General features: G+C 32.2%; 6 protein-coding genes and 1 pseudogene across 9 annotated transcripts in view; 4 read left to right on the forward strand and 3 right to left on the reverse strand.

Moving 5' to 3' along the window:
* The first annotated feature begins 3,030 nt into the window (after positions 1-3,030).
* Positions 3,031-7,095, forward strand: LOC101211593 (beta-glucosidase BoGH3B). Its single transcript, XM_011650253.2, has 10 exons — positions 3,031-3,135; positions 3,685-3,909; positions 4,043-4,247; positions 4,354-4,444; positions 4,793-4,938; positions 5,099-5,342; positions 5,468-5,572; positions 5,656-5,838; positions 6,077-6,281; positions 6,394-7,095. The coding sequence occupies exons 2-10, from the start codon at positions 3,690-3,692 to the stop codon at positions 6,876-6,878; spliced, it is 1,884 nt and encodes a 627-aa protein (XP_011648555.1). The 5' UTR covers positions 3,031-3,135; positions 3,685-3,689; the 3' UTR covers positions 6,879-7,095.
* An 11,522-nt stretch (positions 7,096-18,617) lies between these two features.
* Positions 18,618-23,512, reverse strand: LOC101211344 (putative serine/threonine-protein kinase). The gene is made up of 5 exons (XM_031886812.1): positions 23,059-23,512; positions 20,986-21,101; positions 19,291-19,551; positions 18,967-19,167; positions 18,618-18,686 (listed from the first exon to the last, which is right to left on the reverse strand). Exons 1-5 carry the CDS (start codon positions 23,477-23,479, stop codon positions 18,618-18,620), a joined length of 1,068 nt encoding a protein of 355 aa, XP_031742672.1. The 5' UTR covers positions 23,480-23,512.
* A 20,004-nt stretch (positions 23,513-43,516) lies between these two features.
* Positions 43,517-45,193, forward strand: LOC101210846 (polygalacturonase). Its single transcript, XM_004142552.2, has 4 exons — positions 43,517-44,040; positions 44,131-44,420; positions 44,524-44,752; positions 44,833-45,193. Exons 1-4 carry the CDS (start codon positions 43,579-43,581, stop codon positions 45,049-45,051), a joined length of 1,200 nt encoding a protein of 399 aa, XP_004142600.1. The 5' UTR covers positions 43,517-43,578; the 3' UTR covers positions 45,052-45,193.
* A 3,976-nt stretch (positions 45,194-49,169) lies between these two features.
* LOC101218930 (U11/U12 small nuclear ribonucleoprotein 48 kDa protein) lies at positions 49,170-54,379 on the reverse strand. Of its 3 annotated transcripts, none has more exons than XM_031887153.1 (5): positions 52,938-54,379; positions 52,092-52,206; positions 51,612-51,722; positions 50,524-51,301; positions 49,170-49,639 (listed from the first exon to the last, which is right to left on the reverse strand). In XM_031887153.1, exons 1-4 carry the CDS (start codon positions 54,278-54,280, stop codon positions 50,609-50,611), a joined length of 2,262 nt encoding a protein of 753 aa, XP_031743013.1. In that variant the 5' UTR covers positions 54,281-54,379; the 3' UTR covers positions 49,170-49,639; positions 50,524-50,608. The 3 variants fall into 3 exon arrangements, with proteins under 3 accessions (XP_031743013.1, XP_031743009.1, XP_031743015.1); XM_031887149.1 differs by having other exon boundaries at positions 49,170-50,425; XM_031887155.1 differs by having other exon boundaries at positions 49,170-50,425; positions 51,612-51,719; positions 52,938-54,377.
* LOC116401841 lies at positions 52,542-52,652 on the reverse strand (annotated as a pseudogene).
* A 2,238-nt stretch (positions 54,380-56,617) lies between the features above and the next one.
* On the forward strand, positions 56,618-58,185 carry LOC101218696 (germin-like protein subfamily 1 member 17). Its single transcript, XM_004142504.3, has 2 exons — positions 56,618-56,814; positions 57,486-58,185. The coding sequence occupies exons 1-2, from the start codon at positions 56,679-56,681 to the stop codon at positions 58,022-58,024; spliced, it is 675 nt and encodes a 224-aa protein (XP_004142552.1). The 5' UTR covers positions 56,618-56,678; the 3' UTR covers positions 58,025-58,185.
* A 2,747-nt stretch (positions 58,186-60,932) lies between these two features.
* Positions 60,933-71,658, forward strand: part of LOC101210605 (1-phosphatidylinositol-3-phosphate 5-kinase FAB1B) — a 15,232-nt gene continuing 4,506 nt past the window's right edge. Inside the window, exons 1-11 of one of the 2 annotated variants that reach the window (XM_031885110.1) lie at positions 60,933-61,133; positions 61,368-61,445; positions 62,947-63,634; positions 64,836-65,531; positions 66,221-66,374; positions 66,552-66,899; positions 67,919-68,779; positions 68,989-69,320; positions 70,019-70,142; positions 70,231-70,395; positions 70,808-71,658. The exon at positions 70,808-71,658 is cut by the window's right edge and continues 646 nt beyond it. In XM_031885110.1, the coding sequence (XP_031740970.1) occupies positions 63,051-63,634; positions 64,836-65,531; positions 66,221-66,374; positions 66,552-66,899; positions 67,919-68,779; positions 68,989-69,320; positions 70,019-70,142; positions 70,231-70,395; positions 70,808-71,658 (4,115 nt within the window). In that variant the 5' untranslated portion in view covers positions 60,933-61,133; positions 61,368-61,445; positions 62,947-63,050. The remainder of the gene's footprint in view (positions 61,134-61,367; positions 61,446-62,946; positions 63,635-64,835; positions 65,532-66,220; positions 66,375-66,551; positions 66,900-67,918; positions 68,780-68,988; positions 69,321-70,018; positions 70,143-70,230; positions 70,396-70,807) is intronic. The other variant, XM_011661939.2, reaches the window with a different exon arrangement.

A 71,658-nucleotide genomic window follows, 5' to 3' on the forward strand; every position in this document is an offset into this window, starting at 1 on the left:
GAAAGATATCAATTTCTATCACCGATAGAAAATACCAATTTTCGTCACTGATAGAAAGATATCAATTTCCATCCCTGATAGAAAGTTATCAATTGTCTTCCTTGATAGAAAGATATCAATTGCCTTCGGAATTTACAAAAATATGTAGCATATTACAAAATCTGTCATTATACAACACCCATATGCATTACCTTCAGAATTTACAAAAATATATAGCATATGACCAAAACTATTGTTATACACTATCAACTACATTTACCTTTTCGCCGTTTCTAAATTTTGACTTTCTCTCCCTTCTTTTATTTTCTTCCACATTAGCATCCTGAAATTCATTAAATTTAGCTATAAACTAGCTACTGTGAAAAAAAACTTAGAAGACTATCACTGACTATCAGTGATAGAAAACTATCATTGACTATTAGTGATAGAAGACTATTAATAATATAGCATAACTACTCCATATTTGAATCTACGTGCAAAAACAGTTTGAATTTAATTTCTACTGAAAATGAGAGAATTTGTTAATAAAAAGAATGAAACCTTTTCTTCATCATCATCCTCCAACGATTGAGTTATCGAAGTTTCTTCTAAATCTTCACCTTCAATCTCCTACAATAACACAATTTGTTATCATTTTGATTGAGTTATTTCCACAGTTATCAAAATGAAGTATTTCAATAAAATGAATGAAACCTTTTCTTTTTCTGTTGCTATCTCATCATCTTCCAGCACTTGAGTTGCAGGAGTAGTTGCCAAACCAACCATTGCAATAATAGATTCTAACTCTTGTATTTCAAGTTATTGAGTTTGATTTTCATTTTTAATTTCAACCTATAAGAAAAAGAAATTTTATAGTTAGTCATCTAATAGTAACAATTTTAAAAAGTAAATATCATGTACCAAAGACTTACCGCGGATAAATAATTCTTCACATACTTTATCATGTTATCAACATTACTGTCATCTTTCAAAACTTATGGACTACAAGAAGGTGGGTTGTTTTTCTCCAAGATCAGTTCAAGTTCTTTTTCTTTTTCAGACTCTTGAGGAAGATTTTCTAATGAAACAATGCAACGCTTAATCATTTCCAACAAACTAATAATTTATTTCCGTCCTTTTCTAAATTCTTTTTGTTTCTCTTGAATTTTTTTGTTGTCCAATAATTCTCTTCTAACTTTCTTTTAACTCCTTGATGTCTTGCACAACTCTTTTCACAGTCACTTCATTTCTTCCACCTTCTTCGGTCAATTCATTTAGTTCTTCTTTTCTCTCCCTTCAATCTCCTTCTTCTCTATGTCAATAAAATATTGCATTATCTCTAAATTAGATTCTTCCTCTGTCATTTGAAGTGAAATTATAGAAAACTACGAGTAAAAACATAGAAAAACTATTCAACACCTTTGTGATAGCCAGTGACGATTGAGTTCTATCACTGCCTATCAGTGATAATTAGTGACGATGGATTTCTGTAACTACCTTTCAGTGATAACAAGTGACAGAGTTCTATCACTCCTTATCAAACAAGTAATTCAGATGAAAAAATTGGAAAATAAAAGAGGTTTGGTGGGTGAAAGTAACCAAATGACTCTTGATGAGAGGGTTTAGTTGAACAATGTGTTAGTGTTAAAACAACATTAAATTATATGATTGAAAACAATGACGATCATATAACTTGTTTTGTAATATGATTAAGAATGATGTTCCTATCTTCTATGTATGTAATGACCAAGTATATATATGGTTCAATGATATATGCAACTTGTGAAATATTAGTTTTTCAATGGAAAGATTGAGTCGATTCAATTGTTCAAATTAATATGTCTAGTTTAGCAACTTGTGTGATCTCAAAGGCTCTATAGTAGAGGACAATAGGGAGATCAATGGATGAATGATTGTCTTATAGCTTATACTAAGAAAGATTTATTTAAGTTAGATAATAAAATTATCATGGATCAAATTCAAAACATGAAAACTCGTAGAGGATAATAATTGTAATCCATATTGAATTAATTAATCTTTGAAGCTATTAACATTTTTATAATATTTTTTAGTGTGTTTATTAGTTAATCTAGTTATGTGTTGTTTGGGTTGTGTGTCATTGTTGGACTTCAAAACAAGTGCAATATGGACATTTCAAATTGTACACCTTTTCGTTTGAAAAAATAAAACCTTAATAGGAAAAATGACATATAAAAAATTAACTCAGTTGTGAATTTTTTAGAGTCAAGAAAAGCTTCATTTGACACGAAATAAGTGTAAATGTTAAATATTCTTGACGAATCATACATGTCGAGAATAAACAATTTTTGACAGGTAAAACATATAAACTTATCTCATATACTTGGACGTTTTTAAAGTGTTAAGTACATTATAAACTACTAAAAAAGATCTTATTCTTGATACTAGATTACATGAGTCATTTCAAAGCGTCGATTAAACAAATACTCGACTAAGAAAAAATGTCAAGTTTACTATTTTTGTTGTTACTGTCATTGTGATCATATATTGAGTGTATCAAAATAAGTATAATGTTGTAATCATTTGACTCAATTATGTTAGTGAATTATCTTTCCAGAGCACACTGTCCAATAGATATTCTATTACCGAATTGGGTTTCCCAACTATTTGGATGTCACTACTGTTTCTATTAAGTTATTTTCTATTATTATCTTCTGTTATCATCTCTCAACATGCATGCTAGCTAGGATATATTGTGCAACATATCTTAAGAGTGTGAAAGAACTCCTTTTTGAATTCTGAAATAGTTTATGAGGTCATGACGCAATTTGAGTATATAAAGCTACGATTTTAACCTAAAAAAACACTTCAATTACTGATTGATTTAATAGAATCAAATGCAAATTCACTTAAAACAAATTTTACTATAGAAGAAAAAGAATAGGGTCAGTCAGGTGTTTCCTCAAAATAGGCGTTGGAATATGCGGCAATAGCGCGATTGACTTAAAAGCGATCGTAATTTTGAGATAATAAGTATGGAATTCCAGTAAATCCAAATTTAGAAAGACAAAAGAATAGTAATGCTTGAACAACTTTCTTGTATAAATACGTAAGATATTATCTACCCATTAATAAGTTCTTCTCTACAACTCTGCAATTCTAAGAGCCTAGACGTCAGTACGTCGTTCTCAAATCTCACTTAAATTCTCTTTTTCTTCTCCAACCGTAATTTGTTTTCTTCCCATTTTCTACAGTATTGCTTTTACTTATTTATTTGTTGTGTTAGAATTGTTATTTTAATGAATGAAGTAAATCTAACTGAATCGTAGTTGACATGATATCCATTTTCAAAAATAATTTTTTTCGTTTTTCATTATTTATGTGAATTTCGACGTTGAGAAAACTTTCGAATAAATTTGAACCTTTCAGTGACTTTTCATTCGGTCCAAAAAATGAAGCAACCAAAAAAACCATATCTCATTTCTTCTTCAATGGCCAAAGATTGGTTATTTAGTTCCCTTTTCCATGCATTTCGTATTTTTATGACTGTTTTTCTTTATGGATCTATTTAAAGTATTTTCTTCATTAATTTTTGTGCGCACTCACATAAACAAGGACTTGAAAGATCTTTCGCCCATATTCAAGTTTTCTTTGTAAATTCAATTGTCTTTTTATTGCAAATTAAACTTACTTTTAATTTATTTTTTGGTCGGGGGTTTTGTTAAGGATGCATGATGGCCAAAGCTATAATTTTAATAGCACTTTTGCTCATTTGTTGCTTTGAAACTGGAGCAAAAGCTGAAAACTTCAAATATAAAGATCCAACGCAACGGTTAAATGTTCGAATCAAAGACCTGCTTGGTCGCATGACTCTCGAGGAAAAAATAGGTCAAATGGTGCAAATTGAAAGAGTTAATGCTTCAACTGAGGTTATGAAAAAGTATTTCATAGGTAAATGTCTAACTTTATCTTTAAATATTCTCTAATTTAATTCTCTTACAGTAATGTTTTGATTTTTAAATAATAAGATCTTACCTACTGTGCATCTTGCATCAAGAAACAGTTTTAATCTATATTTTTCTAGGGAGTGTATTGAGCGGTGGAGGTAGTGTTCCATCAAAACAAGCATCTGCTCAGGATTGGATCAATATGGTCAACGAAATTCAAAAAGGGGCTTTGTCAACTAGGCTTGGAATTCCAATGATATATGGAATTGATGCTGTACATGGTCACAACAATGTCTATAATGCCACAATCTTCCCTCATAATATTGGACTTGGAGCAACAAGGCAAGATGCTTTAAATTGTTTCTTTTCTAACTTACAAATTATAATTAAAACTCCATTAATAACACTGAAAATAAAACATGTCAGAGTTTTTCTTTTTATTATATAGGGATCCTCAACTTTTGAAGAGAATTGGAGTTGCCAGTGCACGTGAAATTAGAGCTACTGGAATTCCTTACGCTTTTGCACCTTGTGTAGCGGTAACACAACCAGTTCTCTATGTTAACTATGATAAATGAGTATCATCTCTCAAATGCCCAAGTTGTACATAGGGTGGTTGCATAAATGAGATTTAAAGAAAAAAAACTATATATAACACAAGGATGAAAGTCATTACACATAGAAAAACAGTTGAGTAAATTTGAAATTCGGTAAAATATTACAAGTTGACTAATCCATATTTAGTATATTTGAAAATATTTTAAAGTTGGGGTATATTTCAAAGATTATTTCTGTATTGTACCATTACTATCGTTTGACTTTAAGATGTATAGAATGAGTTATTTATTATGTGATATGATGTATTATTGTGTTTGGTTTTTAATTAGGTTTGTAGAGATCCACGATGGGGTCGATGCTACGAAAGTTATGGTGAAGACCCTAAAATCGTGCAAGAGATGACTGAAATTATACCCGGTTTACAAGGAGAGATCCCACCTAATTCTCGCAAGGGTGTTCCTTATGTCGCTGGAAAGTTAGTAATCAAACCATTTAACCATTTTATATATTTTCTCTTCCATTCAACTTAGATGCTAAACACGTTTTGAAAATATTTATAAAACATAATAAAATTTCAAATTACATTAATAAAAACATAGAATCTTACTCTATTTTATTTTGATTATTTCAAATAGAGAAAATGTGGTAGCTTGTGCAAAACACTATGTGGGCGACGGTGGAACAACTAAAGGCATCGACGAGAACAACACAGTAATAGATAGGCATGGCTTACTTAGCATCCACATGCCAGGTTACTATCACTCAATCATTAAGGGAGTTGCAACCATAATGGTTTCTTATTCAAGTTGGAATGGTGAGAAGATGCATGCTAACAAAAATCTTGTTACTGACTTTCTTAAGAACACTCTTCATTTTCAGGTAATTTTCCTACAACTTCATCGTTACATTTCGAGCAGGGTGTCACTTAATTTATTACTTCAATATTCAATCAATTTGAAAAGATTTTACCAATAGTGGCTTGAATATTTTGATTTTTGTTTTAGGGTTTCGTCATCTCAGATTGGGAGGCTATTGATAGGATTACGGATCCACCGCATGCTAATTATACATATTCTATTTTAGCAAGTATTACTGCTGGTCTTGACATGGTTAGTATATATTATACGTTGAATGTTTCAAAAGTATATTGCAATTATAATAAGAACATTGCTAATCTAATCTTTTGCTTCAGATAATGATACCATACAACTACCCTGAATTCATCGATGGCCTTACCAATTTGGTGAAAAGCAATTATATTCCTATTAGTCGAATTGATGATGCAGTGAAGAGAATACTACGAGTCAAATTCGTTATGGGTTTATTTGAGAATCCAATAGCTGACCTAAGCTTGGTTAATGAACTTGGTAAACAGGTAATACCTAAAATGCAATTTCATTTTAAAGTCAAATTATTTTAAACGTTAAAAGTTCTTGAAAATATTTAAAAATATAGAAAACATTCAAAATCTATGGATGATAGATTGTATAAACTTTCACCGGATCCTATTAGTGGAATTAATAGATATCAAAAGAAGTCTATCAATACCTATATATCTTTGAGAGACTTTAAATCTTTAATGTCTATGTCTTTAATTTCCTCACAATATGCAGGAGCATAGAGAACTAGCTAGAGAAGCAGTAAGAAAATCACTAGTGTTACTAAAGAATGGAAAATCAGCTGATAAACCATTGCTTCCCCTCGAAAAGAAGACACAAAAAATACTTGTTGCTGGTAGCCATGCAAATAACCTTGGATATCAATGTGGTGGTTGGACTATTGAATGGCAAGGACTTAGTGGCAACAACCTTACTAGTGGTATGAAGAATAATTAATACTATATTTTCTTGTAAATTAGTATATTTCGTTATAGATTATAATTTAAATTATTTTGAACGTTATTATGATCTATCAACCCATTTGCTTTTAGGTACAACTGTGCTTGATGCTATAAAAGATACCGTTGATCCTACAACCGAAGTTATATTCAATGAGAATCCAGATAAAAAGTCTCTCCAATCGGACACATTTTCTTATGCCATTGTTGTAGTGGGAGAACATCCATATGCAGAACTCAATGGCGATAGCTTGAATTTGACAATCCCCGATCCTGGTCCAAACACCATCACAAATGTTTGTGGAGTTATAAAATGTGCAGTTGTAATAATCTCAGGGCGACCGGTGGTAATCCAACCTTACGTTGATTCAATAGACGCACTTGTTGCTGCTTGGCTTCCAGGAACTGAAGGCAAAGGCATTACTGATGTATTATTCGGTGACTATGGTTTTACTGGCAAGCTTTCACAAACGTGGTTCAAGACTGTTGATCAATTGCCAATGAACTTTGGAAATCCAAACTATGATCCTCTTTTCCCATTTGGGCATGGTCTTACTACGCAACCCATCAAAAGCTAGTTAGTTGAACCTTTTTTCTATTTTCACGATTTTGAACCGATTTAGTTTTTTTAATATCTTACAGTTTTATAAATATTCATAGCATTTTACTCATTTGATCAACGATAAAGAGAGTATTATTTTTTTTCTGCGTGAAGTATGTTATGGTATTAGAGTAGAGAACCTTTTTCACTCCGATTCTCTAACTTTCTCTTGTTGAATATTAATTAAATTTGTTGTAAGTAGAATAATCGTTATAGATGAATTAATGAGAGAGTTGAGAAAGTTAATATGAGTTAACTAAGTATATTAAATTGATGGGAGTTGGTAAAATGTTGTATTTGGGAGTTTACTACGTTAAATAAAGTAAATATTGATTTACAAATGTTTTTATTGTGAGACCTATAGCTTTAGATTACCATGGCAATCCTATAAATATGATTGATAAGTTGTATTGAAAGGCAACCAAGTGAATACACACAAAGAAAGTTAATGGAAGAGTTTTCCAAAAAAGTCTTCTTTATTTTTTCACTCAAACAATCTATTCGGCCATTATTTAGTTTGGGGTGTTAATCACACATTTCCAACAAAATGGTATCAAAGCTTGAGTTAGGAGTTGAAAAAGTTGTTTTTGCAAACGGCAAACAACAATTTAATTCTCTTCCAAGTACCTTGACTTAGGAAAAAAAAATTATATAGCAGTTGGTGTATTCAAATAAAAGCTTTACTTGGTTCACAAGATGTGTGAGACATTAACGAGGAACCAGAAAGTGATGCGGCTAATTGAGTCAAGCTTAATGAGGAACTTAGCAAAATATATGAAAGATAAAGACCACAAGGCTCTCATCATCCTTTATCAAGCTATTGATGACCCAAATTTTGAGAAGAGATTTCTAGAGCAACTACTGCACGTTAAGCATGACAAATTTTGGAGAATACATATAAAGAGTAAAGCGAGACAAGAAAAGGTTCACCTCCAAAAATTGAGAGGTAATTATGAATCTGATAGGACTAAAAATTAACTAGTTATTATATACTAAACTCTCAATATAGTATTACTTATTCATTAAAACTTTCATTCGGTATGAAACTATGTTCTAGATAAGTCAAGGAGTCCAACACAATGAGAATCGCTTAATTCAAAGAGAAAACAAGCAAAAATGGGCCAGTAGTATCTATCAAAAGCATGCAGTGCCACGACACCCATTTCAGCACCGCAGAGCCCTACCTTTCAGACGCACGCGAAATTTTGACTCAGTTTTCATGCAATTACGTAATTCCTCCAATTGGAGGCCTTCTAGTGGTCCATTTTCGACGAGTTTGGTATCGTTTTTCTCATTAAAACACCATGAATCCAAAATTGGACTCTAAATCACAAGATTTACAATTAAAATTACCCAAAAATAATGCCTTTACATGATCATATAAAAAATAAAATTGTAAATTTGTGGCCAAATTTTACACAAAATATCCAATTGCAAACCAAATTCATAATTCAAAAATCCCATCTTTCCAATATAAATTTGAAATTTTCCAATTAAAATTTGAAATGACTCTGATACCAATTAAAGGGATAAAAGCCCTAGGCAACAAAAAATTTTACAGAACCATTCTTCAATTTAATTTGGAAATCCCAAAATACCAATACATTGTCAAAATAATACATAAACGAATTTTCTTATTATAACTTAAAGGGCAAACATACTTTTAAATTAAAAGATACAGATAATGTAAAACTTACATATTTTGACAGCTCTAAATTAAAAAAAATCCAAATTGAGACACCACCTGTCAGAGTCCTTCCTATCCTCTAGGATGAGCTTGGTTTGTGGGAACCAATTGGCTTGATTAAGAACAAACTGTTTATGGTCCTACCAATAAATAGAAACCCCTCTCGAGCCATAGAGAGGTTATGACCCTTTGTTCAAGTCCTTGAGACATCATTTAAGGAAACACTCATCTACTTACCCTAAAGTAGGGAATGAGTAAATTCCATCTTGTAGGATTATGTTCCCAACTCTCCACTCGGTCTTGTCCCCAAAATGATAACCATATTGTGCTGGCAATTTGGCCACTCTTACCTGTACGAATCAAAGGACAAACTCTCGCGAAAAGGACTTCATAATACACTTAATGCAAACTCATTGCATAGGATACCCTCACTCGCATGTCACCTACACGAATGCGTTATATCATTGTGTTTGTATCAAATACAAAGTGAGCCATATCCATAGTGTTACTAGGATAAGGTACCCAACCTTATCCCTATACTATAAATCCTTTAAGCTAATCTTGAATATTGATCATTGTATGTCTCTACATACTGTTTAAGAATCATCAAACAACTTAGGATGTTAGTTTATTGGATTTGGGTTATTAAGACAAAACTAATAATATAATCAATAACATTTATTGACATTATAATAATAACACTTTATTAATAACGGTCAATGGATTATATTTACAATCTATGAGTTTTAGGACATAAATCCCAACATGTGTAACTTGCATGTGGCTTCAGCAATCTGTTACCCACTCCTATCAAGTGTAAATCGTTTCTAATTTTTAAATCTTGTAAGTCCAATTGAGCATTAGCAGTGTGCTTGGTTTTTCATTCAATATTCAGCAATGTACCAACTGAGTTGTTACAAACTTTCTTTTTAATATGAATTACATCAAGTTTATGACGTAATAGTAATCTCGACCAGTGAGAAAGTCCAAATAAAATGCTTCTCTTAGTTCAAATAAGAGCTCACTTTCTTTTCTTATCTTTTAATGCATGATGTTTACTCAGAACTGGAAACTCTAACTGATCTAGTTGTTCAATTATTTGATGCTCATTCATTACCATTGGAGGCGTCATACGCTCTATCTTTTCCCACGTGTAATCTACTTTTCCACCAAACATGGTTCTTTGGAAGATAGTGTCGATGTCCTATAAAAGATATTTTCTCTCTTATTAGTTGCATTTAAATATTTTGTCAAACGAAATTTGTCACTTTGGATTATGTCACCTATATTCAAGGAATATGGGTATATCTTTTTAATAAAACAATATATGGAAGATTTTCTCATATATATAGATTATATATATGTGTGTTTTTCGGTACTTTTACGTGTGTGTGTGAAGACGATGAATCTCAGCTTCATTAAGACGAAGTATCTACTACACATCTATTTTTTTTGTGGAAGGTATGATACTGCCTTTCTGAGATAGAAACTTACTATGAAGACCTTTGACATATAAGTGAAATATGAGTGAAGAGCACTTAATTGAGGAGTCAATCCATTGATTCAAGGGAAGCCTGAACCTGTCTTTGAAGAGATTCATCGCTACCGTTAGCGGAAGCCTGACTTTATATCTTTAAGTTGTGGAGATAACATAATAATTGTAACTTTGATATTTGAGTTATAAACTTATGAATCTCAATAATATTTCTTATCTGAGCAAAGAAGCTTCCCAGATGTATATCATATTTGTCGAACTGGGTTACCAAAGTCTTTTGTTTTATTTGTTGATTGTTTCTTTAGCTTGTTCTATAGTTAATAACTTTAGATTTAATGAAAGGATATTTTAATCATATTACTTTTTCAATTGGTATCACAGTGGGTTCTGTATTAATAGAGATAGCCAGAGAAGGAAAAGACTCCTGTATTACAGCAAAAGACGCCTGGAAGGCTCTTAAGGTGGCCTTCGAGGGTACTTCTAAAGTGAAGATCTCTCGTCTTTTATTATTAACCTCTAAGTTTGAATCGTTGAGAATGATGGAAGAAGAAACTATATCTGAATACAATTCAAGGGTTCTGGAAATTGCTAATGATTCGTTCAATTTTGATGAAGGAATTCCAGAGTCTAGACTTGTTAGAAAAGTGTTGCGGTTATTACCCCGAAGATTTGACATGAAAGTAACAGCTATGGAAGAGGCACAAGACATTACTACATTGTGTCTCTTAATGAATTATTCGCGTCGCTTCGCACTTTTGAAATTGTCATATCTAATAGAGATGAGGGTAAAGGGAAAGGTATTGCTTTCTAATCTATTCATGAAGATGATTTTGTTGAAAAATTTAAATCATCAAATGATCAGATAAATGAGTCTATTGATATGTTGACCAGATAGTTCTTGAATGTTATTAGAAAATTAAAAAATCCAAATAACTATGGAAAAAATAGTCGTGAACAGAATAAGTTTAGAAGAAGAGTCTCTGATCGTCCGATTAACAGAGACAACAAATTCTTCAAATGTAGGGAGTGTGGAGGTCATGGGCACTATCAGGCTGAGTGTCCAACGTATCTGAGAAGACAAAAGAAATGTTTTCGTGCCACTTTATCAGATGAAAAAGAAGAAAAAGAAGAGTATACAAATGCATTTATCAGTTCTATCTCGAAAGATGATTCTATATTTGATAATGAAGAGCTAGATGATGAGCTAAATGAGAATATATCTTATCATAAATTACAACAGAAGTGGAAAGAAGATTCATTTGTTTGCACCATTCAGAAAGAAAAGATTCAGGAATTAGTGGGAGAGAGTGAAAGATTGTTGACGATCATATCATCTTTGAAGCAAAAGTTGAAATAGGGTGTTTAGATCTGTAACCTGGAATAGGGTGTTTAGATCAAATCTTGTCTTCAGGAAAAACTGATACACCTAAACAAGGACTGGGTTATAATGCTAGGATTATGTCAGCTAAACAAACAAATAAAACTATATTTGTTCCTACACAAGAAAAGATTGAAGGAGGAAATTCAAGTACTCTTGCATGGGAAAAAGTCTCAAATGAGTCAAAGATTTTGATATGTCATTTTTTGTGAAAAACGGAGTCATATTAGACCTTTTTGTTACAAGCTGAGAAATCAGAATATCTATAATCAGAAAATAACTGGCAAATCAAGATTAATTTATCCTAGTCGAACGATAAAAAGAATGAAGAAAGTATGGAGAATAAACCAGACTTCTAAGCAGAGTAATATAGCATTTACTTCAATACATATGACAGGTAATCGGTCTTATTTTTCCAACTTAATCGAATGTTCCTCAAGATATGTGACTTTTGGTGATGGAGGTAAAGGACGAATCTTAGTAAAAGGAGATATTATTGGGAGACATCTTCTTGTACTTAATGATGTAAGATATGTTGAAGGCCTTACTGCTTATCTTATTAGCATAAGTCAATTATGTGATCAAGGGTATGCGGTAAATTTTTGTAAAGAAAATTGCATCATAACTAATAAAGGTAATGTTGAGTTATAAGAGGTATATGCGAACCTGATAATTGCTATCATTTGAGTTCAAACTGAACTGAGACATGTCATCTAATGAAGAAAGAACGGACATAATAGTGGCATAAGAAACTTGGACATGTGAGTCTAGAAACAATTAGCAAAGCCCTGAAACATGATGCTATATTGGGATTACCAAGTCCGGATGTAAATGTCTCATAAACCTGTCAGTGAATGTTATACATTTAGGGTTCTTGAACTTCTCGACATGGACTTATGGGTCCAATGCAAATTGAAAGTTTGGGTCGAAAGAAGTATATGTCTTTATGTATGTAGTTACTCACACTTCACTTGGGTAAGATTCCTCATAAATAAATCATAAACTCCTAAGATATGTATTTTTTTATGCAAAAACCTACAACGGGAGCAAGGTAGGAATATCTAGAGAATTCGAAGTGATCACGAAAAAGAATTTGAGAATGAAGAGTTTGACGCCTTTTGTGAAACTGAAGGCATTCGACATGAGTACTTAGTCCCTCTCACCCCACAACAAAATGAGGTGGTAGAAAGAAAGAATTGTACACTTCAAGAAATGGCTAGAGTTATGCTTCATGCCAAGAATGTCTCATTACAATTTTGGGTTGAGGCCATGCACACAGCCTGTCATATTCACAATAGGGTGACAATCCAGACTGGCACGTTTGAGACACTATATGAACTATGGAAATGTAAGAAACCTAATGTTAAATACTTTCATATTTTTGGAAGTGGGTGTTATATTCTTGCAGATCGATAATATCACCGAAAATTGGATATCAAGTTCGATAAAGGAATTTTCTTAGGCTACTCTCCAAATAGTCATGCATTTAGAGTTTTTAACATTAGAACTCAGTCTGTAATGGAAACTGTGACTATTGTTGTCAACGATGATGAAAGATTGTCTCATAGAGATCATGATGATGATGATGATGATGTAAGAACACAAAGTGTAGATCAAGGTGTTAACAGACTACCAAAGGATGTTGTTACAGTGCCAACTAATCCTAAAGCTAATGATATGGGTAACAACTTTGAGTCTGACCCAAGTACTACCAATGTTGAAACTGAAAATGTTACACCTACTAAACACTTTGCCCCATCCACACGTGGTAAAGAATCATCCAACGACTTGTGTTATTGGTGATCTTCATAGCTGAATCACCACAAAAAAAAAATGATCGCATAGATTATGTCAAGCTAATTGCAAATATTTGTTATACGTCTTCCATAGAACCTATTTCCATTACAGAAAATATTCTTAGCATATTTTTCTTGTGAGATAAAAATTCCAGTCTGACCTTGCTTGATCTGTAACCTGAGAAAGAAAGATAATTCGCCTACCATGCTCATTTTGAACTATGATTGCATAATATGAACCAAGCTACTCATGTTATCATTAGGGAATCCACTAAAGATTATATCATCAACATAAGTTTGAGCCACAATAATATCTTTATCTTTCCGATGAATAAATAACGTTTTATCCGTTCTTCCACGTACATATCCCTGTTGACCTAAGAAAATAGTTAAACGTTCATACCAGGCTTTGGGTGCTTGTTTAAGACCATAAAGAGATTTATCAAGTTTGTACAGATGCTGAGGAAACACTGCATCAATAAACCTCCTAGGTTGTGGAACATACACTTCCTTAGTTAAGTACCCATTTAAAAAGGCACTTTTGACATTCATTTGAAACAATTTAATTTTCTGGAGACAAGCGATGTTGGGCAATAAGCAAATAACTTCCACTCTAGCCACTAGTGCAAACGTCTCATCTCTCTTTCAGTTTCGCCTCCTTCTCTTTCAGTTATGTAAACTAAGATTTACATAACTTAAAGGGTTTATGTGAAGGGACACTCCCGACGCAAGCCGAAAAAGTCAGGGCAACCCCATCAGTCTCGTTGCTAATAACGAAGCATTGGTGGTAAAGCCTCTAAATACTGATGATTCACTAGTGGTGTCAGGAATAATTATCCACGGTCCTAACGCCTTGCAAACAACGTCAGTAGAAAGGTCGACTTAGAGCATGTCGACAATATGTACCCACATTTTCGACGCCTTGCAAACCACGTCAAAAATAAAGGACCCAGTTCTGATGTGTCTTTTATTGTGTCGGGGATGATGAAATAATTAAACAATATATTTTACTTTCCACAAAGCTTCATTTGTTAATGTTAGCCATTGGGAAGTGTTAGATTACAATATATATTAAATTTAGCTTCATTTTTCCTAAAGTTTTCTTCTTTTGTAGTGGTTGTGCCCCCTCACAACCCATTGGTTGTGAGTCCAAATCTCATGCTACAATTATTTTTACGAAATAGTTTTTGTTCCAAATATCAATATTTTTTTCCTCAAATATCAAATTTCTTTCTAAATTGTTACGAAATAGATTTTATTCAAAACATCAATAAATTTATTTTCTCAAATATTAATAATTTTCTTTCCCTAAACATCAAATTTCTTCCTAAATTTTAACGATTTCCTAAAAGGAAGATATCAAATTTCTTCCTAAATTTCAACGATTTCCCAAGAGGAAGATAATTTGATTTCCTAAAAGGAAAATAATTTTTAAAAAGAGGAAAAAAATCATTTAAGATATAACCCTAACTTATTCTCTAGCCCTCATTTGTTATCTAACAAAAAAAAAAAATTTAAATGCAACAAAATCGGTGATCCAAACTTCCACTCCCTCAACAATATTCCATGAAAAAAGTATTATTCTTTTTTTTTTTCTTTTTTTATGCAAATTTTAAATTCACACATTTACATTACAAAAAAAATCATGTGAAAATTGTCGGTCTTTCTTTATTGCTACAAATGTAGTGAATGTTATTGGAGCATCAATGAAACGTCGAGATATTTTTTAACATTTTTTTAGTGTGTTTATTATATAGTGCTTGGTGCCCCCCTATGTAAATATATATATATTTTTTTTGTGTTTATTATATAGTGCTCGGTACTCCCTTATGTAAAATTTTTGTATCTGCCACTGCCGACATCACATTGACGGTATCAGGGATGGTCTACCTTCGCCCAACGTTGATATTATTATGTTGGGATAGAGTAAATCTATCAATGTACACATTCTTGCATCGGTGGAAGGATTGTTTTCGACATTTTTATTGCCAACGTCTCTCGCTGCGTCAAGAGACTCACAATTCCTTATAGTGATACTTGACTTAAAATGAAAAAAATTCCAAAATAACTTTCCATGTGATTTGTAAATATTTGATAATGATAAATTGAATGTGATTTTCACACACACACATGGGTGTGATAACGTGTAGAAATGCACGTTATTATAGTCTCTTTTTAGAATAATAAGGCCAAAATTAGAAAGAAGTATATCAAAATGCGTAGTTTGCATTGAAATTGCATAAATACTTGAAAATATACTTTACATATAAATGCACATGCCTATTTTTACCTCATTTTTAGTATCTCAACGCAAGATTAATAAAAAGGAGGAAACTAGTGAATTAAGAACTTGTGCAAGCATTATGCGATTGAAACCCCATCTAGCGAGTACAATTTCTCGGCGAGGAACCATATCATCACGTGAGGAAGGTTCACTAGAAGACAAGAATTGTGATTGAAGTTGATGTAAATTTACAAGGCTACAATCGACACTAACATCCTCAAAAGAATAGAAATTTATTGCCAAAGGTTGCCAAAGAACTTCTTCCTCATCAAGGAAAAAAAGCTTGAATGAGCCACACACTTTAAAGGATGCTTGAATGAGTCAAACAAAGTGAATATTTTCGATGTCTAAAAGGGACTAAAGCCTAGAGAGAGAAACGGAAAGGAATAACCTTTATGCCTTCTGTAGAGAGTAGTTTTCTTCTTCTTCTCTGGTCATATATTGTAACTGAGAGCTTAGTGTCAGAGTGGTGAAGGTTCTGTTTCCCATTCTTCCTAGCTTGTACTCTTATCCATTCTTTTGTCTTCCATTTTTGTGTTCCTTGTGTGATATTTATACTGTTCATATTGTACAATGGCCGAAGGCCTATATTTTTTATATATATTACATGTTTATAACTTTTCAATCCATCATGTCTCTACTTTCCATCAGTCAATGTGTTATTGATAGTTTAGGTCAATGGTAAGTTTTTTATGAGAAGTTTTTCTTATCAGTTTTATCGCGGTAGTTGAGATATTCTCATCACTTGGCCAGCATAAGTCGCCAACTATCCGAGAGGATAAGTAGAAAGCACATGGTTAACGTGCGCATGGAAGAGTTCTCTTCATTTGTGAAATAACTTCCATCATTTGTATCCCGAAAGGTGAACAAGTGTAGGCACTAGGCATTGAGAGGTTACTGTCCTTAATCGTGAAGTTCTATATGACTCATAAGTGAATTCTTCTAAGTATATCTCGCGTAATCACACTTAGTCACGTGGATCCCGAAAGGTGACCACGTGTGACGTTTAATGACTCCAAGAGGAGCACGTCTTAATCATAAGATGGTTGGGTAAGCTATATTGCATTAAGGCTATTTCATTGCTTAACTATATTAGAATACATAGACATTCTTTCACTCTTTCTCGCATACAAGTAATTAGTTCACATATTCATCTCACATCCATTCCTACCCCTTTATAGATTCTCTAGGCATATTTAAGTAGTATTACTTCCAGCATTATTCTTTTATATGTTCATCGTTTATTCTTTTATACTGCCTAATTGATAAGTAGAATCTAGAACTAAGATTCAATATCAATTCCTTGGTTCGACTCTGAATCACCCAAATAAACATATTGCTTCGCTTATATTTGGACAAGCAGTAGAAAAACTTGTACTCAACGAGGACTCTGTAGTTATGAGATGAAGAGGTACATAGTAAGTAATTTACATACAGTGATCATGACCAATGACTTATCGCATAAACACACTCGACACCCAACCAATGGGCATAAAAAGAATTAGCGTCGAAATTTCATAGTAAAAGATGTGCTGGAATGTTTCTACTTATGGCTCTAGAATGTTATTATTCTTACTATCGAGGCTTGAATTCGAATCAATTGCATGTATATATAGAATTTTCCCTTGTCTTATTCTATTTTTACTTGGGACTAGCAAAATTATAAGTTTCATGTGCATCATTATTTATATAGTATAGACCATTTAGGTTAATTACTTGAACAAAATTCACTATACGTCAACTACGTACTGTTCAAGCCTCATGTAAATAACTTTGGATTTTTCTATATTAGATATAGTTATGCAAATTTAAGGCATGAAATAAAACAATAAATTATTTTATTAAAAATCAGTATATTGCTTGTATGTATAGTGACACATCCACCATCGTAAATTACTATCTTATATATATTATATACAATATCAAAAGTTTGATGGTTTATAAACTGCCATTGAAAATAATATCAAAAAGTAAGTTAGGTTTATAGTCTGTCATCATACGTATACCATATCTATTCACAACTACGTATCTAAAGCTAAATTTGTAGTAGTGAATTTGTTATATTTACAATATTGTCACTTTTTACAAGGTATATCATCTTCAAACATCAACTACTATATGCCGCTAGTTCTCATTAAGTAGAAGTAATTTATTATAATTAAGATTTTGATTTCAATCTATGGTTTTTTACTCTTCACGTTGAGAAAGATTTTTATTTCACATTTAGGTCAAGTTTGGTATAACTATTTTGTTGTCTTTGGTTTTTTAAAATTAAGTCTATTTTTTATTCATTTCTTACAATGAGTTACATTTTTTTTAAGTATACACAATGGTTAAATTCTTAGCAAAAAGTAAAAACAAGTTTTTAAAAGCTACTTTCCTTTTTGTTTTCAAATTTGAACTTTGTTTTCTTAAAACATTGATAGAACATAGATAAGAAAGAAAGTTGGAGATTCAAGTAGTGGTGTTTATGGAATTAAATTCAGAAAACAAAATAACCTTTTTTTTTTGTTATTATTTACTCTTGTTTCGTTTAGACTCACCTTGGTTCCTTTAGGGTTCACACCAGAGGAGATAGTTCACCCTTCAAATTTCGCGTTTATCCGTGTTATCTCAACATTTTTGTTGTTAAATTTAAATATTTACTACCAATTTTCATGGTGTTTACTTTAAATGAAATAGTAAAATTGAAATGTTTTTCATTTATCAAATTAAGTATAAATCAAATATGTATTTGTTGAGAAGATGTTTAAACGTTTGTCCTAATAAATTCACTAGATATTATATATACACAATCTGTAAATACCTCTTTGAGCTTGCAAACCTTTGTCCAACAAAAATGTTCAATCTTATGCTCTTTCTACTTTCTCTATTATTATAACCCAAAATTATTGTATATGCATACACATGACTAATACTACTATATGTACATTGTTTTTCTATTGTATCCCAAAATTTCTTTTATGGGTAATATTGTGTTCAAAACGAGCAATCTATATGAGGAAATCATATCCTTTTTTCTTCCTTGAACTCTATGATTTGAACATTATAATATTCATACACACACACATAAATGTCACACTGGAACAGCCTCCCATGGCTTAGACAATGAGGTTGCTGGTGAGTTCATCTCTTGCTTTGCCCTCTGCCCATCCAAATGTAATATAACAACAATTAGTGATGGTTCCAAAAACAATATTATTTAATTTCATTTGTTTCTTAATATATTAAATGTGGGAGCCATGTAGGGTATTTTGTTCGGTTGCATATAAATTAACCACCATTTTGGATATTAGTCTATGAATCATGACCACAATGTCGAAAGTGTTGTTTATTTTTACCCTACGTTCTCTTTTTTAAAAAATGTGAAGGAATTAAAATGGTAATTATTAATTAGTTTCTAGATGATGTTGATGATTAGTAACCTCGTTGACGATAGTATTTTGCCAAGCTTTGTCCAATTCCTCAAAGACAATGTCAATTGTGGGTCTTCCTTTACTTGATTTTGCCACACAAAGAACAGCAACTTGTAAAATGGATTCAAAGTCTGCTTTATTTACGTTCCCTTTTAATTTTGGGTCTTCAAAATCACTCAACGCTCTTAACCCCATGTTTACATCCTTTGCCTGCAATCCATATATATCTCATATCATAAAATATAAAATATATCTAAACCAATTTCTTAATTTAATTGTGAACTACATTAGATGATAATAAATACAAAAGGACATAAAAATGAGATTGCAAACCTTTCTTGTTAATTGATCTCGTGCATCAAGATCCAAATCAATGACCTTTTGACCAGATAAGAGCTGAAGAGCCACAATGCCAAAACTATAAATATCACTTGCACATGTGAGCTTAGCATTGCTCATGTATTCAGGATCCATATACCCAATGGTTCCTCTAACATCTGTGAATACTTTTGTTTCATCCATTCCCAACATTCTTGCCAACCCAAAATCTGATAGCTTGGGCTCCATTTTCTCAGTCAAAAGTATGTTGGTTAACTATCATAAATAACAAAAAAATAACTATTAACAATTCAAGCTATTTGTTTTGCTTTTCGTTGTATCAAACGTTGAATTTTATGAAAAATAAACTCGATTGTTAGAAGTCCACGTTTAGTTAGGGAAGGAAGTGATCATGGGTATTTAAGTGACTACAACCATCTCCATTGGTATAAAATCTTTAGAGGTCAGATCAAAGGTAAAGACAAGATATGTACCTAAACCGGACAATATCATACCATTATAGACCTATGTCGAAGTTCGTTGCCTCATCAATTAGTATCAAACTGTTTGTGATCTAGACCCAACTTTGTGGGTGAAATCCTCAAATTATGGAAGAAAAAAAACTTGGTGATCAGCCTTGTACGTGTTCTATCAAGTGATAAGAACAAGTTTGAAAGTGAAATCCACGAATTTAAATCACTGTTTGAAGGCTTCATTTGCATCATTAGAAATTTGTTGTGGGTGACAATTTGAGTTTAAAAATTTGTATGTTTGACACACTTTTCCTATAAGCTAGATGCACATATTTATATCATTCATAAATGTTAAAAATGATCAAATATTTAAGGGTTTTAGTTTAATTTTAATTAAGTAAATATGTTCAACCACACTAAATAAAGCAATGTGACATTTTCTTTAATAAGTTGATTTTTTTTATCAACTTTAGGATCAAAAGATTATGAAACCTTTCTACAAGGTGTTTAGGGCAAAGAGTGAGGTATAATAGTCCTAGGTTAAAATAATTTGTTGTTTGGATGTAGATTATTTTAGTTTGAATAATAATAGTATGTACATTTGTGGTTTATATTTTTACAATGAATATATATTTTTGTTTTTCCAATTCTTTAACAAAAATTCAAAATCTTTTATTGTAAATCCAAATATTTGGTATATCAAAGTTTGTATCATGTATTTATTTTGTGTGTTAGGTTTGTATCAAATGTGTATCAAGTGTATATCATAGACATATCAAGTGTATCAAAGTGGATATCGATAGTGTATTAAAGTGGATATCGATAGTGTATCAAATGTTTATTAGTAGCATATTAAATGTATCAAATGTTTTTTTTTTTTTTTTTGTTAATTTTGCAAAAGTAAATAAGTCCGTGCTATGGATCGAATTTTTAATCTTATTTTACTAGATATATAGAATAAACCCTAAAAAATCAAGTGTATAAATCCGTCTTGGTTTGGGAGGTTTCTCTAAACTAAACTATATATATATATGTGTATGTATTATCTATCTACTCTACTACTTTATTTAAAACCAAAGGCAAAATAATAATAATAACAATTTCAAGAACCTATTTAGTCACTAAATATATGAAACGTAAATCATTATGAAGGAGGTTAAATTTCAAATTTTAATTTGTTGATTCAATTTTGAAAAGAAAAAGAAAGAAAGAAAGTAGGATGAGAGTAAGATGTTACCTTAATATCTCTATGGACAATGCAGCCATCAACACGTTGATGAAGATATCTCAATGCAAGTGCACAGTCTCTCAAAATCTGTACTCTTGATTTCCATGATAGTACTGTGTCTTTCCCTGTAAACATTCAAATATTACTTTTAAAATTATAACCTACATAAGAACTTAACTATAATTTTCCTACCTAAAAAAGCCACTACTGAGAGTATACAAAAAAAAATCAATTTTACCCTTCAAACTTGGTCTCTCACATACAACTCTTACTCCCAATTCAAATTTTCTCAAAGTAGAATTAATTGGTAACTATTTCCTTTCTTGATTTGATATTTCCTTTTACCTAGTTTATTTTTTTAAAAAAAAAATGTTGTGATGATTTAAACTCATTACCTTTTGTTCTTGACCTAAATTTTTACCTAGGTTTTCAAAAACTAAGTGGAAATATGAAAAATAAAAGATGCAGCTAGTGTTTAGAAACTTGTTTTTATTTTTGGAATTTTTCTAAATAAGACAATGGAAAAAATAGACATAGGCCAAAAATAAAAATTGAAATGGTTACCAAACAAACTCTAGTACATTTCTTTATAAATTTAAACATGAGCAAGAAAATATAGTTTCTCCAAGCTTTAACTACTAAAAGAAAATCGAGTCTCACAAACTTTAATTTAATATGATTAATGCACAAAATCAAGGGGCTTTTTAAAATATGTAATAAACCGCGGCCAAAATATTTACACTGTATTAAGCAATTTTGAAAACAAAAAAAGTCAACAAGCCCACAAGGGGAAATACAAAAAATACCTCAGTCATCGCGCTCGTGTAATTCTTCTTCTACACAATCATTTAGAAAATGATACACGATCGTGTAGGTAGTATCAACACGATCGTGTAACTCTTTTTAACGATGAAAAAAATATTTCAAATCTAAACGATCGTGTTGACTACACTAAACGATCATGTTGATTATGGTAAGTGATCATTTACATATCCACATGATCATGTAGTTTTTTTTAAAACGATGGAAACAAGGCTTCAAATCTAAATTATAATCCTTTTGATCATGCAAAACGATCATGTTGATTAAGTGAGCGATTGTTTAGATCTTATTCACATAATCGTGTAGTTATTTTTAAATGATAAAAAAAGGACTCTAAATCTAAACGATCATGTTGATCATGTTAAACGATTATGTTGACTAGGTAAGCGATCATTTAGATCATATCAAAGTGATATTTAAACGATTTTGATATATTTTGGAAGATAAGCTAGAAGAAAGAAAGAAAAGGGAGGTGAATAATAATAGAAGAAAGAAAATCTGAAAGATGAGCAGAAAAATGTAGAAGAGAAGATGAATAAACTGCAAAGAAGAAAAAGAAGTGACGAATCTTTCCCGATATCAAGGACAAATATGAAATTTATGAAAATATTTTACCGGTTTCATGGATCTTTTTTGTTACACGGACCGTAAATATTTGGGTGTTTTGTTAATTTTTTAAAATTAAAAAATCAATATTCATATAAAGGAAAATTATTGTAAATGAAAAAACTGCTGAAAATATTTACAAACTATAGTTAAATTTCTAATTCTATCAATGATAAACACTTGTAGACTTTTATCATTGTTTATCATTGTCTATAGGCTCTTATGGTTTATTAGTAACTTATAGACCAATAATTGCAATATAATCTATCAATTATGAACTCATATCTTTGATAGAGTTTGACAAATTTTACTATATTTGTAATTTTTTAAAAATATTACTATATACTTAATTATTTTTAATTTAATTGCTATATTTGCTACTATATACTTAATTATTTTAAATTTAATTATTATATTTACAACTATCCTCATATAAAAAGACTAAAAAGTCTCTTTAAACTCATATTTTAATAGAAAAAAGTGTATATATAATTCTTATTCTTTCAAATCAATTCATCTCTATTATTTATAGAAAACCGAATCTTTATAAAGGTATAAAATGAGATAAAAAGAAAATAAGAAACTTTTGAAAACTAAATATTTTCCGAGAGACAAAGAAAACACAAATAATGGAAGAGTCATAGTAATACTTACTCAAGAGATGTTGAGCCAAGTTTCCTTGTTCACAATACTCATACACAAGATATTGTTCTCCATTCTCAATGCAGCACCCTAATAGGCACACCAAATTTTGATGCCGAACCCTAGATAGCCCTTCAACTTCTCGAATGAATGAATCCGATGTGTTGCTCTGGAATATCTTCTTGATGGCTACTTGCTGCCCGCTCGGCAGTATTCCCTTGTACACTTGCCCTGCACTCCCCCGCCCTAGGCTCGTCCTTTCGCTCCCGAAGTCAAGCGCTCTGTCGATTTCCTCCTTCGCAAACCGATACAGGCCCGACCATGTAGATGTGTCGTTCGAGGCAGATGGTTTGGCCTTCTTCTTTTTCTTGCTGGCATGCTTTGCTAGGAGGACGATGAGTAGCAAAACCACCACTACCACTATGGCCGCCATTATGGCCTTTCCTACTGAATCTGTCAAATTTTAGAATGGTATAAAATTATTTGTAGGACTAGATCAATGACGTGTCATGTTTTTCATGTTCACTATTTCTTGTTTGTTAATGCTTTTGTGTTCTTCACTAAGTCAGTATTTGATTTTTATAGTTTGATTGGTTTAATTTCACAAACATAGTCCCTAAAAAATTTAACAAATCCTAGAGTTATCTGTGAAGTTATGTGAAACTCAATTCTAAAATTTAAAACTACATAGGCCAACTCTTTTACTTTATCCCTACCATAGAGTCCAAAATAATTTTGGAATTTGTCCTAATATAATTTATAATATACATATTTTAATTTTATAAAAAGTTGAATTGAGTTTATAGAGATGACAAGGTCTTGTTTTTAGACCAATTTAATAGAAATATGGAGCATTTTTAAAATTTTAAATAAAATCTCTCATTGATTAAATTTAAAAGCTATATTATAGGAACCAATTACAATTTGAACTTTTTTTTAAAAATATAAGTTTAGATGATATTAACAAAAAATTTCATATTAAAAGGAAAGAAGAATCTAGCTATACAAAATAATAATGCATATCCAATCATACCTTTGATTTTGAAGTAGCCGGAACCTGATGCTATTGTAGCCAAACAAAAAAGAAACAAGATTAGAAGACTATAGAACAGAGCAGCAGCAGTCATGGAATAATCTTTCTTTTCTTTAATAATTAACCATATAGCCAATAATAGTTGCAATAATTGTTACTGCACATTTTTTACCTCTGTCAAATTTTGAAACTGTCTTTTAAAGAAAAACACAGAATGAACTTACTGAAAGTGTCCAAAGCCGGCAAGCATTGGAAGAAGGAATCAAAATCGGAGCGATTCCCAATTCTGGCCGCAGCAACAGCGACAATGGCAGCAAACCCACAAGCACCATTTTCATTTTGATCATCACTCGTAACCTCAAACTCCTCCATCATTACCCTTTTCACCTCGGACACCGCAGCCAAACACTGACTACAAACCCCATCAAACCCCATCGTTTCGAACCCCGAGCAATTCTGCACTGCCGCCTTGTACAACTTGTTCTGCACCAGCTTCGGCAAGGACAGCATCTCCGAGCAGTGACTGCCGCCAGTGTACAGATTCTGGAGACCGCATTCCTCCAACGAGACAGAGGCCTGCTGGGAGAAGGGCCCTGTACAGTTCTCCCATTGTTGCTGTGAAAGAAATAGAGATGTGCTGCCGTTGGTGTTTAAGGCCAAAGCCTTGGCAGCGGCGTTGAGGGCGTTGCGACAGCAGCGGCTGGTGTATATGGCGTCCCATAGGGTTAGTCTGTCGTCGTCGCTGCTTTTGCATTCGCCTGTTGGCTCGTACGGGAATGCTGTGAAGTTCAATATGCAGTTGCCTGTTTGATGCAATTTATAATCAACTCAATTTTCACTTGCATTTTGGATTCTATCATCGTGAGATTTTTGAGATTGAACTGATTATTTATCCAACTTGAAAATAGATGAGTTAGGTTGGTTATGATATATTGAAGGTTTTCCGATTGTGGAACTGTTCGATTGGGTCTATGAAAAGAAAACTCTCAACCGGCCTATCAATATCTAATTAATTACTTGCCTATATATGTTCTATGCAAATATAGAGTTTTAATTTGTTTATGTTATTTATCTCATTATTTGTAAATATATTAACCTGTCATAAAATAAGATTTGGAAATTTCAGCCATATATGATTGTACTTGTGAATTCAAACATATCTATTATTTGCAACTATTTTAATAGATATTGACAAAATAAGGTTTGTAAATTTCAACTATAAATGATATAATAGTTTAAGTGGAACGAATGCATTCGATAGAATAGAGTAAATTTAAAGGATAAGTTTTAGTAAATATAGTATAATGCATAAAACAATTTTTGTTTAAAAAAAATATAACAAAATTTTGTTCTACCTATCAAAATCTATTTAAAAAAAATATCACTAACAGATGTCTATCCAACCATAACTAATATATTCGTTGTAGTTTTTACTATATTTTTAATTATTTAAAAATATTTTTATATTAATAAGATTTAGGGACATTTTTTAAAATAGCAAAATAAAATTAAAATATTTAAAATTATAACAAAGTTTTGGATTCTATCACTAATAGTCTTCTGTCACCATAGCATTCACTATCAGTATCGAATTTGCTATAGGTCGTAAGTATTTTGTAAAATCTATTATTTTTAAAAATTTCTCTAAAATTTTATATATTATTCTGGTCCATAAATTTTGTATTTTATTCTATTTTGGTTTTTAAATTCTTACAAAAAGGTTATTTTGGTTTTGTCGTTAAATTCTCTAACTTTCTAATGGCATGATGAAGTGATTTTTTTATATTGAACGACTAAACTGTCGAATAAGATATTCACTTTTTAAAATCTATAGTTTTAATTTTGAATTAGAGGTTAGATTGGAAAATAATGTTTTATGAGAGAGTTCACAAACTCATTTTGGCTTCAAATATTTTGATTGTCACTATTTTTTAGCACTGATATTCTATTTTATTCAACTCATGCTAGATGCAATTTTATCCATTTTTAAATGTCTCGAGTTTGTAATATTTTGTGATTTATGGTTTTTTTTTTTTTTTTTGAATTCTTTCATGCCGTCTAGGGCAAAGAAAAGTTGTAATTCAGTGTGGAAATACATATGTGCAATTTTGTAGAGTTTATTTTATGCATGAATTGTACTATTCTATTTGTTTAATTTGTTTTACTTTGTCATAGACGTTAACACGAATATGTGAGCTTTTGTTTTCGACTCAAATAATACGTTAGTATTACACAAATTGAGTATTACTTTCACAAACGTAATAATTTTTCTAACTACTGTTCAAGAAAAAAAAAGAAGAAGAAAAGAATTCTAACTTGATAGACCATCGGGAGGTTGATTAAACGATTGAATCGAAGAAGCTTGAAGAAATATGATGGTAACAATGAATAATCCAACCTTCGTCATGGAATGGAAACTCCTAATTCTCATATTAACATTATTTAACCCAACAAACATTAACATATTACAAATAACCAATGGATTTATGGAAGAAATTTTCTTCCTTTTTCTTAGATCTTTTTTTTTTTCACGAAATGTGGTGGGAATGTTTATTTATAGGTTAGAAGAAAAACCCTAGTTAGCATCGATGAACTTGAAAACATTAGGAGGCATATTCTTAGTTTTGTCTTAAACTTAATTAGAAATAATTAGCTGGCCATTAATTGCATCGAAATTATCAATCTTAAGTTTTTATTTTATTTTAATTCTTTCTATTTTCCCCCTTCTTTCTATTGGATAAAAGCTCCATTAGGAGCATTGTTATGCACGTTTTAGCTATGTAAGAATATGGCATAATTACAAACTATTTAATTACTAATTAATTTACTCAATATTATAAACATATTTAGGTTTAAATCTTTAAATTATCCCTTTCTTTGTATAAAATTATAATGTGGATTTATGGCTTGTTTGGGTCCTTCCAACGTTCAACTTTTTTAGTTTTAGTTTCCAATGCCTTTTTCCAAATAGTAAAATAATTATGATTTTTCTCATTCTTATGTTATTTGGTTATATAATTAAAAAATTACATCAAATCACAATTTTTTTTAAATAGTCCACACCACTCTTTTCGCATATTTCGAATAAGATAAATATGACAATTAATTAATTATATCAGACAGATATTATAATACTATCGAAAAGTTATTAAAGGGATATTCGTTTTTAAATTTGTTAGTTTTGCAAATTTAAAAATGTAGTGATATAGGTTATATTATCATAATTTTTCTTTACTATTTCTACCAACTCTTCTATGTAATTCGACATTGAAAACGTATACTATATTAATGAAGCTAAATATGAACTGATTACATTAAATATTGGCTGGATAAATTGTAAGTTGCAAAATAATCTAGAAAAGAAATAACTATTTTTTCTTTTAATCGCAGAAAGTAAAATATAAAGTTTCAAACAAACTCTAAAAAAGTCAAAATAATAATTCTTTTTTTTTTTTGTAAAATGTAGAGATAAAAGCAGAAATCTTCAATGTGAAAGTCCAAAATAATTATTAGATGTATTCAAAAAGTTTTAAAGTTGTACAAAATTTTAGTTAATCAACTAATTTTGAAATTTGAATGTAGTTAAAAAGTTGTTATTATAATCCTTATTGTATTAAATGTGACATGAAAGAGAATTATCCATTTTATCTTTGGTCAAATTTTAAATTTACAACATTATTCTATATCTTAAAATAAATATTAGATATTGTTTAATTTATTAAAAAAAAAGGAAAACAAGCCCTTTATATTTTGTAAGTTTTCTAAAAGAAATTTATGATTTATTATTTATTTATTTATTTATTTATTTATTTAATATTCGTTGTCTTATTTTAAATTTATATTTAATGAGGAGATTTCAAAAGACTTTGTAACCCTTTATTTTTATTAACTATATATAAAGTCATTATAAATTACCATGTCATTTCTCAAATTAATGACTAAACACATAAATTGGTAAATCTTAATGGTGTCACGCACTAAAAGACAATTTACATTTCCCCAACTTATATAATTGCTAGAAAATGGCCAAATACGCATTAGGAGATAAACTCCTAAAAGGTCATCGAGAAATTAGATGAGAAAAACCTGTGTCTAAAGACAATAATTAGTGAATAACTAATTAAATCATATTTAATTAATATTTCATTCAAATTTCATTTCAATCTCACCAATATCTTATATATTTATACTAATAATTAATTAAATCATGTTTAATTAATACTTCATTCACGTCTTTTATATTTAGTTAAATAAAACTAAACTATTAATTAATTCTCCAACTAATTAATAACTAAATTAAATATCATATATTTAACTTAAATTAAATTTGAACTATATCTAAATATAAGTTTATCTCATAACCAATAATTTTAATATAAATCTAATTCACATTAAATTAATATTTGAACTCATTCAAATATTTCATCTCTCATAAATTAATTTTGAACTATATCCAAAATTAAATTTATATAATAGAGTTTGATAAACTTTATATTATAATGTATCACTATACATTAAACTAATTGTCAATATAAATTTGAACATTTCAAATTACAACCAATATAAATAAATCTTATTATCCCTTACGAGCTAGGAAGAAGACCTAATGGACCTCAGAAGCTACAACGATCTTAGATTAATTGGCTAAACCTAGAGATAAGGTTGATGTTCTTTTTCAAATTTAGTTAAATCGAGCCCAGATCTAAAGTTGAGGTCGAAGCCTGTCTATCAGGTTCATTCCTTTATTTATCAAACCTAGTCTTAGAGCTAAGGTTGATGTTCCTTTTCAAATTTGGTTAACTCGAGCCCAGATCTGAAGCTGAGGCCGAAGCCTGTCTATCAGGTCCTTTCCTTTATCAAACCTAGTCTTAGAGCTAAGGTTGATGTTCTTTTTCAAATTTAGTTAAATCGAGCCCAGATCTAAAGTTGAGGTCGAAGCCTGTCTATCAGGTCCATTCCTTTATTTATCAAACCTAATCCTAGAGCTAAGGTTGATGTTCCTTTTCAAATTTGGTTAAATCGAGCACAGATCTAAAGCTGAGTTCGAAGCCTGTTTATCAGGTTCTTTCTCTTATTTATCAAACCTAGTCTTAGAGCTAAGATTGATTTTTTTTTTGTCTCTCTCAAAAAATAAAAAAATTAGCCCAAATACCTTATCTATTACCTTTGTCCACCTTTAAATATTTTCAGGATGGACAAATGGGGCAAACTGTAGATACCGTATTTTGTCCTGCCTTTTTATTTTTTTCATTTATTTTTTTATTTATTATTATTTTAAAAGAATTTGAATTTAAATTTAAATTCTAAAATTTAAATCTTAATTTTTAAATTTATGTTTTAAAACAAAAACAAAAAAAAAAACCTATTTAAAATTAAAATTAAAAGAAAAGATTTTTTTTTCCTTCTCCCTATTTTTCTCAACCATCCCCTGTTTTCGTGAGTCACAACCCTCCCACTTTCTCACAATCTCTCACGTTCTCCCACTCTTCCACCTTCTTCCCCAATCTCTCACGTTCTCCCACTCTTCCACATTTTCTCCATTTCTCTGTACTTCATTTCACTATCTAAACCTACTCCACAGCTATCTAAAAAAATGAGACATTTCCCTATAAAAAGAGAATGAGAAGATTCAATTGTGGGGAGGAATTTCTTTTGCTAGGAGGATTATTTGATAGAGAAGAGAGACACGTAAAAGAAATTTTTTTTGGAAGAGGTGAAGAGGATCAATCCAGAACATTTTACATTTAAGGCAGACCTTGTAAGTTCTTTTTTTTTATTCAAGTTGATGATACTGGCTTAATTATTTGGCACACATTTGGGTGCTGTCTTAATTATTCATTTAAATCACTCATTAATTAGCGGTTGAGTTAATCATTTGACACTCATTTCACATCTTTTAATTATTTTGCATCATTTGAAACATTTGGCTCTCATTTGACTCTTTGATTGCTGCTCTAATTAATTAGTGTTTGTTTTGCATCTAATTACACTTATTTATGCACATCTATTTGGCCATTTGACTATTCTGATGGTTGAGTTCTGCATCCGTTTAATTATTTGGCACCCATTTGAATGTTGTGAGTTAATTACCGGCTGCTATTAATTATTTCATTTGGTTAATTAATTAACATATTGCCAATGCTATGTTAATTATTTGATCTGTGTTAATTTTGTGCATCATCATTAATTATTTCGCATCCATTTGGCTACTACCTTAATTAATCGGTGGGTTCTGGATTAATTATTTGAATTATTTGACATCCATTTGCACTATGTTAATTATTTTATTTAGTTAATTAATTAAATGATTTGTTAATTATTTGATTGATGTCTTAATTATTTAACACTCATTTGACACTCATTTGGCATAATGATTTAATTAGTTGCTATCTTTTTAATTATCTAGGCATCCATTTTACATTCTGTGTTAATTGTGTGTATCCATTTGGTATCTTGCTTTAATAATTATCAATTTGGTATATATGTTAATTATGCATTTGAAAATAACTATTCATTTGACATACTCTCTTAATTATGCATTGTTAATTAATTAGTACAATGTATTTGACAGTTTTAATTTTTGGCATCCTCCATTGTGAGCTAATTATTTGCCTATTGTTAACTTATTTTGGCACTCATTTGGCATCTTATGTCAATTACGCATTCAAATTATTTGTATTATGTATTAATTAATTAATCACTAAAACTATTTGACATCCATTGGGTACTGTGATTATTTATTGGCATCTTGCATTAAACCTACTTTGACATCTGCAGTTAATTATTATTTCACCCATTTGACATCCTCGAGTAATTTAAAATCGATGAATACATGAAATTTTTCCGATTGAAATTTAATTAATAGATTGTTTTTAAATAAACACATTTCATATTTTAAATGAGACTGAGTAGTGTTTTCATTCTAGATACATGAAATTTCTCATTAAACACCTATGATAGAGATTAAAATATCAAGTTTTGGTATCTTAATATTCTTAAGGTGAATAAAAACCTTTTAAAACAAAAATAAACTTAATATTTCTAATGGTTCCTATGCCACCCATAATCATCAATTCATGCTTAGGTTTTACTTTCTTCGATATGAATTGATAAACATGGGACATTTAAACAAAACCTAAATAAAAACTTTGTTTTGTGAACCTCTCTAATTTAATTTAAAAGATAAAATTTGGTAACCATTTTTTGGGTATTGTAGGGTGCTAAAACCTTCCCCACACACAACTGACTCCCGAACTTAAATCTCTAAATGTACGCAGACCATGTTTTTTCTTTTTTTGGGTGACCAATCACACCCTAATATGGTTGGTGGCGACTCCAAAACTATTTATTAAAATTAAATAAACGGGGAGGTCGGCCACTCCGCGTAGCGATCAGGGTTAGTGGCAAAGATTAGCCTAACCACTGGATGTGCAACACTTCTTCATCTTTTTCGATCAAAGTGTAACACAAAAGCTTAGATTTTGAGAGGAGAAGAGTCATCCCCCTTTCCCCCTAACTTGTATTTTAATCCACTCTTCTTCATTTTCATTTTTGCATTTCGGTGTAATATATGATGTTCATATTGTACAGTGGCCTAAGGCCTACATTCTTATACATATATTACATGTTTATATCTTTTCGATCCATTATTTCTTGACCTTTCACTTGTCAATGTGTTATTAGTAGTTAGGTTTGTGGTAAGTTCTCGTTAAGGAGTCTATCTTATATGGCTTATCGCATCAATTGAGCTATATTGGTCAGTGTCAATCACCAATTACCGGAGAGGGAAAGTAGCAAGGATAAGGCTGATGCACGCAAGGTGGAGTTTGGTAATAAACCCTTCCTTAGCGAGATAACTTTCAATATTTGTATCTCGAAAGGCAAACAAGTGCATAAATTAGGCATTGAGAGGTTGGTGTCCTTAAACAAGAAGTATTATAAGAGTTATAAGTGAAACCATCTAGATATAGCTTGCCTAATCAAGCACAGTCATTTGCATCCCAAAAGGTGAGCAAATGTTGCATCTAAACACTTCGAGAGAAGGTCTCCTTAATCATGAGCTTATTGCATAAGTTATATCACATCAAGTTCTTACATTGTTTAATTGTCTAATAGTGCGTAAACTTTCCTTCCCCTTTCTCTTGCATGCAAGTTAGTTCAATTATTCTTCCGCTTTATCATATTTCACCTCATGTGCATGAGTCTCTAGGTGAGTGTAAATAACCTTAGTTTTATTTTATACATATATATCGTAACTAGCATAATGCTTGATTGATGAATAACACCCCAGAACTAATAACTCGACCCTTGATCACCCAAGTAAACCTACTGTTTCACTTGCACTTGGGGAAGTAGTAGGAAAACTTGGATTCAACGATGACTTAGGCTTCACGCGATAAAGAGGTACATAGTAAGCACTTTATGCTATGATTATGACCCATGACGTATCACTTAGACTACACAATACAAAAAGACATGGCAAGCACATTACGTGCAGTGAACCTACTTAGTGAAGATTGAAGTAGGTTAGTGAGTTATGTGTTGGTGGCCCATGAGCTTGCATGCAAATGCAATTTTGCATGTGAATTCCCTATAAATTGGACTCTTTGGTCTTTTGGAAAAGGGTTGGATTTTTTAAAGACAAAAATTTGGGCTATTCTTCCTTTGTAATTTTTTATTAAAATAAAGATATACTAGTCCAACCCAATTTCATCCATTTGTTTTCCTCTCTTCCGGCCTCCTTCATCCAACGGGTCCCACAACTAGGTTCTGAGTCTAAAAGATAGTAGGTCAGCCCTAGTGGTGGTTCAAGCAAAAATCAGAGCTTTGAATGTAAGTTCGCTTTAAAAACTCCAATTTCAATTTTTTTGGGTTTAGGGTTCTTGTTAATTAAGTGCAATTAAGGTAGAATGTTGATCGTGTTTCCGCCGTTCATGTCTTTCTTCTATCACCTCCTAGGTTTTCTTTGTGTATTCAACCATTGATAACATGATAGTTATCTCAAATTCAAGCAATTTTACCTTTATTCCATTAATCATCAATGGTTTCAAAAACATCTTCTTCTTGTTTTCCTCTTCCAACTCCTTGTATCGAAACACAGTTCAAGTTCCTTATTCCTTCATCATTTTGTGTCATGGGGTTGAGTTAGACTTGTTTCGACACAGAGCCGTCAGAAACAACTTGCTCAGTCTCACTGTGAGATTTGCTTGCCTTAGAAATTAGGTACTCTTGAAGAGTTTGAGAAATAGTCTTTTTCTCAGCCATTGGGGTAGGAAAAAGATGGATTTAATGAAATGTAAAAGAACATGAAAAAAAATTTACTTGAAACTTCGCCGGAAGGGATGATAAGAGATGTGGAATATTGAGAGCTTAGAGTTTCTTAGAGACTATAGGAGGCAAAAAATGTGTATTAGGGTTTTCATGGTCTTTTAAAGAGGGGTTTAACCATGGTTTAGATAGGATTACCATGTAGGTTAATATGATGTGCTTTAATTGAGAAGGGACATTCTGACACCGTCGTTTGGGTTTCATAGGTGGCTAATTATTTCGTTTCTTTGAAATTTAACTTTTGATGTTAATTAGAATTCTCTGAAATCCTAATAAACATCCATAAGCTTATCTTTTTACCTGATAAGCTTCGCGAGACAACTATAACGTGTGATGCATTTTGACCTTAAGCATAGCTCGCATGTAGGCTTATCACATAGAATAACCCTACTTCTCTGCGCCTAACTTTTACTCGATAGGACTTAGCTTTCCTAAGTTGTCAAAACTTTTAAACCAAAAAGCAATAAAGAAAAGCAGTAAAACACATAATTATAAGAAAGAAAAAAATGAAAGCAGTAAATACTAAAATGATGCAATTGTGTAATAAATTAAGGAAAATGTTACATTACAAAAGCATCCTCATATTTGGATTTCAAAGGTGAATGATTGGGGCGTTATTCAATAACCTGCATAATCATCCTAAACATGTTTCTTTCTAAACGACTTACTATTTGGTACATGACTCTATGCTACTCGATTGCTCATTGCAATGAGTATCTGCTCGCAATTGTTCATTGCAATGTTACACTTAAGTCACGTTCATTCCTCACATAGCTAAGGACGACCAGTTGCCTCAATAAGTCTATCTTGCAGAAACTTTTTATGACGCCTTAATAACAATTCTCCACAAAGGAGGTTAAAAAGTTTTTGGTTCAGAGTGTTTGAGGTACTTGTTTCACTTGCTTTCAATCGCATCAACCTAGATTCTTCTTGTGATTGCTGAAAGATTCACTCAATCCCTAGGTCAAATCCATGCCTCACAGATTACTCTGGTAATATAGACTTGTTCACGTGCTCTTCGATTTAACGCATCATTCAAGAACAATTGAGTGTTTGCCTAAAATCATAGTAAATCCTTATCTCTACTTTTTGAAAGAGAAATTCTCCGGTAATAGTGCTTATAACTTGCTTGTGTGGTTGTTATCGTGTATGCAACGTTTGTTCAGGGGTGTGCTATATTAAGCTCTAAGTGTGTGGCTTAGTAGGCGATTGGGATATGAGTATGCGATAAAAGGTGCTCTTCTATTTATATATTGTTGACTTCCCAAACATGTAGTACAAGTTTTCTTATCACTTACCCAAGTGTAAGTGAAACAATAGGTTTCCTGAGTAAGCCAGAGACAAACACAAGAAATTTCTACCAAACCTTAGTTCTAAACTTCACTTCTCATCTATGCGGTATATAATTCTATAGAGATTCTATAAAGGTCACAAGAAGTAGTGGGAGGAGGAGGATGGAAAGTGAACTAACTTGTATTAAGAAAGTGTGAAGGAAAGTCTCTACGTTTTAGGCGATTAAGCCATGTTGTAGTCCTTGATGTAATAGAGATCAAGTAACCATCTTCTAATTAAGGCGAACACCTCTCAGTGCCTAATGTCAAACTTGCTCGACTCTCAAGATGCAAATGATAAAGATAAGTTACATGATAGCTATATAGATTTCATCACTTATAAAGGTTACGTAATTACCTCTCTTTTAAGGATAACAACCTCTCGGGGCCACGTTACGACACTTGTTCTCCTTTCGAAACACAATGATGGAGTTTTAATTGGTAGGATGGAGTTTATTCTAGATTGCCATAATGAAGTTTGTTTCTAAATGAAAATGGGACATTCGTTGAATAAGAAATTTTGGACCAATCACAATTTGCCACGTCCTTTACCAAATTAATGACGAATAAATACAAATAATTTTATTTGAGATTAATTAAATGTTGACATGTGTCCCAAATTGAAATTGAAGATATAAATTAATTTGAGAGCATTTGTTGAATAAGAAATTTTGGACAAATCACAAATTGTTACGTCTTTACCAAATTAATGACAAAACAATACAAATAATTGAATTTGGGATTAATTAAAAATTGACATGTGTGTCCAAAATTGAAATGAAGACACAATTGGTTAATTCTTATGATGTCATATGTTTTCATTATGATAATTGGATCAAGTTAATTATTTTGGACTAATTAAATATAACTTATACTTGGGTTAAAGTTCAATTGTCCCAAAAAAATAAGCTTAATTTAGCTTACATTCTAGGGTAATTATAATTGATGGTCATTTTAAGAATAATAATTAAGGATATAGCAACATTTTAAAAAAATTGCAAATATAACAAAACTATGGTTGATAGACTTGTATCGCTGATAGATCAATATTTACAACATGATCTATCGGTGATAGACTTCTATCATCGATAGAATTTGACAAGTTTTGCTATATTTGTAATTTTTTTAAAATGTTGTTGTATACTTAATTATTTTGCATCTAATGGCTAAATTTGCAACTATCTCTAAATTCTAAATATGCCCAAATATGTGGTTGAGCTCATGGATCTTGTCCTTGAACCACCCAGACCCAACCTTATAAAGGCAGCCAATAGAGAGCTTTGAGGATTTCTCTTCCTTTGTGGGGATAGAATTTTTTTCCTTCATAAGGTCTAGAGAGTTTTCTGAGAAGAGAGCTAGAAGACTCTCTAACTTTTGAAACTATCATCTTGGAAGATTGAAATTCTTTGAAGATACAAACTTTCTTTTTAAAATCAAGTCGTAGACATCCAATCAAAAAAGAATCAAATGATCAAATAATAAATATCGAACGTCTCATCAAATCAACATAAATACAACACCAACGTAAGTTCAACCCCATTAATTAAATTTCTTCGAAAATCTCGTATAAACACTACTAGTTTAATCAAATGCTGAATTTACAAAGAAACTAAAAAGATTATAGTATGATTTTATATTTAGGATTCAGAATTTCATAAGTCTCATTGATTGATTTGAGGCAATACAATTGTCATAGAAATAAATAAAGTAAATAAATTAAATTAGGAGTTAAAAAGAACGTTGTGAAAATGAAATTAATTTCAAAACGAACAAATTACAAAAGTTTCTTTTAAAATAATCATAAAGTAAATAAAAGAAAAAGTGAATAATAGACAAGGGAAAAAGTCCCAAATATCCAAACGTTATTAGTCCCTTGCATCAAGGGTAGAAAACATTTATGGCAATGCCATTTTTTATTAATTGAAGCTAATTTCTAAGATGTATTACCCACTTCTTTACCACACAATAACTCATTAAAATATTATTTTCTAAAAATGAAAAACGTAATATAAAAAAAAAATTGGGGAGTAGGGAAGGGAAAATCACTCAAGTTTTTTTTTTCTAAACTATTTTTTAGACATTTTAGTTGAGTTGAGTTGAATTGTTAATAATTATACCGAAAAGTAATTAAGAGAGTTGATATTGTTTGATAACACCGAACAATGAGATAATAAACCTCTTCAATATAGTTGGTGCACTCGAACACTAGGTGAGATTTTTTTACCTATCCACCTCAATTACATTTCGGTTGCCAAATGTTCACTTAGATAGTTTTATTTCCCATATCTGTTTAACTTACTTTCTATCCCTACATTCCCTCCTTTCTCTTTTAGTTATTCTCACGTGTTTAGTATTTTAAAAGTATGTTTACTTAGTGACAATGGCGTGATTGAAAGGTTTGAAATGTTTTAACGATACTTCCAATAGTTTAGATCCTTTATATGCTTCATACTTGGAAACTTTGAATAATAATTAGAATTATGTCTATAGTGAGAAAACACACAGTCAGTTATAGATGTAACATATATTGTAATGTAAGTTAATAACCTGAGAAACAATGGAGAGAACACGTAAAACAATAAATCATAAACACATAGAACTTTGATAACCCAGTTCGATAACACAACATCTACATCTGGAGAGTTTTAGACCCATGATAAGAGATTATATTGCTCGTGTAGTAATTGATCGTTACAATGTTATGACTAAGAATACAGCAACAGGAACCAACATGCTGACCATGGACGGACTGACTCAACAATCAATATTAATTAATTATACAAAAACAATTGTCATAACATTAATAAAATTACTCTCTTGATCAATGACCACTTGCAATCCTAGTTTCAAGTGTCCTTGAATAACTGACGAATATTGTAATGACACACATTAGTTCTCGAAAGTGCATACTTAACATTTACCACTTGTCATAATATATTTTTCAATAATGCAAAATCACACCACAACACTCATCACATAAAATTAGATGTACACTACAAATACAAAAATATAATTACTAACGATCATTTTATAGTCAATCTTACCCACAGAAAGATGTTTCATAACATTCTTTAAAAGATACCTGAATTATTCTTTTCATTCACAAATTCATTTTAAGATGGAGTCTTATGTTATATATCTACTATGATCTTAGAGAGGATGATTCTCAAATGAGTATTTTGTCTAAAAACATAATACAATCTAATTAAGAATTTTGAACGAAAGATACACCATTTTGACCGAACGTATTGAGACACCATCTAAATATCTGGACAAAAAAATCTTCAAAATATTAACGCCTCTATTAAAAGTTTAAAGTTTGAATACCCTCGATTTTAATTTTAAAATGACGTCGAAAACAAAATGTAACTTTCTTTTTCATGCATGTATGTATATTTATGGTTAACAATGAATGTATAATTTGTAAACTGTTAAAAGTATTAGTAAGTTGTATTTGCCTTGGAATGATGACAAGAAAAAGAAAAAGAAAACTGCCAACTTAGAGATTAAATATGTTATGTATTTATAAATAGCTACAAGAGGAGTTGGTTTTAGTATTGAAATTGAAGTAAATTATCAATTTTATAACTTTTAAAATAGAGGGAATTATGGGATTTTATGGAATCAGCAGTACCTACTTCCCTCTCTTCATTGTTGTTGTAATTATAAATTGTTTGAGGAATGAAGTAGTCTGTGAAGAAGCTAATTTTGATCAAAACTATATTGTTACGTACGGCCAGGATCATTTCTTGCGGTCAGAAGGCGGAGCACAAGTTCAACTTTCACTTGATCTAGCTTCAGGTCCTCTGTAATACTTTTAATTTTCTCTCGTTTCAATTAAATTTGGTTTTCATTTTTTACCAATAATAACTCAGTCCACGCCTCAAACGTCCTCTAAATACATTTCTATTGTTTTTTGTTTAACCAAAATGAAGGAACTGGGTTCAAGTCGAAGATTGGATATGGTTCAGGACATTTTCACATAAAACTAAAGCTACCTTCCCGCCATTCTCCTGGAGTAGTCACAACTTATTATGTAAGATTTTTTTAGTTATTTTATTTTCAATCCATTTTTCTTTTTTGCTCTAATTAATTATAAATATATATTATTTTTCAGACAATAGTACATATTATTAAAGAATAGTTGGTACATTAATAATAATAGATAGCAATTGAACTTACCATTTGATGGGGGAGGGGGGACATACATCATATTTATACACTATTTTATTGTGTATTGAAATAAGGAAATACTTGTGTTCTCCATGATGTACAGCTACATTCAAGCCCAGACAAGAATGTTGGAGCTCATGATGAGGTTGATTTTGAGTTCTTGGGCACAGGGCCAGTATACGTTTTGCAAACTAATATTTTTGCAAATGACAATGGAGGTAGAGAGCAAAAAATACGTTTATGGTTTGATCCAAGTTTATCATTTCATGACTATGCAATTCTTTGGAATTCCCATCAAATTGTGTAAGTTAACTCAATCGAAACCCTATAAATAGAGTTATTTAACCATTTCAACCTTATTTTCTTGTCCATTATTTTGAACTCAAATGTAACTTCAACATTAACTTAAGTTTATTAATTACTACTTAAATTGGACTTTAAATTTCAAACCCTTTGTTCCAGTTTGTCATAAATGAATTCCATTTTTTTTTTTTCATATCAAATTAGAAAGCATGTAAGGTAGTATAGAATTATGAGTTATTATTTGCTAATAAATAGTAGTCCTTATGGTTAATTAATGTGTGAATATTATGATCAGCTTTTCTATAGATGGAATTCCAATAAGGGTGTTCAAAAACTACACATCAATGGGGGGGAGATATCCATCAAGTGGGATGCATGTGTTGGGAAGCATTTGGAATGGAGAAGCATGGGCATCAGATGGGAAGAAAGTGGATTGGTCTCAAGTACCTTTTCAAGCAGATTACAGAGGCTTTTCCATTCTTGGTTGCCCTTCTGGAAGCGATTGTGATTCTCAATCCTTTCTTTGGAACCAACCTAATACATGGCAACTCAATCCCACGCAGGAAAAATTCTATCAACTGATCAAGTCAAAATATTTATACTATACTTATTGTTCTAACCCCAACGCATCGCAGCTATATAAAGAGTGTCAGTTTGAATAATTTTAATCAATTACCTCGCCAGCAAATAATACTTATTTTTGTTATTCAATTAATAAATGGGCATTCTTCTTTAATTGATTTTCAAATTTTCAATCCTAGTCTCTCTTTAATATATTTTGGAAAGAATTATTACTCTTAATACTTGGCACATAACAGAGATTTGAAATAAATTGGTTTTCAACATTCTTTAATAGGATGAGAATGTTACTTCTTCCTTTTACTTTTACCAACTTGGATTTATTGACAAATGCTATAGTGCCACTCGCCAATTTTTCAAGCTCCATGAACATGGTTTTTACTCAATATATATGGTTGCTTGCCTTGGTGTTCAGATCCATGTTTTAAATCTTTGCTCCATTTGCTATTTGTGCAAGTCATCAACAAGGTGTCACATTCTTGACTTCTATGTTTGATGTAGTTTGTCTTCTCTTTAACTCTATTGTTTCTAGGAGCTGTGCATTCAGATGTATCATAATCATACTTCTAACAATTATAATACTTAATGTTTAATTTATCATACCTTGACCTTGAGTTACCTTGTCCACGACCTCTTGTTTACTTTCTTGTTCATCTTTGGTAGTTATTAATGTCGTTTCATTGGACCTCCAACCACGTTCTTGTCCTTGTCCTTGATTTTCAACACATTCTTGTCCTTGTTCACTTATATTATTGGGACGAACTCCGTTAATAGAATCAACTCGTAACTTAAGCTATTGATCCTCGATTCCTTCTTTCCCTTTTTTCTTCTTGAAAAGGATCTCCGAGCTCTAATACCAATTGGTTGAAAATGAATTGTAGAGGTTGGAAGAAATTTAGAGGAGAGAATTGAGGAAAAAGGCTACTTGTGTTATTTGACATGTAAACCCTAATTACTTCATGGATACCCAAGTAAAGTTGTGAATAGGTTAAGATTTGGTTTTCAAAGAAAGAAGTTAAAAGAGGAAATTCGTTCAAAGTGTTGAAAGATTTGTTTGAAAGTGGGTGGCCAAATGAGAACGAAAGAAGTTCGTTTTTTACTAGTATAAGCTAGGCATTTTGGACATGTTGCTAGAAGTTGAACATGGTTGGAAGGCCAACCATGTCAAGGAAACCTTTAAGGATAAGGACATGCAGCCAACCAAGAAATGCTAGGCGAGGAGAGCCATGCATTTAGGTTGACAAGCTTGCCTAGGCGAGAAAGGTGTGTTAAACGAGCTGCACCATGTGGCCAAGCAAGGCACACTGGCAAAGGCTTCCTAAGAAGGTGTGTGGCAAGGAAAGACATGGTTTAAGTTTAGGGCTTTGCGAGTAAGTTTGCTTTCCATGCGACAAAGTGAACTTAGCCCTCTTGGTCGTTTCTTTTGAAGTACATTCATGATGTACAAGCATGCAAGAGTTTAAAAAAATGACAAATAAAAGGTGTCTCAAGGCAGCCATGCAAGAGTTAGTATATATTTAAGGGATATTTGAGGAGAAAGTTTTCTCAATTCACTTGTGTGATTTGGGTAATTCCAATTACAAATGCTCCCTATATGAGTCTAATTTAAGGGGTTAGACTGATGGACAAAGAGGTGATAGCTAGTTGAAATACAAGTTATTATGACCTTTTAGGTAAAACAATGAAGTCAAAATGCGAGATAAATGATCAAAATATGTGTTTGTTAGTGCAAACTTATAATATCAAGAGAATGCACCTTACATAGGTTTTCACGCCTAATTAACTAGGATTTTAAGTGCTTTTCAATACAATATGACAAAAAGAAGAAATGAAGTAAGGATAACTTGTGGAAATACAAATTATTATGGCCTTTTAAGTAGAACAATGGAACCAAAAATCATAATAACGTGTCAAAACATGTAACAATGATTAAAGGGATTTTTTACAAAAATATAACAAACAAGTAAAATATTTATACTATATAGAACAACTTTGAAAACGAAAAAATCCCACAATGGAAAATTCAAAAAATACCTTAGTCAACACGCGATTAATTGGCCACACGCGCGCATGAGTAATCTTTTTTTAAATGATGGTATATTACAGTATAAATGAATGATATACGATCGTTTAGATCGTGTGATACACGATCATGTAGTTATTTTTTAATGATGGGAAAAAAGACTTCACATTTAAACAATTGTGTTGACCATTGCAAAAGATCATGTTGACCATATAAATGATCGCAATGATTATGATAAGCAATCATGTAATCCAATGTAAATGATCATTAAAAACTTCAAATCTAATGATCATGTTGATCATGGTAAACAATCGTATTGACCATGCTAAATGAACGTGTTGACTACAGTAAGCGATTGTTTCGATCATGATACACGACCGCGTAGTTCTTTTTAATGACGAAAAAATGCTTCAAATTTAAACGATTATGTTGACCAATGTCAAACGATTGTGTTGGTCATGGAAAACAATTGTGTTGATTATGGTAAGCGATTGTGTAGTAGTACAATGTAAACAATGGTTAAAATCTTCAAATTTAACAATCGTATTGACCATGATATATGATCATGTTAAACGATCGTATTGACTATGGGAGCGATCGTTTAAATCATGATATAAAATCGTGTAAGTTATTTTACACGATGTGAAAAAGACTTCAAATTTAAACAATCGTTTTGATCATGGTAAACAATCGTGTTGATAATTTAAAACAATATTTAAACAATCTTGATATTCTCAAGAATAAAAAAGATGAAGAAAAATATTGAAACAATCGTGTGAAATAGGTCCAAAGAATCTTGTTGAAAATAACGAAGATGAATAGGAGATTTAAACAGAAGAATATATCGTTTAAAAATAGAAGAATAAAAATCTGAAAAATGAGATGAAGAAATCGCAAAGAGGATGAATAAATTGCAAAAAAAGAAAAAGAAATAGGTGACGAACGATCAGCAATATTCAACAACAAATTTAAAATTTATGAAAATACAATAATAAATATTTGATTTTGTTATATTTATATAAATTATCCGAAATTAAGTCGTTACCAACTAAAATTTAGATATTAAATTATTAGTTTAGGAGTTGGAGTTAGGGTTTGAGATGTATTGATAATTGATAATGTATTTCGGTGGCTAATAGTTTGAAGTAAAATGGGTGATAGCTGGAGGCTGTAGTGTGCTTGTAACACATGCAAAATGATTCTCAAATACATGCAATAATTAACCATTTTGGTTTTGTTATTTAATTAAATAAACACCGTGGCCTTAGTTTGTGTTAGACATACACCATTGTCTCAACCTAAAATCGTTGTTTTAGTGTCAATATTAATTTACTTAATATCTAAGTCCCAATCACATTATGAGATTAATTATATCTTCTATACATATATACACAATCAGAAATTACATTATAAAACATCCTTGCACTAGTTTTCAAGATTTTTGTTTTCATCTAAAAAATTGTTGCCTTAGTCAAACTAATTTCTTAATTATTCTTAGGGTTTAAGCCACTCGGTTTACTTGGCCATCTTCCTTACAATAATTAAAATAAAAAAAATGAGGTGACAACATAACTCTATCTTATTATTTATTATTTTATAAAGATATTATGTTTTATATATATATATATAAAGATGATCATCCTATAAATACCACCACACAATTTCTTTTATTTCACAAAATCAATACTCGTACTACTTTATCATCCTTTTTCTCTCTCCCACAGCCGCAACGCATTTGGAGAAAGTAAGAAAAATTTATTAAGATGGCGATCATCCATCTTGACAACAACCATAGTTTGCTTTCATTGATTTTGTTAGTTGGATTAAGCAGTTGGAGTACTTTTGTTGATGCATCATCTTACAACGTTGTTGACTTTGGAGGCAAAGGTGATGGAACAACTGACTCAACACAAGCATTTCAAACGGCATGGACTAATGCTTGTGCCTCCACAAAAAAGGCCACTATTTATGTTCCACGAGGAAGATATTGCCTTCAAAATGTAACATTCAGCGGACCTTGCAAGAACAAGGCAATCATCTTTCGCATTGATGGCAGTATGGAAGCTCCCTCTGACTATCTAGTTATTGGAAACTCTGCGGCTTGGGTTGTGTTTAGGCATGTTGATGGAATGACTATCTTAGGTGGTAGTCTCGATGGAAAGGGAGCTGCGTTGTGGGCTTGCAAGAATTCTTCTTATAACGCTCTTTGCCCAACTGGAGCCACGGTATGCAAATTAACTAATCAATTTGTATCAAATTGGTTTATGTATATTCTTCATTAAATTTGTTGACTCTTGTGTTTGTGTGGATTACAGACCCTTGAATTCTCCAACTCAAAAAATGTGGTGGTCAATAACCTAAAATCACTTAATAGCCAAATGTTCCATGTAGCCATAAATGGCTGCGAAAATGTGATGGTTAAAGGCCTTAGGGTCTCAGCATCGAGTAATAGTCCTAATACCGACGGAATTCATGTGCAATCATCCTCTAATGTGACCATTATAAATTCCAAGATAGGAACTGGAGATGATTGCATTTCAGTTGGTCCTGGTGTTTCTAACTTACAAATTCAAAATATTTCCTGCGGACCTGGGCATGGAATAAGGTAAACATATATTTTTTATTATTATGATAATTTATATAATAAATTATTGGTAAATTCTTGTAAAATAATGTTTCGGCAATAATTTTGTTGGTTTAATTTACAGCATTGGTAGTCTCGGAAAAGATGTAAAAGAGATTGGGGTGCAAAATGTTACGATAAAGAATGTTGTATTTTCACGCACTGAAAATGGGGTACGAATCAAAACATGGGGGAAGCCAAGCAATGGGTTTGCTACTGACATTGTTTTCCAGCACATTGTAATGAACAATGTTCATAATCCAATTGTTATCGATCAAAATTATTGTCCAACTCACAAAGGCTGTCCAGGCCAGGTATGAATTTAATCAATTTAAGATGCTCTAATCATCAATTATATAAACTTTATTTTTCCTAATGTCTATATTATTTATAGGCTTCTGGAATTAAAATTAGTAATGTGACATACCAAGACATCCAGGGAACATCAACCACTAAAGTTGCAATCATGTTTGATTGTAGTCCGACAAATCCATGTATTGGAATAAAGTTAGAGAATGTAAGTCTTACGTATAAGAATCAAACGGCCGAAGCTAGATGTAACAATGCAAGAGGAATTGTAGTTGGTCAAGTTCAACCCACTGCTTGTCTCTGAGGAAACAGCGCTACGAACAATATATTAGGTTTGAATGTGTATATATTAACGTGCAGACATGGCTTATGTAATTCAAATATTTATGTTGGGAGTGAAAGTATGTATATTTATTGTATCATGAAAATTTTAGATTGGATATTCATTAATTTTTTTTATTGAATATACTGTTATTTTCGAAAACAATACTTTAATTGTTATGGATAAATTTTACGTATAGTTAAGATAAGAAAAAATGAAGGTCAATTTTCATAAATATTACATAACTTCAAAATATTTACGATCTATGTAACAAAATAAAAAAACAAGGAAGTCGGTAAAATATTTTCATAAATTTTAGATTTGCTCCTGATACTGCAAATGATTCATACTTCTATTTCTTCTTCTTTTTGTTTGTGATTTATTCATCTTCTCTTCCAGATTTCTTCAACTCATCTTCTCTTCCAGATTTTCTTTCTTATATTTTTATTCATCTTCTTTTTCTTTCTTTCTTTCTTAATCTTCATCTTCTCTTCCTTTCTTCCAACTTCTTTTCCAAAATATCAATATCGTTTAAATATCACTTTGATATGATCTAAACTGAAAAGAATCATGATGTTCCATATGGACCAATTACAAGATCGAAGGCATCAAAGATTAACCAATCATTCATTCTTCATGTACTAGAATGGATAGGGTCGGTTTATCGTGAATGTCATGTGCCACATACTAATACAAGAGAAGAAGGATCATTTGGAGTTTTGAAGGTCAATCTTTTTATCGATTGAAGTGGACTATGAGGTAGACATTAAGCTTCCATGAAGCCAACAATTTGAAGACCTCATGCCTTAATTAACATCACATTTTTATTGTATTTTCATTTTTTTTAATTTAACAAGTTAGGATAACTACCATTAATAGCTTAGTATTAAAGGTAGTTGTTGGAAATTAGATAAAAAAATTAGTTAATGTTTTAAAGACTTTTTGTATTTTCATTAATTAGAATAGAATCTCTTCAAGGCTATATAATGTTTTTATCTTTTCATTTGTAAAAAAAAAAGACTTTTCATGAATGCAATTTGAAATCTGATGTTGAGACTTATTCATTCTCCTCAACCTCAAGGTTTGTCCAAGTTTTTCCTCCTTTTGTTCTTCGCTTTCTTACCATTTCTATACAACAAATTAATTGAGTCCATGTTTGTGGTTTTGAAAAAGAAACCCCTAAGGAAGTGCCTAATTTTCATATTTTGACCTTCGATTCTGTAGATTGAAATTTGTTGGCATCGGTTAAAGTTTGGATCAATTTTTTGTAGTTTATATATAAATCATATTCATATGTGTTTGCTGAATATTATGTGCTGAGATATCCCACAGGTTTCTTATCTGATTGTTCTGGGCCTTATTGCATAGTTTCATCTTCAACCATTTGGCCAAACTTTCATTTACTCATATTATTGTTTTAAAAACTCTACCTCTTCTTAATATCTATGTGTTTCCTTGACAATCAAATCCTCATCTCAACATCATCTTGCACTTCTCTTATCCTCCAGGCTCCATCTTCCATCTCCTTTTCTTTCATCTCTTCTTCAAGGCTCTATATTACATTAATCTGATACCATTAATGTGGCTCTAGTTTTTGTTTTTGTTTATTCTTTAGGTGTGCAGTCTGTGAAAGCTGAGATTGATGGTAACAAACTAGCGGTATTTTAATTCTATTAAATCTTTTACTCATATTATAGGTTGTGTTTGTTTTGTGTTTGGAAATTCTTGTGAGTTTAAAACTTCATCTTAGGAATGAATTTAGGCATCACACGGTTTGTAAGGATTGAGTGCATTATAGAAACTAGAACACAATGGTTGTGGTTTATAGAAGTTGTGATTCCACATTTGGAGTCTGCTCCTCTCCAATTTAGTACTTCTCTTAATTGTTATATAAACTATTGAATTCTGATCACAGGGTAGAATACAAACAGCTGGACAAATATTTTCCCTCTTTTTATTTATTTGGATAGATTTTGTTAAATCTCACATAATACCTGCTCCTCTCCAAGAGTAATCTTTTCTTTTGGCTAGGGGATTCGAACCTTTCATTTTTTTTATTGAGGGTATAAAATGAAGTTTGTATTTATTGAAATTTTACTTGTATGATGGAGAAATGTGTCACACGTGATGGTCTTGTCATCTTCTAGTGCAAGGTTGGAATATATTAATCATAATAGAAAAGATTGGAGCCTTAGATTGAATGATGCACTTTGGGCTTATAGGTCAGCTAATTACAAACACTCATAGACACAACACCATTTAATTAATGTTTGGTAAAGCATGTCATCTTCTAGTAGAATTAGAACACAAAACTTTTTGGGCTATTAAAAAGTGCAATTTATCTCTTGAAGAAGCCGACAAGAATATATTGTTAGAACTTAGTGAGTTAGAAGAACATAAACTTGATTCTTATGACAACTTTAAGATCCATAAGGACAAAACCAAACTTTACCATGATAGAAAGATCCTTAAAAAATAGTTCAAACCAAACCTTCTAATAAAACTATGAAATTTTCATTTCTTTTTACCGGAATAAAATCTTACCCAAAGCACATCTTGCATACTATAAAGAAGTTAATGATTTCTCGTGGCAAGCTTTCCACCAAGCAAACAGGGAAGTACATTGTTCCCCTTTCCTCTCTTTCATTTTACTTTTCTTTCCAAAAGGTTTGAGGAGAAAGTAAATTTTTTAAGTGAGGGTGGGTAGCATGTTTCTTGGTGCTTAGCTTGCATGTGTATTGTGTATGAATTTGGGGTCATTTTTCTAAAATATTGCATATCTGCCCAACTCTTGAGTTGAGCCTAGGTTTGTGAATTGTCACATTTTTTATATAATTGTCATATTCTTTTGTTGTGGAGCTTGATCTTTAAGGTATTTATTCTATTTAATTTGGTCAATACTTGTAGCCTTTTGTTACATGTACTTGGCTAATCGGTTTAGTTTCAAATGTTTTTATCTTTTACTTGAATTATATGATAGTGTTTAAGAACGTTTTTATTCCACATTTCTTTCCAAATATGCCTTGTTAGAATTCTAAAGATTAAATGGTTGATTAGATATTGTTTGTAAAATGATTGAAGTCATATCGGGTTGAAAGCTATGCGATTGTGTAGATAGTCAAGCGATCGTTGAATGTTGAAGACTGAGAAGGCGTTTAGAATTTTCTTATTTAAGTCTCATGTAATTGTTGTAGAATGTATATATAAACATAATATTAAAATTTCATTATGTATATACATATGTAAAAGAGAAATATTATAATTTTATAAAATAATATTAATTTTATTTATTTGTTGGTGTAAGAAAAAATATTTATCAAATAATGATATCGGTTTTTAACTGATTGTCGAAATAAATAAAAAATGGATAATAATGCAACAATTTAATAAAAATAAATTTGTCAAAATGGACCTAGAAACAAGACTTAAACCGACATTGTTGGGTTCTTTAATGTCGTTTTTAAACCAACATCAAAGGCCAACGACGTTAAAGACCTTCAATAACATCATAAAAAATGTCAGTTTTAAAATGACATTAAAAACCTTTAATGTCGCTTTTAAAATTGACATTAATGAAGCCCCAAATGTTGTTTTTAAACCAACATCAAAGCAAAAATGACATTAAAGGCCTTTAATAACGCTAGCATAGATGTCAGTTGCTAACCGACACTAAAGGCAATTAATGTCGGTTTTAAACCGACATTAAAAGCCAAATTTCTTCTAGTATCCAAATCTTTAAGGAGCTTTTATTATTTATGTTTAAATTATTTTGGTGTTATGCTAACAATAATCCTACGATTTATGGCAACCAATGTTAAAGTTGAGATCTACGGAGGTATATATCAAGATTAAAATTAATGTCTCTGTATGTGGAAATCATATAAAACGCTGATAAAGTAAATGTATATTCTTAGTATTTTTCTAGGGGAAGTGAGTTTGTCAACAACTATGTTGAGTTGTACAAAGGGTTGGTAGATGTTAATGCAGTGGAAACAAGGGGTGATAAAATAGAAAAGAAAATAGTATTACCTAGCACTTTTGTTGGTGGTCCAAGAGATATGCGACAACGATACTTAGATGCAATGGCCTTTGTACAACGATTTAGAAAACCTGATCTTTTTATTACAATGACGTGCAATTCATATTGGATAGAAATTCAAGATGAGCTTTTACTGGGACAACGACCACAAGATAGACCATATCTCACTGCTCGAGTTTTTCGAGCAAAACTCCAAGATCTTAAAGATAAACTCTTCAAAAAACAATTTTTTAGTAAGGTTGCAGCATATGTTTATGTCATTGAATTACCACATGCCCATATTTTAATAATTTTCCATAGGAACAACAAAATAACAAATGCTGATCAGTACGATAATTTTGTTTGTGCTGAAATTCCTGTGAGCATAAATGTAGGATGAAGCAACCTGCAACAGACGATGTGAGCATAAATGTAGAATGAAGCAACCTGCAACAGACGATCTGAAACGCTGTGGGTTGTAGGTCTCTGATCAAATTCATCACCAGACTGCCTTCAATACTTTACTGATAAACTGGGCTGTTGATCAAAACACTAAATGCAATACAAAAGTTAGAACTAATAGAATATCAGTAATAAGGTTGAGTTCTAGTACTGAGTGTAATTGCCTAAAATGTTTGTTAAGTTGCTAGATTAATCTTTCATACCACTCCATAACGAACATGAGTAAGTTTTTGAAGTGAAATCATTATGCATCAATAAGCCCTCCAAAGCTTATACTACTTTTCATCTCACTAGGAAGAGACCGGAAACAAGTTTGGCTTATTCAATGATATTGCCTCACTAACCAGTTTATAATGCCTAAACTCTACGATCTTTTTTCTGAGTATATCATTTTTTTAATTTTCCACAAGATTTTGAATGACCAACTCCAATTGCAACCGAAAAGCAGAGGTAAAGGTCAAGTGATGCAACACCAAAATGTGTAAACCATAGCAAACAAGGAGTACAAAAAGAAACAACCGTATAACATGGTAATTTCATAACCATAACTAACAGTTGGTTGCACCCTCCATAAAATGTTATTTATGAATCATTTTTCTGACGACTTCATTAATCTGTCTTCGTAATTAATCGAGAATTATAAGACAACCCCAGAACAGAAAAAGTGGATGTAAAATTGGTATCTTTTATACGATGATGATGTAAATCAAATAAATGCAAGTGCAACATTAAGTTAGTAGCAAATCTCTCAGAAACATAAATGAAAGAGTAGAGATTGAGACAGATTCAATGTATAAGAAAATGGGATATAAACTTCAAGGATACTATGGAGGATACAGGTGAGGATAAATTTCTCAAGCCAGATAAAACTTCATGCTGCAAGGTTGTGTGAAACAAAAATGTTAAAGAAAAAACCGTAATAGAAGAACGCACAGCTAAAGATTCTTGGGATGTAGCATAAAAGAAAAACTTACCACAAGGTAGAGATTTGTTAGGTTAAGAAGTATGGCACGGCATGCAGCACACCTTCCCATCATTCAATGATCATAAAATTAAAGTTCATCTGGACTTAGATAATCTGCTGACAGTGGAGTACTCATCTTCCAATTCATCATGACAATCAGATGGGGTATACCTATCATTAAATGAATTAAACACCAAATGCTCTGAACTATGATTATCAGCCGTGTTCATCTTCCAACTATCACTGGCTCTCAACTTATTGCTAACTTTCCTTGCACTTGAACCACCCCCAGATCTTGAGGATGAAGATGATCTTCCATGGGAGCTGCTAGAAGTCAGCTTTTTAGTTTCATGATGCCTGGTTTCTGCTGTCACCTCATCATCTCGATCATTAGGATATCTCTTCCATTTGTGTGACTGGCTAGGACCACTGCTTTGATCTAAGAACCTATGATAGTGATCTCGATCATATTTGTCCTTACTGGAAATTTTCCTTTCATCTTCCGGAGAGACATAGTGCCCATAATGACTTTTTTGTGGCTTCTCAGAAGCCAAGTATCTACTATCATAATTAGACTGCTTCTTGGAATGACCTGAGCTATGTCTGGCATCTCCATATGAGTCGTTGCTTCCTCTTGTGTGCACGTCAGCAGTAATATTTTTTGTAAGGTTGTGATCACTTGGTTGTTCAGATTTTATTCCTCTCTCTTCAGGTCCTTTCACAAAGCGTCCAATTCCTCCAGCTTTCATAATCTCCTCCATGTATTCCTCAATAATATCTCTTGTAACCTTCCACGGAAAGTAAAATTAGCAAAAACTTGAGTGAGGATATCACCTAACATAGAAACTTCTGGTGGCAAAAGTTGAAGCAGAAGCTAGAAAACATATATAATCTCATATTTTTCCATAAAAGATCATAAGAAAAGGAATTGGCATGCCACAGTTAGACCCTATGCCCATAACTATTACAGAATAGAGAGATAACAAAAGCAAGGTTGAAGTATATGAATAAGAATCATCCCTTTTCATCAATATAGGCAAAACTTCATCATAGCAAATAAGAATCATCCTACAAGAGATAACTCTAACAAGATGTTACCTGTAAAGTTGATCGCTTTGCTTTCTTTCCACGGTATGACATTCTTCGACGTTTATAATCCCTCTCTTCAGCCAACAATTCCTCCCTTGTTTTGGTCTTGTTTGCATCCTGCTTTTTATAAACAAACAGACAGGAAACATCATGGGCCACTGAACATTAAGCAATCTGCCAGCTGCTGCTGCTTCATCATTTATTGCCACAGGAGGTTTATTCTTTTTTATATAAAATAATATGGAAGGACTAAGGAGGTGAACAAAATGCAAGATAAGAATGACAAAACAGCCATCTCATAAGCTCCGTTGGAATTAGAGAATCTACAAATTTTTATGTTCTATTCCCATGGTATCCCAATTCAGAGCAGTCAATAGGAAGAATTCATGAGATTTAAAATCATCAATAGATGAACAGAAAAACTAGACAGGCAGAAAAAATTAAAAACTGCATGATTAATAACCAGAACAGTAAAGAGTTCAGAAATACCTCATTATGAGACTGCTGCTTTGGGAGTCCATCATGCTCAATTATAGGTCTATAGTTGCAACGTCTCTTGCGCTCTTCACAAGCTCTTTGAAAGATATCATTATACTCCGAAACCCTAAAATAGTTAAGAATGGATTAGTCTGATTCCAAAAATTGCCTACCTGAAAAGTGAGATCCTCATTTCTTTTTACAGAAATCCTTTTGATAAAATCAAAGGCATGGGGTAAATAACTGAGACTCTACAAATTCAGGTAAACTACTCTAATCTTTATTAATTTGATTGAAGTTAGATTCAATGCCTCAATCTATAGTTTTGTTTACTTTTTTTTTTATATAGAAAAGGTTTCGTTTTAACCCTAAGAAATTACAATCAATAAAATCAAGAGGCTGCCTCACTTTCCTCCTCTGTAGTTTTCTTTATCTGTATTATGCCCCAAAGACAGAGACTCAAGAATTCTTTTGGTCATCTTTTTTTGTGCATGTCATCCTTGCACAGGGTGATAGGGACCATGCTAATCTTCTCTGCATCATTCCAATTATACCGTATGTCCTCGAAGGGACCCACCTTTGGTCATTTTTTTCACATAATATCTAAGAAAGTCAACACTTCCATGCATTTCACATGAACCCTTGCCAAAATTTTACTATCCTAGGTAGGAGACCACAATGGATGTAGACCCATTACCTTTAAAGTCTTCTAACAACTATTTTTCTTCCCAAAATAGACAACAAGCATAAATTTGTTGTACACATGATATCACAATCATAACAGTAAGGAAAACATCAACTTGATCAAAACTAGTACCTACACGAAAAACAGAACTAGTAATTGTAGAAGTAACATACCGCTGATATTTAGTTTGCAGATGAGCAAAGCGTAACGCTTTGATCTTTTCTTCAAGTAGGAAACGCTCATGCAATGCTGCAACAGCTGCAGCAACTTGGGACACAAGAATCACACTACAATTGACCGCATGGCCATTATTCACAACTTTCTGATCCAATTCGTTCATCTTCACACTCTGTGTGTCACTACAACTAATTTCCAGATCATGAGAACCCTCTCCTAAAGTCAGACTCTCCGTAGATTTTTGTTCGGACTGTAAAAGCAACAACCCCGATGCAGCATCTAGTATACATTGTCTAAGCATGTTAACAGCAAAGAAGTTCCCGTTTGTTTCCCCGTACAGCACGGAAAGCTGCGATGCCAGCCACATCAATACTTGAATCAAAATCGGACACTTAAAACAGCTATTCCCTGATTCACCCTCCATTCCATTACCTTTTTCCAACGCAACTTGAAACCCCAAAGCTTCCTTATAAATTGCCATAAAACACAACCTAAACAGCAAAAATATATGATCCCTCAAAGCAACATCGATAACAACACCATACCGAGGCGAATTTTCAATGATCCATGTCATCAAATGGCTGTTCAAAGCCATCTCTGAGCCCAATATGGACCGAAGCACAACAAACGAATACTTACTGGGATAGTCATTCCAAATTTCTACCTCACTTCTAAGATTCCACAAGTCAGATGGAAGTATTCGTATCCCATTCAAAGTACTATTCATCTCGAAATGGTCATTACCGACAAAATTAGCACAATGAACAGCCAAAACACGGGGAAGTGTGAAGACTTTGGACATTTCATCAAGGTTAGACAAGGCAACGACGCCAGGGCAATCAACATAGAAGAAATTGGAAGTGGCATCAGAATAATCAGTGAGAGAAAAGCAAAGGTCTGCATCCGAATCCGGGAGAACTTGAGAGAAGCGGTTTTCATTAACCAATTGACGAGATGAATGAAGCGTTTGGGGGTAAAGCAAGGATTGAAAAAGTTGGGTGGGGTCAATAGGAAGCAGGGAAGCAGAAGGGCAGAGAAGGGAGTGGCGGAAGAGAGAATGCGGGGGGACACGGTGGCGACGATCAAAATGGCAGTGAAGGAGATGAGAATGGTTCGCGAAATCAGATGGGGTGAGGTAGGAGAGAGATTGAAGGGTTTGGTTGGCGAAATGGATGAGATTATTGAGGGAGGAAAAGGACGAAGACAAGTCGAGAGGAGGATGTTGAGATTGAGAATGTGAAGAATCATGGATATGGGAATTAGGGTTAGGGTTTGGAGGAAGGAAATTGGGGAAAGTTTGGTAAGGAGGAAATGGAAGAGAAGGGTTGATGGCTCTCATTCTGAATTTCGTGGGAGCTTTCTGATGGACCGAAAACTGTGGAACTCACACATAGAACTTAATCTTCCTGATTCCACAATTTTAATTTACAAAAAAATGTTACTAACGTTGTGTTTGTTTCTGGGCTGAGAACGAATAAAGCAAAAATATTTTTAAATGATCAAAACTCTCCCCCCGTTCCCTCCAAAAAGTTTGAATGTACTAGGTTTTCTTAAATTTGATACTATGGTTTTTTATCTCAAAATCAATTGATAATAAGAGAAATAACTCATCTATGTTATATGGAATATGAGTCTCTATGATTTTTCCAACGTGGGACTCTCAACTTCTCCAATAAGCTTTAGGGTTCACAGAAGGGGTGGTTTTATTTTGCACACTCAAACCTACGTTTTGTGTCTAAGAGGAAATTTTAAAACACACCATACATATATATAAAAAAGGGAGAAAACACAAAACAAAATAAACAGCCAACAAGTCAAGTTAATCAGATTTCACACACGCTAACTAAACTAGCACAGCTCGTACAGATCCTAGAAGCCAAAAGACATAACCTAACTCACCTAACTTTGACCCTAATCAACTCAATGAATTCAAAGATTGAAATGGAGGGGAAGAATGAGAAAAGATGTCATTACTAACATTTTTTCTTGTTAAAGTTGTTTGAAGGAAATGAAGGTAATATAAGAGTACCTTCTCAATTACTACATCAATGGCACGTTTTCCATGCTCGTTTTAATGTGTTTTGATCAAAGACTGTAAAGGAAGGTAAATATTCGATAGAAGAGATGCAATAAATTATTATTTTTTAATAAAAATCAACCAAAATAAGTGTATAAATTAAAATAACTATGTATTATCTAATAATTTTTTTAAGATAACTTGAAATATAAATCATATGAAAGTACTCAATTAGTGATTGTCATTACTTTAGGGATTAGATTCATATTATTTGAATTCAAAATATTATAAAATCTAACGATTGAGGAACCGTTTGAAAATGTTTTGGCAATTTTTTAGAGAAAATATTTATTAAACATAAGTTTTATGAACTAAATAAATAAATGCTGTTAATTTGATTTAAATATTAAAAATCCAAAAAATTGTTATGAATTATAGGCATATATTTAAGAGATATTGGGAAAATCTTATCAATTTCGAAAAATTAGTTAATACTTTTCAAAATTAATTGTAGTTTGCAAATATTGTATCTGTGACTGCGTTATATTTGATTTTATTATTTGCATTATGCAAATACACTGTATCTGTAAAACACGTATTATCCTACATAAATGAGTATAAAACACGTATTATACTTTTTGATTTAGACATGCACAACAAGGATGACTAGAAATAAAATATTTAATTAAAATAAAAATAAATATTAACGAAATTAAAAAACACAATGCAAAAACATAATTATTTGATATAAGAGATATAATAAATTAATTTTTTTAATAAAAATCAACCAAAATAATGGTATAATTTGAAATATATATTAAAATAACTATACATTATCTAATAATTTTTTTAAAATAATTTGAAATATAAACCATAGGAAAATACTGAATCAGTGATTGTCATTATTTGGGAATTAGATTCCATAACATTTGAATTTAAAATATTATGAAATCTAATAAATCAATAACGATCAAAAATCTTTTAGCCATTTTTACTTTTATGAAATAAATAAATAAAAATGACAACAAAAGTCACAAATAAGAAATTTCATGACAACAAAAGTTTATTTGATACAACATTTCTTAACATTAAATATCTATCATGTTCAAATATTCTTAACATTCAATACTTTACTCATGTTATATATCATTATATTATGATTTTGACACAATATTTGAATAATGGCAGTTGGACTAAGTTCTTTTTTATAGGTACATATTGAATTAGAATTGAAACTCGAGTTTAATAGTATAAACACTATGCCAATTAAATTATACTCACTTTAACGATAGAATTAGTCATACTATATTAAAGATAAAGTTTAGTAGAAAAAATATATAAAAAATACGTAGTTACTAGAACCCAACTTGAACAAGGGGAGAGCTTATAAGTGAAGATTATAAATCCCAATTAGGTTAAAATTATTATTATTATTTTGGTAATCTTAGGTAGAAATTAATTAGTATTTATAACTTTCAAACTAATGACTATTTTAAATGGAGTAGTTGAAGAAAGGTTCGTGGTTGTAACATTATTCAATTGAGTGGGTAAAGTTGGAAGATTTAATTTTCTTAGCTTTTGATCTACTTCCAGTGAACAAAGCCTGACCAATTCAGTTCCATTTATCTCTATAAATACAACTCAATCCATTACAGAATTTTCTCATCAGTTAAACAGTTTAAAAAGAATTATTGAACAAAAAAAACAAAGAGAGAAAAAAATGATCACAATCAGTGTTGGTTTTCCTTCTGCTGCTTTTCTTTTGGTTTTGCAAGTAACAGTTTTTGTTGCCTCTGCTTTTGATCCAAGTCCTCTTCAGGACTTCTGTGTTGCAGCTGATGAGCCTAACTCTGCTGGTATATGCTCTTATCTCTTTTATCATACAATAAACTCAATTTTAACTTCAATCAGTTTCTTTTTTATATATAAATTGATTCTTGTTTGTTGTTTTAAGTCAGAATAATCTTTTTTAATATAAATTGATTAGAAAATTATTTTCTTATTGTGAAGAAGAAAAAACAAAGAAGTTAGTGGTAATAGATGAGACAAAGAATGCACCCTTAACTACTACTTTTTGTAATGTTTGACACCTTTTGCGTCTATTTAATAACAATTTGGTTTCTAATTATATGCATTATTGATACACATTAGTTTCTATTTCACATCTTAATAATAAATCAAACAAAATTTTCAAAACCATCCATATTAATATAGGTGAGGAGTTATAATGGAACATGGAGAGAGAATAAATATAAACTCTAAAATTGATAAAAAGCTTTAAAAAGTGAATCTAAAATAGGGTCTTGTTTGATAATCATTTACGTGTTTCACCTTTAATTTTCTAATTTTCGTTCTTTGGGAAGGGTTGTCAAAAACCCACGAAAAAAATAGACTTAATTGTTTGAAAATAAAAATAAATTAATATTCAATGGGACCAAAATCGATATGAAATAGATCCGAACGTTAATATAGTATTTATATAAATTCAAAGTTGAAATATATTTTCATGGATTTTGTTTGAGTGTAGTATTTGTGAATGGGAAGTTCTGCAAGAACCCAAAGCTTGTGAGAGCAGAAGACTTTCTTTTTCGAGGGCTCAACATAGCTGGAAATACCATGAATAAACAAGGCTCAAACGTGACTCTGGTAAATGTAGATCGACTTCCTGGACTCAACACTCTTGGCATCTCTTTGGCTCGTATTGACTACGCCCCGTACGGACTAAACCCACCCCACACCCATCCGAGAGCCACAGAAATTCTCGTGGTTGTGGAAGGCACTCTCCTCGTTGGCTTTGTCACATCCAATCCCAATAAACTCTTCACAAAAGTTTTGAACAAAGGAGATGTTTTTGTGTTCCCTATTGGCCTCATTCACTTTCAATTTAATGTTGGACATTCTCCCGCTCTTGCATTTGCTGGACTTAGCAGCCAAAACCCAGGTGTTATTACCATTGCTAATGCTGTTTTCGGATCGGATCCTCCAATCTCGATTGATGTTCTCACCAAGGCTTTCCAAGTTGACAACAATGTCATTCACGCTCTCATGAAACAATTTAAAGCCTAAGAACACAAATTTACAAAGTATGGTTTTTTCTTAATAATGTGTATCGTGTATGCAAACTTAAGAGTATCTATAAGTTTGTATTGCTTATGTTGTATTTGTGTTGTGATCATGGCTTTTTTGGCAAACTAATAATATATATAATATTTGGAATATTTTTTTTTTTTTTGCCCTTTTCTACTTTTTCAAGAGAATTTGTGTCGCGTATTTTACGTAGAATACAGCGGTCATCAAATACTCCCTCAATTTCTTCTCTCTTAAATATAATTTTATTAACAAAATCAGGCAAATAAATAGAAAATTAAAATATAGTACATTCTACTTGACCCTACTAATAATGGTGGAAAATAAATAAAAGATAAAGACTAAAAACAAATACACATATGTTACATAGAGTCCATCGGATTATTGACCTGTAACTGAATGAGAAAGTGTCAAATGACTCAATTTTTGAAAAAAATGGTTGAACGATCCTTTGGTGACGTCAAAATTTTTAATGAAATTATCCAACAATATATTCACGTGCACGGAAAAAAGTAGTCTCCTCTCACTCAATACCTTGCATAAAAATTAGTGTCTTTCTCACTCAACCTCTAGTTATCTAGATCAGTGTCGCTCTCGCTCAACATTAGTGCCTCGTTAGTTGTTGGGGCAAAACTTAATCCAATTTTATATGTGTAATTTCTTTACCATAACATAACATGCATAGATTTATTTGTTATATATTTTAATGCAGATTATAAAATAAAGCTCCATTGCGAATCGAACGCAGCAAAAATCACCACAAATGAAGTCCAAGCGAAGCAAAACGGACAATTTGAAGATCAAGGACAAAATTGTAAATAAGCAAAAAAGTTTTCAAATATTCACGAGCGCAAAACTTCGGCCGCAAGTTCGAATCCCAATTGCTGCGAAAATATCAACCTTTTATCAGTTGCTTTCCACGTTTCATCCATCCACTCGCGCGCGGCACTCCGGGGTGACAAGTTCGAAACTCAACTGATGCAAAAAAGATTTTCTTTCATAAAATGGATGGCAAAAGCGTAAATATTTTGCAACTCTCCGAAAATCAGCGTGTCATCCGCGCGCGTGACCTCCTGGTGACGGTTTCGAACCTCCCTAACGGTTATTTTCATTTCTTTTTCTTCTCTTCTTTATTTTGCCATTTTTCTGCAAAATCCTTTAATTCAGCTGGAGGGTAATCATTTGAATTTGATTCTTGAATTCTTGAAGCATCCTGTGTTTCTTTGTATGCAATGTACATATTATTTGAGAAATTAGTGTTGAGATTTGTTGAAATTGCCTTCACAATTCTTATTACAATTTTAATGACAATTGTTGAAATATAAAGTTTAGATCAATGAGTAGGTTTTATTTCTAAATGTATCGATTACATATCGAATATTTAAATGTATTCGAAATTTGGACATTGACGTTGATTTGATTATTATTTGAACATTTGTGAAAAAGTTGTTGGAATTTATGTTCCAAAACTCGTAAATTGTAAATATAATTCATAGATCGCTATTAATAAAGTGTCATTATTATAATTTCAATATGTATTATTGATTATATTATTAGTTTTGTTTTAATAACCTAAATCAAATAAACTAACATCCAAGATTATTTGATAGTCTTGAAGAGTATGTAGTGACAAGATCAGTTTAAAGAGTATATAGTATAAGGATAATGTTGAGTATCTTATCTTGGTAACACTATGAATACGACTCACTTTGTATTTGATATATACGCAATGATCCAACACGTTTGTGTAGGTGACATGTGAGTTAGGGTATCATATGCAATGAGTTTACATAAGACCAAACCATGAAATAGTACCACTAGATGTAACTTCGTTAATTAATTGAGTTTCTATTTCATTAGAATGACACGGGTAACTTTGTCTTAATTCTGAGTGTAATATGAACTCATGTTCGTGACAAAAATATCTACACTGAAAAAAGTTCAGTTGTGAGTCTTCAATGTAGTGTACACACAGTTAACGAATATTGATTAATAGTGTTATTGAGTTTAGCCAATTAATCTCATATCATTGTAGTTTTTGATTTGTAGGTCCATTAGGTCCTCTTCCTAGCTCGTAAATGGTAATGTTATTTATTTATATTGGTTATAGTTTGAAATGTACAAATTTACTTTAAGAATTAGTATAATGTATAACATAAAGTTTATATTTTAATTAAACTTTATTATATAGATTTAATTTTGGATATGATTCAAGTGAGAGATGTAATATTTGAATTAGTTCAAATATTAATTTGACGTAAATTGAATTCATATTAAAACTATAGATTAAAATTTAATTTGTATATGATACTCATTAAAACTATAGGTTACGAGAGAAAATTTATATTTGAATATGATTAAAATTAAAATTAAAATAAATATAAGATATTTAATTATTTTTAAAAATAAAAAAATAAATTAAAATATTTACAAGCTACAACAAAATTTTGGACTATAACAAATTTCATTTATGATAGTAGGATCTATATAATTACATTTTCTAAATTGTTAAAATAGCAAATTTGAAATTCGATAACTGTACTGTTAACTTATGATACACGTTTGATTACATAAAATAATTTGAAATGTATAATAACAATAATAAGAATAAGATAAAAGAGGATATTATATTATGAAGGAAGAAGAGAAAAGGGCAACAAAATAGGAACGACGTCATTCCTTGAAATGGGTAACAAAACAACCGATGAAAATTCAATAGAAAAAGAAAAGAAAACTTATTTCTCTCTCTTTCTGTCTGTCTAGTCGTAGCACCCCAAATGCCTCATAATTCCCAAAAAAAGGCAATGCTAAAGAAGAAAAAGTAGACAACCGATTGGAGAGAGAAATTGGAGTCGCCATTACCTGATTTCCAGAACGTGATCGAAACAAACAATAATCAACAACAGAGTTCAACTGAAGAAAAGCCCCCCCCTCGACCTACATTCAATCAAACAAACAACAAAACCGCCTCAAAATTCCACAGCTTTTATTTCTTTCTTTTTTTTTTCTTCTCTCTATCCATACCACTACATCACAAAATCATCCTCCTCCAATTGCATTCATTTCCATCATCTTCCTTTTTTCATAGGTTCCGACAATTCATTATTCCTTCCCTCTTTTCCTTTCATTAACGCCTTTCGTTTTCTCTTCTAATTTTGCCTGCTCTCTTCTTACGCCATTCATTTCCATTTCTCTGATTCTCTTATCATATAACGTTCTTAATTCCACATCATTGATCGTTCCATAATCTACGTATCCGCCTTGCATGCTGGTATTCAATTCCGCTATAATTAATTGTGTCTTCCTTCTGTTTGCACATCAGATTTTGGCGGCATGAATGTTTCGTTGCGTCAAGTTCGCTGGATTCACTCCCCTGGAAAATAACACCCGCTGTGATTTGGTAATGTTATTCAATTCATGCATTTTTCTTCTTTCATTCTTTTTATATATATATTCATTTTTCAACAGCTTCATTCATTGAAATATGTTTAAACCTATTATTCAGTGTGGGTAGTGAAAATGGATTTTTGTTTCTTTTTCTTTTAGAAAAAAGAAAATTCTGGCAAACAACGTCGTGAGAGTTTAATATTTTACTTATTTATTTACAAGTACTTAATTAGTTTTATTATATGCTGAAGTTAACAAGCACAGGTCGTATGCCGTACTTGAAATAGTAGTAGACAAATTTTGTAGAGAAATGAATGAAAAGGTTAAGAGAGAAGTTGGAAACAAAGAGATATGTTGGGTCGTGGAAGACATATGAGTGTTGAGTTGGTAATTAGCCTCTAGTGATTGTAGTCTCTCCATTATAATAGTTTCTATTTGAAGCGATGATTAGAAAAGTTTAAACACGTTAATAAAGAAAAAGAGAGAATGATTAGTAACCATTGTAAGTTATAATGGACGGAAATATCAATTATTACGAATTAGAACCTCAAATATGAGTGATCTAATAACAATCGTTCACCTATGTATCGATGGGAGCCAAATAATCCAAGATATAAAGATAGATTAAATTGGTTAGTTGGAAATCAATAGCACATCCATGACTAATAATCAAGTGTAAGAATATTTTTAGAGAATTGTAAATATAACCAGTCAATTGGTGATAGACTTCATTTCTAATGATAAACTCTATATCGATTCATATTAATGATCAATTCTATAGTTGATATACTCTTTGGATGATATTGCCTATCATTCATAGTCTCTGAGAGTTAAATTTAATATTGTTATATTCAATTTTTTTTGTATTGTATAATATGTGTTAATAGTTTGGAGTGATGGGTGTACTTGCAACTACCTCTTAATCAATTAAGAGGAAGAAAAGAAGAAGTGAGATAATTTTTTGAGATTGAAAAGTTGGAGGTATAAATAGTTTCGTGAAAAAATGAGAGCCGTTTTGGAAAGGGAGAAATCATCCTAAAATACACCTAAGTATTTTTCTTTTATTTATTTAGAGAGTAGAAGAGAAAAAGGAAATATGACAATGCATTCTAATAATATTTCAAGAAAGGAAGAGAAACATGAGCAGGAAAGTTTTTCAGAGAGTTCACTTTTTTTTAGCAATTTACAGTAAGAAAATGGAAAACTGCTTTTGCAGTTGCAGAGCAAGAACTTAGAGAGAGGGAAGTCATCGACATAAAAAGGTTGTTTGAAGAGTTAGAATATGATTAGTATTACTTGAAATCCGAAGATGTTGACATGAGTGAGGAAGGTTGTAAAACGTACAAAGAGATGTTTTTTCTTTTAAGATTGTAAAAATATAATGAGTTTAATGTTATAAGTTGGACTGCAAGAAAATTTTCATTACATTACGTACTCATTAGATTGATACACCAATGAGTGCGGTATCAATACTAATACTAATAATAAAAAATAATAAAGTTGATGATGTGCAGAATTTCGTAGGGCGTGATTTAATATTAGATCGAAAGAGCAATGAGGTGCCGGATAAGCAGAGTGGGATGAGTGGAGTGGGGGCCGGTGGATTCCACGTCTTCGAATGGGCCATCCTGAAAACAAAATATCAGACCTTGTGGGTTTGGTGAAGTCGTGGATGCCATGGAGGTCCGACCCAGAAAACGTCTCGAGGGACTTTTGGATGCCCGACAAGAGCTGCAGAGTATGTTATGAGTGCGACTCTCAGTTCACGTTCATCAACCGGCGGCATCATTGCCGTCGCTGTGGTCGAGTTTTCTGTTCTAGGTGTACTGCAAACTTCATTCCTGCTCCATCCACCGATGCAACCAATGCTCGCGAGGATTCTGAAAAGATCAGAGTTTGTAATTATTGCTTCAAACAGTGGGGGAAGGAACCATCTTCGCTGCAAGATGGGGATAAAGCTACCAGCTCCGCCCTTAGTCTATCATCTTCATCTACTAGCATGGGCAGCACCAAATCCGGCTACACTTGTCACAGTGCAATCAGCCATATTGCTTCAACGCCTTGCTCAACTGGTCGTCAATATTATGACCCCTATTGTTCTGCTGCCATGGCAGATGAGCATGACAATTTAAGAAATGGGAAGACCATAAATCGCACTACTTCTCTCATGACTTCATCATCCAGTTATTATGGCTATTACAGGTATTCCGAGGCTTAGTTATCACCTTCGTCCTACTAAACTATCTCCAAATGTCACTGACTTTTGAAATGTCTTAAATTGCTAGTTTAGTCATTGAATTAAAGATGTTTATTGATCTGACTAACACATATCTTAACTTTTACTTTTGTGTCTAATTTGTCCTCAACATATTCAAAATATTTAAAAATTATAATAGGGGTGATGAAACCTTAAAATTTTAACTGTGTCTAGTAGGTACCTGAATCAAGGGCGGTTGAGATACTTTTTTAAATTGAGGGATCTATTGGACAGAAAATTGTAAGTTTAAATGCCTAAGGAATGATATTTTGGTCCTTCAGTTTATTTTGATTTTACATAGTTTCAAAGTACTAGAACTAAACCGCATAGGTTAGAGATGAGCTTTGGGTAAGTGAATATTAGATGAACATATTTCAACAAAACTAATCTAGGTATTCTAAACCTTACACTAAAAGATTCTTAAAATATTCAGGAGTAAACTAGATATTCTAAACCTTTGATGCTTCCCAGGTCTGGCCCGTAGGGCAAGCATAGGTCCCCCGGGAGCAAAGGTTTGACTTCCCATTATTAAAAAATGACAATCTAATTATTCATGTTTGAAATGGAATAACCTTGAAAGTTCAGGAAAAATGAGAATTAAACTAATATAAAATTTACTAGAACTACTATCCATTATCTGAAGTTTTTGTATTGAGTAGTAATTTGACATGTTATGTGAGTAAGAAATCATGTGCTGGAATTTCTTAAATTTCCTTTTCTTCCTATTTTGTAATGATAACTACTTATAGGACTTTGTGCAAAAGTTCAAGCCCACACGGCGAACGATGTGTTGTAGTAAAAAGAATGAAGGGAGTTTTTAAGTGTGGATATAATATTAAAGTTTCTAATATCCAATCACTTAATCTGTTTGAATGAGCGATGATTTAAGTTCTCGTCACTTTTTAGACCTCCCTCTTTATTTGTGCTAGAGACGATGCTATTGGATCCCGGTTGTTTTAATTCTTTTGAAGCTCTACTTGTTCCTCTGTAGTTGCGTTCTTATAAGTTATAAGCAATGTGCTTTAGCCGATGCATGCCTGTAATTATGAATAGATACCATTATATGGACTTCTCTACCATTTTATTCATCTGATATTTATATTCAGGTCATTGTTGATTGTTATTAACTGTTGTAATTTCCTGTAGGAGTGATGATGAAGATGATGATTATTATTATGGAATGTATCGCTCAGATTCCGAATCCAGGCATATCTCCCAGTCTGATGATTATTATTGTGCTGTAAACATTGATGAAGGTTCGAATCTTGAGAGAGAGAACACAAGCACAAAGGGTTCACCTGTGAATTTTGACACTCAGTCTCCAAGGGGTAATGAGGAATCTAGTGAAGACTCTGATGAAAATGACAAAGGCTCTGAATGTGATTTTCCTAGTTATGCGATGCAAAATAAAAATCATGAACCAATGGATTTTCAGAACAATGGGATTCTCTGGCTTCCCCCAGAGCCAGAAGATGAGGAGGATGAAAAGGCTCTTTTGTTTGAGGATGACGATGATGTCTGTGCTCCAGGTGAATGGGGATATCTTCATTCTTCCTTAAGCAGTGGAGAATGCCCCATGAAGGGAAAATCAAGTGAGGATTACAAGAAAACTGCAAAAAATGTGGTAGAAGGGCATTTTAGAGCTCTCGTCAGTCAACTTTTGGAGGCCGAGAATCTTCCTATTGGTGATGCACCCAGAGAAGATGGCTGGCTAGATATAATAACATATCTGTCCTGGGAAGCAGCTGCAGTTCTGAAGCCAGATACGAGCAAGAGTGGAGGTATGGATCCTGGTGGATATGTTAAGGTTAAATGCGTTGCTGGTGGAAAGCGTAGTGAGAGGTAAATTCACTCCATGTACCAATAAAGGTCCATTTAAACTATATTTTATTCATATACGAACGTCAGTTGATTGCTTGAATATTGACTCAATATTTGACCAAGGATCAGGTTATAGTCTATCAAGTCAGTGCCTATTTTGTGGACTATAGAATTTGTTTCTTACATGGATATAGTACTCTCAATATTTGTCCAAGGATCAGGTTATAGTCTAGCAAGTCAGTGCCTATTTTGTGGATTGCAGAATTCATTTTCTTACATGGATATAGTACTCTCATGATTTTTGCACAGTCTTCAAAACACAGTAAAACACGAGCTTATATACAGAATTTAACCAAATCAAAGCCAAATCACAAACAGACAGAAAACCACGAAAAGTAAGAATCAAACTAATTAGAACTATAGATAACTGTACACTTCTGCATTCCCTGAACTCCAGGAAACTACAACCTTCACTTCTAGAACAGAATAATCACTCCCATCTTCCCTTCCTTCTTTCCCTTTTAATCTCTTCCCATGTAACTAACTATGGTCCCCACCTAGGTGGTTTCCACTTCCTCCACTTCCATCCCCTTGTGCACGTGCCACTTCACCCTTTTTCCTCCTGCTATATTGTATAACAATTGGTGGTCTATCCTTACTGTGTAACTATAAGGGTTTTTTGGTTTGATTTGGCTACAATACTTTTGCAGTATCATTGTTAAAGGCATCATCTGCAAGAAGAATGTAGCACACCGGCGGATGACGAGAGGAATATCTAAACCACGCTTTTTTGTCCTTGGGGGAGCTTTGGAGTATCAACGTGTTACCAATCACTTGTCAAGTTTTGATACTTTGTTGCAGCAGGTTTCAAACTGTTTACCCTTATCCTTTTCATTAGGTTTGTATATTGAAGTTTTTACTCTGTAGATTTCTTGTACTTCAACTCCTATGTCCTGTTGATGTACTGGCGATCAATAATTAAGGAGTTATGACACTTGGTATACTTATTTTTCTTTATGGGTTCCTTGTATGTACATCCAGGAACTTGACCATTTGAAGATGGCTGTTGCTAAGATTGATGCTCATCATCCTAATGTTCTTTTGGTAGAGAAATCAGTGTCTCGCCATGCTCAGGAGTACCTTCTTTCAAAAAACATCACTCTTGTTCTAAATATTAAAAGATCACTTTTAGAGCGTATTGCTTGCTGCACTGGGGCAAATATAATTCCTACTGTCGATCACGTTGCATCGCTAAAACTCGGTTATTGTGATGCATTTCGCGTGGAGACCTTTGTTGAAGAGCATGATAGTGGTGATGGCCAAGGTGGCAAGAAATCAACGAAGACCTTGATGTTCTTTGAGGGATGTCCAAAGCCTCTTTGTTGTACTGTAAGTCTTTGTTATCAACAAGAAGAAATATTATTTTAAATGAGAACAAACGAATGTCATGCTCATAGTTTAAAACCAAGTTCATCATAATTGTGAAAAGGCTAAGAGACTGACTTTTACAAGTTGGCGTGGAACTTGCCGCCTCCCAATCTTCTATTGTCCGGTCTCTCAATCTCTCTAAATTTTCTATTACTTCCCTCAATTCAGATTCCCTACAAAATGGCAAAGCTCCAAGACTTTGCCCGTCTCCCTAGGGGGAGGATTTGAAAATTTTGTCTTTATCTAGATAATTAGACGATTTTTCATTTTGTATGGCAGTGCAACTGAGTTGTCTCTTAGCAGGATTTAAATGCTTTCTGACCAACACTTATCTAAAACAATTTTGTTGTAGTTTTAAATCCTGGAGTATACAGATCCATTAAAAGTAGATTCTCAGTTTTTAATTTCTTGAGTGAAAAGACCAGTACGTTAGTATGCGTTGTCTTTAACACGTGATACAATTCTTCTGGTGAAGGTGGTTGTCTTTTGAAACTGTGCTAACAATTTCTTGACTACAGTTTACCTCTCTTGAAGCAACAGTAGGCTTCTTAGCCAACTTCGAGAAATGAAGATAAGTTTTTAAGAACTAGTTTGTGAAGTTCTCAAAACTTGGCTTAGATTTTGAAAACACTAGTAGGTAGTAGACAATAAAACAAAGAAACTCATATGTAGAAGTAGTATTTATAAGCTTAATTTTTAAAACCAAATGGTTATTAATGGGTGCAATTAATTTTTTTTTTTTTGTAGTAGCAAATTCAATGTAGGAGATACTGCGATATTGATTGTTTTAAATTTAGTGTCCTCTTCTATTAGTAGATCATTATAGAGCGTGTCGAAATAGCATGGCATTATAATTTACCCAATTTACAGTTAATACTTTTTCTATAGAACTAGCCAGTGCTTTTCTCTGCAATGTTATCTGACCAGACTTACTAGATATAACAGTCAGAAATAACGTCAACAAACTGTTTTGGCTTCAGATTTTGCTCAGGGGTGCCAGTGGGGATGAACTCAAAAAAGTTAAGCACGTTGTCCAATATGCAACTTTCGCTGCCTATCACCTGGCTCTAGAAACATGTTTTCTGGCTGATGAAGGTGCTTCAGTTCCAGAGCTCCCATTGAATTCCCCAATAACGGTTGCTCTTCCTCATAATCCATCAAATGTAGACAGGTCTATCTCCGCAATACCTGGCTTTACTTGCCCATTGCCAGTAAAGTCTCCAGAGCCTGAACCTATCATGGAAATCGGGCAATCTGGAAAAGATGCTGTTTCGTCTAGAGACTCGTCTATAATTAGTCATAATGTTGTCAATTTGAACTCTTTAGAACCCACCTCAAGTTTATTAGAGTCCAATGCTACCTCCCCTTCCTTTTCCTTTTTGAAGCAGGATTTTTCTACTATGATTTCCTCCATGTTTGATTCTGAAGGAAAGAGAAGTCTTTACAGCAAAGAATATTCAATGGGCATGATGAACATCAAGGAAGAAGCAGGGGAAGATGATGATCCAGTTTCTAGTTCTGGTAAACGCGAGGCTTCAAGTCGACATGCTAACACTAAAGTCCTAATGAACAGGAATTCGTTGGATGCAAATACCCAAAGTCCTAATAATTCAACATCTCAAGGACCTGAAAACTTCAATACTGATCTAGTGACCACCAAGTCTTCAAGGGAAGATTTCCCCTTGTCACCTTCTGACCAACAAAACATCTTGGTGTCGTTGTCCACACGCTGTGTGTGGAAGGGAACTATTTGTGACCGTGCTCACCTGTTACGAATTAAATACTATGGGAGCTTTGACAAGCCTCTGGGTCGGTTTTTACGAGATAATTTGTTTGATCAGGTAAAATGGTCTTTTGATGATTTTTAAGCTCTAGCTTGATAATATTCATCATCCTTCTTTGAGTGGATTTTTGTACCCCTTGGCCTTTAGTTTCTCCACCCTTTTAAGAATATACTCATCTGTTTCTTACCTGTATAAATGATCTGGTGATAAAAGAAATGTTTTTTCCATAGCTGAAAGCATTATATTTATTATATTTGCATTGGCAGAATTATCGATGCCATTCATGTGGCATGCCATCTGAGGCACATGTTCATTGTTACACCCATCCACAAGGTAGCCTTACGATATCTGCTAAGAAGCTCCCTGACTTTTTCTTACCGGGGGAACCTGAAGGTAAAATTTGGATGTGGCATCGGTGTTTGAAGTGCCCTCGAACCAATGGTTTCCCACCAGCCACCCGGAGAGTTATTATGTCTGATGCCGCCTGGGGTTTATCTTTTGGTAAATTTTTGGAGTTAAGTTTTTCAAATAATGCAGCTGCCAGCCGTGTTGCCGGTTGTGGTCATTTCCTTCATAGAGATTGTCTCCGGTTCTATGGGTACGGTTTTTTTTCCCTTTTCATATTATTTCACTTCTCCATTAATGAAGGTTGATGGTCACTGCCTGGTCAGTTCTGAGCTCGACTGGAAGTCAACTAGTTTACTTTATATCCGTTTTTTAATTTCATAAACGTTGACCGTGTTTGCCTATGTGTTCAAGCCCATATCAAAATGATAATGAAACAATGTCGTCAATTTTGAAAGGTGGAGGCTTTGGATGGTTGGACTAGACTTGTTTCTTGTTACTGCATTACAATCATCAACCTTGAACTAACGAGATTTTTTTGTTTTAATCATTATTTTTTATTTGAGACTAGAAATTTCTATCTATAAGTTGAAAACGTTACACAAAACATAGTTGATGAGGAGAATTTTTAAATAATTTCTTTCTTTCTTAATTTTTAAATAATAATTTTGTTTAAGAGCATTAATCTCTTCTATAACCACCAATGGTCATATTCTGCTGGTAGGTCCTTATTACTGAAGTTTTCCAGTTCCTTTTGTGTAATTTTCATAAATTGGATTCCTTTTGCTATCTTGAATGTTATTTTGGCTTTGGGTTGGACACTTACCATTTGTTTTCTTCCGTTCTTTCATTGGAATGGAAGTTCTAATTAATTTTCTGTTAAAGGAAAGAAAAATGTTTGAGATTCCAGTTAAAAACATCCTTATGTGTATCTATCATTCACATCTGCAGGTTTGGAAGAACGGTTGCTTGCTTCCACTATGCAGCAATCAATGTTCAGTCCGTTCATATCCCACCATCCATGATTGAATTTCACCTTAATAATCTGGAGTGGATTAATAAGGAAGCAAATGAGGTGCAACAACCTTGAATTATACGTCAATTGGAGACTTAAGCCATTGATTTTAAATGTTGAAAGACTAATCGGTGGTCTCTTCTATTAGGTACATAACAGGGCTAAAACTCTATTTGGTGAAGTATGTAAAGCTCTTCCTCTGATTCCAAAGAATGAATCTGGCGCAGAGCAAGAAGATTTTGGAGTAGATGAATTGAACAATTATATTCAAGAACTAGAGCAAATTATTAATATGGAGAAAGAAAATTTTGAGGTAGATTTTTGGATTGTGGTTTTATTTTTCTAATCATATCATAGTTTTGAAACTGAAAATAAGTTGATAAGTCATTCATGGGCGTTTAGTGACTTGATGCCCTTGGGGTGATATTCCCTAATGGCGTAATCCTCCTATCTGTCAAATTTTGAACACCTTATTTGAAATATAGAATTAAGTAGTTTTTTTTTTTCTGCATCATTTCTAAAGTTTACCTTACGTGACAAAAGATGGTCATTGTCTTAATTTTATAGATAAACAAACAACTTTCCTATTATGTAATATGGATTGTTATAGGCCAGTTATATTTCTAGGTTGTCATTTTCATTGCATTGTGGAGCTTTCTTTGTGGGGAAGGAAACTTTATGCTTTGCTTTGCTTTGCTTTATTGATTTATATCCAGTTATTATAGGTGCATTTTAATAAACTACTATCTGGAGGGACAACAGTCAGCCAACCTACTGTTGATATTTTTGAGATCAATAAACTGCATATGCACATTCTCTTTCTTTCATATATTTGGGTTCAGCGCTTAAATTACGTAGCCACTTTGAGAAAGAAGCATTCCCCAGATGGTTCGAGCAATGACATCTCAATACTTGTGGAAAAGGAACTTAATTCATTGGAAGAATTGGTGGAATTGACTCTGGCATCTGGACGTGATGAATTCTTTGGTGGTTGTGATAATGATTCTCTACCGGCAGAGTCAAAGCGTGAGGCTGGTCTTGGTAGAGAAGGTAATTCAGGAAATATTAGCCGATTGAATAAAACTGATCGAGAAAAGAATATTGATCTTGGTGGACAGGAGGATGATTTTTGTCTTTCTCCAGTTAATTTGGACCCGGTAGATGTTGGAATAGGCATACGAAGGGCTAATTCAGTTGGAGAATATCCAATTATGACTGTACCTGGTACTCTTGATGCTGTTTGGAAAGGTGTAATTCACCCAAATAGTCTAATATTTGATGATAGTTTTTCTCGAACTACCTCGGCCATTCTGGAGCCCTTGGCAGGACAATCTGATATGGAAAAGTGTACTGCTAACAGAATAGAGACAGCTCACCTTCTTCATTCTGCCTTAGTTTTAACAAGGGATGATTCTGTTGAGACAATCCCAAATTCAACATCAATGCCTCCTTCAGCATATAATACAAAAATTTCGTTGTTAAATATTCCAAAGTCTGACATTTCTGACTACAGTTCTGTCTTCATTTCATCGTATAGGGAATTGGAAAAGCAAAGCCATCTTCGGCTTCTAATGCA

This window comes from Cucumis sativus, chromosome 1 (assembly GCF_000004075.3).
Source record: "Cucumis sativus cultivar 9930 chromosome 1, Cucumber_9930_V3, whole genome shotgun sequence".
Classification (NCBI taxonomy): domain Eukaryota; kingdom Viridiplantae; phylum Streptophyta; class Magnoliopsida; order Cucurbitales; family Cucurbitaceae; genus Cucumis; species Cucumis sativus.

Excerpts from the sequence above, each read along its gene's own strand:
- LOC101211593 (XM_011650253.2), top strand. The coding sequence starts at position 3,690 with ATGATGGCCAAAGCTATAATTTTAATAGCACTTTTGCTCATTTGTTGC. Across the intron at positions 4,248-4,353 it reads ATTGGACTTGGAGCAACAAG|GGATCCTCAACTTTTGAAGA; the intron begins GCAAGATGCTTT and ends TTTATTATATAG. Across the intron at positions 4,445-4,792 it reads CTTTTGCACCTTGTGTAGCG|GTTTGTAGAGATCCACGATG; the intron begins GTAACACAACCA and ends GTTTTTAATTAG.
- LOC101211344 (XM_031886812.1), bottom strand. The coding sequence starts at position 23,479 with ATGGCGGCCATAGTGGTAGTGGTGGTTTTGCTACTCATCGTCCTCCTA. Across the intron at positions 19,168-19,290 it reads GAGATCAATTAACAAGAAAG|GCAAAGGATGTAAACATGGG; the intron begins GTTTGCAATCTC and ends TATGGATTGCAG. Across the intron at positions 18,687-18,966 it reads AAAATACTATCGTCAACGAG|AGGGCAAAGCAAGAGATGAA; the intron begins GTTACTAATCAT and ends TTGGATGGGCAG.
- LOC101210846 (XM_004142552.2), top strand. The coding sequence starts at position 43,579 with ATGGCGATCATCCATCTTGACAACAACCATAGTTTGCTTTCATTGATT. Across the intron at positions 44,041-44,130 it reads TTTGCCCAACTGGAGCCACG|ACCCTTGAATTCTCCAACTC; the intron begins GTATGCAAATTA and ends TGTGGATTACAG. Across the intron at positions 44,753-44,832 it reads ACAAAGGCTGTCCAGGCCAG|GCTTCTGGAATTAAAATTAG; the intron begins GTATGAATTTAA and ends TATTATTTATAG.
- LOC101218930 (XM_031887153.1), bottom strand. The coding sequence starts at position 54,280 with ATGAGAGCCATCAACCCTTCTCTTCCATTTCCTCCTTACCAAACTTTC. Across the intron at positions 51,723-52,091 it reads AGCAGCAGTCTCATAATGAG|CAGGATGCAAACAAGACCAA; the intron begins GTATTTCTGAAC and ends GTTTATAAAAAG. Across the intron at positions 51,302-51,611 it reads CAAAGCGATCAACTTTACAG|GTTACAAGAGATATTATTGA; the intron begins GTAACATCTTGT and ends TTTCCGTGGAAG.
- LOC101218696 (XM_004142504.3), top strand. The coding sequence starts at position 56,679 with ATGATCACAATCAGTGTTGGTTTTCCTTCTGCTGCTTTTCTTTTGGTT. Across the intron at positions 56,815-57,485 it reads TGATGAGCCTAACTCTGCTG|TATTTGTGAATGGGAAGTTC; the intron begins GTATATGCTCTT and ends GTTTGAGTGTAG.